We start from the raw sequence: 72,089 nt of genomic DNA, 5'->3' as shown, positions 1-72,089 counted from the left end.
TGTATTTTATCTTTCATATTTAGAGGCCAATATAAGTTTTCTAAAATCTATCAGGTAGATTACAAGTTATGGGCACAAGGGGATGTGAAACGAACGCAACAAAAGTTGCGTTATTTCACACTCCATAGCGCTGCCATTACAAGTTTTCAAACAGCCGGCTTGTGCGTGCGATATGGTTGCGTTAAGCTCCATACCGCACAAAATACACGCGCAGTTTTGACGTGCTCGTACACGCTTTCCCCATAGACATCAATGAGGAGAGCGGGTTAGAAAAAAACACCTGCGATTGCGGAATGAAAAACTCCATAACGCAGCCTCATTGAGGTCTATGGGGAAAAAAAAGTTAAGTTTAAACCTAACACCCTAACATAAACCCCACTTCTAAACAACCCTAATCTGCCGCCCCCGATATCGCCGACAGCTAGATAATGTTATTAACCCCTAAACTGTCGCTCCTGATATTGCCGCCACCAAAATAAATCTATTAAAGGGACAGTATATTGTAAAATAGTGTTTCCCTTAATGTGTTTACAATTGCTTTTTTTTACCAACTGCAGAGTAAAAATGTATGAAAATTAGCTTTTTACGGTTTATTTGTGTATATTAAAGCTCTGATTTTGTGTTTTGAAGCCACAACCTAATAAAATGGGTTGAGCTTGTAGGTATAATCAGATCTCATTACTTTATCACATTGTGTACATATACCTGCTTCTTTATCTTATATCTGTCCATAAAACAATCACCAGTACTTGGAGAAAACAATGGAAAATAAACATTTCTCTTGTTAAGTGTATTCAGTCCACGGGTCATCCATTACTTATGGGATATATTCCCTTCCCAACAGGAAGTTGCAAGAGGATCACCCAAGCAGAGCTGCTATATAGCTCCTCCCCTCACATGTCATACCCAGTCATTCTCTTGCAACTGACATAGTAGGAAGGTGTGAGAGGAGTGTGGAATTTTCATACTTAATTATTTCTTCAATCAAAAGTTTGTTATTTTAAATGGCACCGGAGTGTGCTGTTTTTTTCTCTCAGGCAGTATTTAGAAGAAGAATCTGCCTGCGTTTTCTATGACCTTAGCAGAAGTAACTAAGATCCACTGGCTGTTCTCGCACATTCTGAGGAGTGGGGTAACTTCAGAAAGGGAATAGCATGCGGGGTCACCTGCAGATGAGGTATGTGCAGTAGAATATTTTTCTAAGGAATGGAATTGACTAAGAAAATACTGTTGATACCGATGTAATGTAAGTACAGCCTTAAATGCAGTAGCGACTGGTATCAGGCTGATGAATGTATGTACAATAAGTAATTTTCTAAGGAATGGAATTTGACTAAGAAAATACTGTTAATACTGAAGTAATGTATGAGCCTTAACTGCAGTAGAAACGACTGGTAGCAGGCTTATTAATAACACTACTTAACTCTTAAAGTGCATGTTTAAAACGTTTACTGGCATGTTTTTCGTTTTTTGTGAGGTACTTTGGTGATAAATCTTTTGGGGCATGATTTTCCACATGGCTGTCGTTTATTTCTGCATAGAAACGGTTAACTGAGGTTTCCCACTGTTGTAATATGAGTGGGAGGGGCCTATTTTAGCGCTTTTTTGCGCAGAAAAAATTCAATTACAGTCTTCCTGCTTCTTCCTCCTTCATCCAGGACGTCTCTAGAGAGCTCAGGGGTCTTCAAAATTCATTTTGAGGGAGGTAATCAGTCACAGCAGACCTGTGACAGTGTGTTTGACTGTGATAAAAATGTTAATTGTTAAATTGATTATCCGTTTTTGGGTATTAAGGGGTTGATCATCCATTTGCTAGTGGGTGCAATGCCTTGCTAACTTAATACATTTACTGTGAAAATTTGGTTGCTATAACTGATTTGGTTCATTGTTATTTCAACTGTGACAATTTTTTGTGCTTCTTAAAGGCTCAGTAGCGTTTTTTTTATATTGCTTGTAAACTTATTTGAAAGGATTTTCCAAGCTTGCTAGTCTCATTGCTAGTCTGTTTAAACATGTCTGACACAGATGAATCTGTTTGTTCACTATGTTTGAAGGCCAATGTGGAGCCCCACAGAAATATGTGTACTAAATGTATTGATGTCACTTTGAATAAAAGTCAATTTTTATCTGTAAAGAAATTATCACCAGACAACGAGGGGGAAGTTATGCCGACTAACTCTCCTCACGTGTCAGTACCTTCGCCTCCCGCTCAGGAGGCGCGTGATATTGTGGCGCCAAGTACATCAGAGAGGCCCATACAAATCACTTTGCAAGACATGGCTGCTGTTATGACAGAGGTATTATCTAAATTGCCAGAATTAAGAGGCAAGCGCGATAGCTCTGGGTTAAGGACAGAGTGCGCTGATGATGTGAGAGCCATGTCTGATACTGCGTCACAATTTGCAGAACATGAGGACGGAGAGCTTCATTCTATGGGTGACGGATCTGATCCAGGGAGACCGGATTCAGAGATTTCTAATTTTAAATTTAAGCTTGAGAACCTCCGTGTATTGCTAGGGGAGGTATTAGCGGCTCTGAATGATTGTAACACGGTTGCAATTCCAGAGAAAATATGTAGGTTGGATAGATACTTTGCGGTACTGGTGTGTACTGACGTTTTTCCTATACCTAAAAGGCTTACAGAAATTATTATCAAGGAGTGGGATAGACCCGGTGTGCCCTTTTCCCCTCCTCCGATATTTAGAAAAATGTTTCCAATAGACGCCACCACACGAGACTTATGGCAGACGGTCCCTAAGGTGGAGGGAGCAGTTTCTACTTAAGCTAAACGTACCACTATCCCGGTGGAGGATAGTTGTGCTTTTTCGGATCCAATGGATAAAAAATTAGAAGGTTACCTTAAGAAAATGTTTGTTCAACAAGGTTTTATCTTACAGCCCCTTGCATGCATTGTGCCTGTCACTGCTGCTGCGGCATTCTGGTTTGAGTCTCTGGAAGAGGCCATTCGCACAGCTCCATTGGATGAGATTATGGCCAAGCTTAAAGCACTTAAGCTAGCTAATGCATTTGTTTCTGATGCCGTTGTACATTTAACCAAACTAACGGCTAAGAACTCCGGATTCGCCATCCAGGCGCGCAGAGCGCTATGGCTTAAATCCTGGTCAGCTGACGTGACTTCTAAATCTAAATTGCTTAATATTCCTATCAAGGGGCAGACCTTATTCGAGCCCGGCTTGAAAGAAATTATTGCTGACATTACTGGAGGTAAGGGTCATACTCTTCCTCAGGGCAGGGCCAAATCAAAGGCCAAACAGTCTAATTTTCGTGCCTTTCGTAACTTCAAGGCAGGAGCAGCATCAACTTCCTCCGCTCCAAAACAGGAAGGAACTGTTGCTCGTTACAGACAGGGCTGGAAAGCTAACCAGCCCTGGAACAAGGGCAAGCAGGCCAGAAAGCCTACTTCTGCCCCTAAGACAGCATGAAGAGAGGGCCCCCTATCCGGAAACGGATCTAGTAGGGGGCAGACTTTCTCTCTTCGCCCAGGCTTGGGCAAGAGATGTCCAGGATCCCTGGGCGTTGGAGATCATATCTCAGGGATATCTTCTGGACTTCAAAGCTTCTCCTCCACAAGGGAGATTTCATCTGTCAAGGTTATCAGCAAACCAAATAAAGAAAGAGGCATTTCTACGCTGTGTACAAGACCTCTTAGTAATGGGGGTGATCCACCCAGTTCCACGGACGGAACAAGGGCAAGGGTTTTACTCAAATCTGTTTGTGGTTCCCAAGAAAGAGGGAACCTTCAGACCAATCTTGGACCTAAAAATCTTAAACAAATTCCTAAGAGTTCCATCATTCAAAATGGAAACTATTCGAACCATCCTACCCATGATCCAAGAGGGTCAATACATGACCACAGTAGACTTAAAGGATGCCTACCTTCATATACCGATTCACAAAGATTATTATCGGTACCTAAGATTTGCCTTTCTAGACAGGCATTACCAGTTTGTAGCTCTTCCCTTCGGGTTAGCTACGGCCCCGAGAATTTTTACAAAGGTTCTGGGCTCACTTCTAGCGGTGCTAAGACCGCGAGGCATAGCGGTGGCTCCGTACCTAGACGACATTCTGATACAAGCGTCAAGTTTTCAAATTGCCAAGTCTCATACAGAGATAGTTCTGGCATTTCTGAGGTCGCATGGGTGGAAGGTGAACGTGGAAAAGAGTTCTCACAAGAGTCTCCTTCCTAGGGACTCTGATAGATTCTGTAGAAATGAAAATTTACCTGACGGAGGCCAGGTTATTAAAACTTTTAAATGCTTGCCATGTCCTTCATTCCATTCCATGCCCGTCAGTAGCTCGGTGCATGGAAGTATTTGGCTTAATGGTAGCGGCAATGGAAATAGTACCATTTGCGCGCCTGCATCTCAGACCTCTGCAATTATGCATGCTAAGTCAGTGGAATGGGGATTACTCAGATTTGTCCCCTCTACTAAATCTGGATCAAGAGACCAGAGATTCTCTTCTCTGGTGGCTTTCTCGGGTCCATCTGTCCAAGGGGATGACCTTTCGCAGGCCAGATTGGACAATTGTAACAACAGATGCCAGCCTTCTAGGTTGGGGCGCAGTCTGGAACTCCCTGAAGGCTCAGGGATTATGGACTCAGGAGGAGAAACTCCTCCCAATAAATATTCTGTAGTTGAGAGCAATATTCAATGCTCTTCTAGCTTGGCCTCAGTTAGCAACACTGAGGTTCATCAGATTTCAGTCGGAGAACATCACGACTGTGGCTTACATCAACCATCAAGGGGGAACCAGGAGTTCCCTAGCGATGTTGGAAGTCTCAAAGATAATTCGCTGGGCAGAGTCTCACTCTTGCCACCTGTCAGCGATCTACATCCCAGGCGTGGAGAACTGGGAGGCGGATTTTCTAAGTCGCCAGTCTTTTCATCCGAGGGAGTGGGAACTTCATCCGGAGGTCTTCGCTCAACTGATTCATCGTTGGGGCAAACCAGAACTGGATCTCATGGCATCTCGCCAGAACGCCAAGCTTCCTTGTTACGGATCCAGGTCCAGGGACCCGGGAGCGGCGCTGATAGATGCTCTGACAGCCCCTTGGGTCTTCAACATGGCTTATGTGTTTCCACCATTTCCGATGCTACCTCGACTGATTGCCAAGATAAAACAGGAGAGAGCATCGGTGATTCTGATAGCACCTGCGTGGCCACGCAGGACCTGGTATGCAGACCTAGTGGACATGTCGTCCTGTCCACCATGGTCTCTACCTCTGAGGCAGGACGTTATAATACAAGGTCCTTTCAACCATCCAAATCTAATTTCTCTGAGGCTGACTGCATGGAGATTGAACGCTTGATCCTATCAAAGCGTGGCTTCTCGGAGTCAGTTATTGATACCTTAATACAGGCACGGAAGCCTGTTACCAAAAAAATTACCATAAGATATGGCGTAAATATTTATATTGGTGCGAATCCAATATTCCAGACGTCCAGGCTTTTTGTCAGGCTTTGGCTAGGATTAAGCCTGTGTTTAAGACTGTTGCTCCTCCGTGGAGCTTAAACTTGGTTCTTAAAGTTCTTCAAGGGGTTCCATTTGAACCCCTTCATTCCACTGATATTAAGCTTTTATCTTGGAAAGTTCTGTTTTTGATGGCTATTTCCTCGGCTCGAAGAGTCTCTGAGTTATCGGCCTTACATTGTGATTCTCCTTATCTGATTTTCCATTCAGACAAGGTAGTTCTGCGTACTAAACCTGGGTTTTTACCTAATTTAGTTTCTAACAGGAATATCAATCAGGAGATTGTTGTTCCATCATTATGTCCTAATCCTTCTTCAAAGAAGGAACGACTTTTGCATAATCTGGACGTAGTCCGTGCCCTGAAGTTCTATTTACAGGCAACTAAAGATTTTCGTCAAACTTCTTCCCTGTTTGTCGTGTACTCTGGTCAGAGGAGAGGTCAAAAAGCTTCGGCAACCTCTCTCTCCTTTTGGCTTCGTAGCATAATCGCTTCACACTTTTTCAAAATTTTACAAATTTGACACTTTTGCTTCTTTGGAGGCTGTTTTTGGGAGAAAGGTTCTACAGGCAGTGGTTCCTTCCGTTTAAGTTCCTGCCTTGTCCCTCCCATCATCCATGTACTTTGGCTTTGGTATTGGTATCCCATAAGTAATGGATGACCCGTGGACTGAATACACTTAACAAGAGAAAACATAATTTATGCTTACCTGATAAATTTATTTCTCTTGTAGTGTATTCAGTCCACGGCCCGCCCTGTCTTTTTAAGGCAGATCTAAATTTTAATTAAAACTCCAGTCACCACTGAACCCTATGGTTTCTCCTTTCTTGTCTTGTTTCGGTCGAATGACTGGATATGACATGTGAGGGGAGGAGCTATATAGCAGCTCTGCTTGGGTGATCCTCTTGCAACTTCCTGTTGGGAAGGGAATATATCCCATAAGTAATGGATGACCCGTGGACTGAATACACTTAACAAGAGAAATGTTTATTTTCCATTGTTTTCTCCAAGTACTGGTGATTGTTTTATGGACAGATATAAGATAAAGAAGCAGGTATATGTACACAATGTGATAAAGTAATGAGATCTGATTATACCTACCAGCTCAACCCATTTTATTAGGTTGTGGCTTCAAAACACAAAATCAGAGCTTTAATATACACAAATAAACCGTAAAAAGCTAATTTTCATACATTTTTACTCTGCAGTTGGTAAAAAAAAGCAATTGTAAACACATTAAGGGAAACACTATTTTACAGTATACTGTCCCTTTAATAGATTTATTTTGGTGGCGGCAATATCAGGAGCGACAGTTTAGGGGTTAATAACATTATCTAGCTGTCGGCGATATCGGGGGCGGCAGATTTGGGTTGTTTAGAAGTGGGGTTTATGTTAGGGTGTTAGGTTTAAACTTAACTTTTTTTTCCCCATAGACCTCAATGAGGCTGCGTTATGGAGTTTTTCATTCCGCAATCGCAGGTGTTTTTTTCTAACCCGCTCTCCTCATTGATGTCTATGGGGAAAGCGTGTACGAGCACATCAAAACTGCGCGTGTATTTTGTGCGGTATGGAGCTTAACGCAACCATATCGCACGCACAAGCCGGCTGTTTGAAAACTTGTAATGGCAGCGCTATGGAGTGTGAAATAACGCAACTTTTGTTGCGTTCGTTTCACATCCCCTTGTGCCCATAACTTGTAATCTACCTGATAGATTTTAGAAAACTTATATTGGCCTCTAAATATGAAAGATAAAATACAATATATAATAAATACTTTACATCAAATTCACACACATATATATATATATATATATATATATATATATATATATATATATATATATATATATATATATATATATATATATATATATATATATTTATGCTTTATTAAACATCAAGGGCCAGATTACAAGTGGAGAAATAATTAAGTATGAAAATTCCACACTCCTCTCACACCTTCCTACTATGTCAGTTGCAAGAGAATGACTGGGTATGACATGTGAGGGGAGGAGCTATATAGCAGCTCTGCTTGGGTGATCCTCTTGCAACTTCCTGTTGGGAAGGGAATATATCCCATAAGTAATGGATGACCCGTGGACTGAATACACTACAAGAGAAATAAATTTATCAGGTAAGCATAAATTATGTTTTTATTACCTTATCTCTGCTATATCCCACTGGGAGTGTAATTTCTTCTGCTGGCTGTGTTTACAAAGCTTATCTATAGCTTGGACCTGCAGTCACAAACTTTCAGAATAGGAGGGGATACCACAAGCTAAATCAACTATTTCAAATGCCAATATAAGGGTAAAGGAGATACTTTTACACAATTTAATACACTCCAGCAGGTAAAGTGGATCATTGGAAACAAATTAAAGGGGAGAACATTTTTGAGTAAACTGTCCCTTTAACACCTAATCTTCCGCTCCCAATATTGCTGCCACTATACTGAAGTTATTAACCCCTATTCCCATGCACTCCAACATCGCCCACACTATAATAAATCTATTAACCCCTAAACCTCTGGCCTCCCACATCACTACCACTAAATAAACCTATTAACCCCTAAACCGCCAGCCCCCCACATCGCAACAAACTAAATTAAACTATTAACCCCTAAACCTAACCCTAACCGTAACCCTAAACCTAACCCTAATCCTAACACCCCCTAACTTTATCGTAATTAAAATGAATGTCAATTTTGATGCTAAAGTGCCTGGTTTTTAAAAGTTTGATTAAAAACAGGGGCACTTTAATTTATCAAAATTTACATTTCACTCCTGTTGAGAAAAAAACCCTTAAAACTTACCTTTCAATCTTCACAGCAGCTCCAGCTTCCTCCACCCATCGCAAAGCCTCTTCCTGGGTCTAAAATGAGGAATACGGCTTCCTCTAATCACAGAGTTGAATCAACACTGATTCCCCCGGGGGGAAAGCCATGATTGGAGGATGACCTATCCATCATTTCTGACGTCAGAAATGGCTTGCAACAACCGGAGGAAGCTGGAGCTGCTGTGAAGATTAAAAGGTACGTTTTTTCACAACAGGAGTGAAATCTAAATTTTTATGAATTAAAGTGTCCCTGTTTTTAATCAAATTTTTAAAAACCGGGCACTTTAGCATCAAAATTAAAATTCACTTTAAAATAGAGTTAAATTAAAGTTAAAATTATTAACTAAATAATACCTATTTAAAACTAAATACAGACTTATCTGTGAAATAAAACCTAAGCTAGCTACAATATAACTAATAGTAGTTTGTATTTATTTTAACTAGGTAGACTAGTTAGTAAATAGTTATTAACTATTTACTAACTAACTAGTTAAAATAAATACAAACTTACCTGTGAAATAAAACCTAAGCTGCCTTACACTAAAACTTAACATTACAAAAAAAACAAAACACTAAAATTACAAAAAATAAAAAACCTACCATTACAAAAAATAACAAACAAACGGCTAGATTACGAGTTTTGCGTTATGGGTAAAAAAGCAGCGTTATGGGTTATAACGCTGCTTTTTCACTACCGCTGCTATTAAGAGTCTTGTAGGTACAGCTGTACCGCAAACTTTTCACAAATTAACTTACGCAATTTGCGTAAAGTCTTTTTTCGATGGGACTTCCATAGTGCCGATATTACAAGCTTTTTGGGGATGCCAAAAAGTGAGCGGTACAGCCTATCCTGCAAGATTCGTAACGCATTCTAAAGTCAATAGTTATGAGTTTTACACTACAAAGCTGTAGCATAAAACTCATAACTAAAGTGCTAAAAAGTACACTAACACCCATAAACTAAATATTAACCCCTAAACCGAGGCCCTCCCGCATCGCAAACACTAAAATAAAATTATTAACCCCTAATCTTCCGCTCCCGAAATCGCTGCCACTATAATAAACATATTAACCCCTAAATCTCCACACTCCCGCCTCGCAAACACTAGTTAAATATTATTAACCCCTAATCTGCTGTCCCTAACATCGCCGCAACCTACATTACAGTTATTAACCCCTAATCTGCCGCCCCCAACGTAGCCGCCACTATACTAAAGTTATTAACCCCTAAACCTAAGTCTAACCCTAACCCTAACACCCCCTAACAAATATAATTAAAATAAATCTAAATAAAACCTACTATTAATAACTAAATCATTCCTATTTAAAACTAAATACTTACCTGTAAAATAAACCCTAAGCTAGCTACAGTATAACTAATAGTTACATTGTATCTAGCTTATGGTTTATTTTTATTTTACAGGCAAGTTTGTATTTATTTTAACTAGGTAGAATAGTTACTAAATAGTTATTAACTATTTACTAACTACCTAGTTAAAATAAATACAAATTTACCTGTATAAAAAAACCTAACCTGTCTTACACTAACACCTAACCTTACACTACAATTAAATAATTAAATTAATTAAATAATACAATTACCTAAATTACAAGAAACAAACACTAAATTACAGACAAAAAGATCAGATATTTAAACTAATTACACCTAATCTAATAGCCCTATCAAAATAAAAAGCCCCCCCCCCCAAATAAAAAAAAACCTAGCCTACAATAAACTACCAATAGCCCTTAAAAGGGCCTTTTGCGGGGCATTGCCCCAAAGAAATCGCTCTTTTACTTGAAAAAAAATACAAACACCCCCCCAACAGTAAAACCCACCACCCACACAACCAACCCCCAAATAAAAACCTAACTAAAAAAACCTAAGCTCCCCATTGCCCTGAAAATGGCATTTGGATGGGCATTGCCCTTAAAAGGGCATTTAACTCTTTTTCAATTGCCCAAACCCTAATCTAAAACTAAAACCCACCCAATAGACCCTTAAAAAAATCTAACACTAACCCCTGAAGATCCAATCAGCCAATAGGATTGAGCTCACATTCTATTGGCTGTTTCAATCAGACAATTGAATGCAAGCTCTATCCTATTAGTTATATTGTAGCTATCTTAGGGTTTATTTTACAGGTAAGTATTTAGTTTTAAATAGGAATTATTTAGGTAATGATAGTAGGTTTTATTTAGATTTATTTTAATTATATTTAAGTTAGGGGGTGTTAGGGTTAGGGTTAGACTTAGGTTTAGGGGTTTATAACTTTAGTATAGTGGCGGCGACGTTGGGGGCTGCAGATTAGGGGTTAATAAATGTAGGTAGGTGGCGGCGATGTTAGGGGCGGCAGATTAGTGGTTAATAATATTTAATAGTGTTTGCAATGCGGGAGTGCGGTGGTTTAGGGGTTAATATATTTATTATAGTGGCGACAATGTCCGGAGCAGCAGATTAGGGGTTAATAAGTGTTGGTAGGTTGCAGTGACATTGGTTGCGGGAGATTAGGGGTTAATAAGTATAATGTAGGTGGCGGCAATGTTGGGGGCAGCAGATTAGGGGTGTTTAGACTCGGGGTTCATGATAGGGTGTTAGGTGTAAACATAAATTTAGTTTCCCCATAGGAATCAATGGGGCTGCGTTACGGAGATTTATTGCAGTTGTTAGGCTTTTTTTTAGCCGGCTCTCCTCATTGATGTCTATGGGGAACTCGTGCACGAGCACGTAAAACCAGCTCACCACTGAATTAAGCAGCGCTGGTATTTGGAGTGCGGTATGGAGCTGAATTTTGCTCTACGCTCACTTCTTTCCTGTTAACGCCGGATTTATGAAAACCTGTAATACCAGCACTGTAGGAAAGTGAGCGGTGACAATAACGTGCAAGTTAGCACCGCACCCCTCATACCGCAAAACTCGTAATCTAGCCAAAAATTATCCAAAACAATAAAAATTATTCCTATTCTAATACCCTTTAAAAAAAAAAAAAAACACCCCAAATTAAAAAATACTAATTTATAATAAACTACCTTTTGTGGGCCCTTAAAGGGGCCTTTTGTAGGGCATTGCCCTAAAGAAATCAGCTCTTTTTCTATAAAAGAAAAGCAAACACCCCCTAACAGTATACAAACCCCCACACCCAGGATGAGAGCTTCTGAAATTCTATTGGCTGTTCAAATCAGCCAATAGAATTTTAGTAGCTCTCATCCTGTTGGCTGATTTGAACAGCCAATAGGATTTCAGTAGCTCTCATCCTATTGGCTGATTTGAATTTCCAAAATCAAATCAGCCAAATGCAAGGGACCCCCTTTTGAAAAGACTCCCTTGCGTTGAAGATTCCGTATACGGTGGCAACCCTATGAAGAGGATGCTTCGCACCGAATGTCTTCAGGATGGACCCGCTCCGTGCCGCCAGGATGAAGATAGAAGACGCCGCCAGGATGAGGATAGAAGATGCCGTCTGGATGAAGATAGAAGACGCCGCCTGGATGGATGAAGACCTCGCCGTCTGGATGTCCGGACTGCAGAAACTGTAAATGGATCTTTTAAACTTTTTTGGGTTCTTTTTTTTTTTAGTTTAGGATTTGGGCTTTTCTTAAAAGAGTTAATGCACTTTTTTGGGCAATGCAAAAGAGCTAAATGCTATTTTAAGGGCAATGCCCATACAAATGCCCTTTTCAGGGCAATGAGTAGTTTAGGTTTTTGTTAGAGTTAGGTTTATTATTTTGGGGGCTTGGTTGGGTGATGGGTTTTACTTTTGGGGGGTCTTTGTGGTTTTTATACAGGTTAAAGAGCTGTTTAACTTAGGGCAATGCCCTACAAATGGCCCTTTTAAGGGCTATTGGTAGATTATTGTAGGCTAGATTTTTTTTTATTTTGGGTGGGCTTTTTTATTTTGATAGGGCTATTAGATTAGGTGTATTTATTTATTATTTTTGATAATTTTGTTTGTTATCTTTCATAATTTAGTGTTTGGGATTTTTTGTAATTTAGTATTTTTTATTTTTTGTAATTAGATACTTTGTAATTTTTATAGTAGTGTTAGGATTTTTTAATGTGTATTTTAGTTTTCTTTAATTAGTAGTTCATTTAATTTTAGTTTAATAGCTATATTAGTTTAATTGTTAATTTAAACAGTTTTTTTAATTTGACAGGTAAGTTTTAATTTAATTTGAGATAGGGAAATTGTAATTTTAATATAAAATTAGGGGTGCGTTAGGTTTAGGGGTTACTAGTTAAAAAAATTTATTGCGATGTGGGGGATCGGTTTAGGGGTTAATAGTTTAATTTAGTATATTTTGTTGTGGGGGGCTTGCGGTTTAGCGGTTAATAGGTTTATTATAGTGGCAGCAGTGTCGGGGTGTGGCGGAATAGGGGTTAATAACTTTAGTATAGTGGGGGTGATGTGGGTGGACGGCAGATTAGGGGTAATGATATTTAAATAGTGTTTGCGATGAGGGAGGGTGGCGGTTTAGGGGTTAATAACTTTATTATAGTGGTGACGATGTCGGTGAGCGTCAGTATAGGGTTTAATAAATTTTATTAGTGGCAGCGATGTCGGGAGCGGCAGATTAGGGGTTAATAGGTTTAATATAGTGTTTGCGATGTGGGAAGGCCTCGGTTTAGGGGTTAATAGATAGTTTATGGGTGTTTAGTGTACTTTGTAACAGTTTATTTATGGGTTTTTTGTAACAGTTTTGTTGTGTAACACTCATAACTACTGCTCTCAGATGGTAGTATGGATCGTGTCAGTATAGGCTGCAATGCAAGCTTTTTAGCCTAACTGCAAAACTCGTAATGGCTGCGCTATGGAAGTCCCATGAAAAAACTTAATTGTTACGAGTGCGGGACTGACATTGCATTACAGGCTAAATGGCTTGTGGTACAGCTACACCGACAAGACTTGTAACGGCTACGGTGCTGTTTTAACACAGAAATTACCATTTTTTTGCGTTAAAAGACAAAAACGCACAACTCATAATCTAAGTTGCTGATGAAGTGAGGCTGGAGTTGAGGACCAAACAAATTGTGTCAAATGTTGATGGTTTTTTTCAGCTTTGTATGCGTTTTTTTTTTAGCTTTTTGTATCAATAAAATTATTGTTTTCACTTTTCCCAAACTGTGGAAATAACTTTGGTTATAGCAGTAACCGTATCATGGTTTCAGGGTTAACATTTCTGTGCAAGTTGTCTAAAGCTGCTGCAAAAAACAATAATTAAAAAAAAAATAGTAATAATAAAATAAAACAAAACATAAACAAATAAAAATGCATGTGCATCATCTTTTCATTTACTTATGGGAAGTGTTATAATGTCTCTATAAAGATTGTAGTCTTATCCCTCATGCCTTCCCACTTGTTACTTACACTACTTATTATTATTGATGCTGCATGCATTAACAAATGACTTAGAAATGACAATGAAAAAGCACACAGGAAAATAACATTAATGGCCATAAGCCTAATTTTTAAAAGTAGGTCTTAAGCTCTTACTAGCAAGGGTTTAATCAGAATTTGTCATGAAAATGTTTTCGAGATACTGCATTATCATGGGATTAGACTACATTTACAGGAAGATGTTGCCATGACAACAAATCAAACCTATTTCCTCAGAATGCAATCTCCCAGTTGCAGTACATGAACTTAGCATTCAGTGATTCCGACATAACATAATAATGTTGTCTAAAGAAAGAAAAGCGATCAATCTGGACACAGTGACTTATTTAAAAATGGCAATTAATTCCATTAACTAATTGTGCTAAATAAGATACTGGTAGAGCCACTGGAAATACAAAGAATACAATTCAAAACCTCCTATAACCTTGTAAGAAAGTGAATGACAAACCATATTTTCTGCAAATTAATAGGATGTTAGGAAGTTTTATGTGAGAGCTTTGATGGGAAGTCAAGGGAAACAGAATAGGTAACATTTTCACTTGAATTTTTCAGTTCACTTCATGGTATGTGGCTCTGAAAGAATACCTGATTCTTTCATATGCTTAACCTCCCAAAACCAATAAGCTATCTAAATTCATAGTTGCAGTGTCACATTGTTAAACTTTTCCAACAAAGTTATAGTAGCAACAATGGACAGTAACATCAACAAGCAGACTATCATGTGGACCATTTGTGGCATTTTCTGTTACAGAAAATGTAAAGTAATAATTGAAAAATATTCAACATAGAAAAATGATTACAGCTTTGTATTCTTGAGCACATATTTTAGATATAGATATAAAATCTATGTATGCATTTTTAATATTTTACATCCAATCATATCATAAAAGTAGATTCATTCCAGAGTTTAAGTTTTCAGTCAAGCATAAAAAAATATTGAACATTTTCTTGTTTTACCTTTATCTTAATAAACATTAGAGAATTAAATGGACATGATACCCAAATGTTGAAGCACTTGAAAGTGATGCAGCATAGCTGTAAAAAACTGATTAGAAAATATCACCTAAACATCACTGTGTAAAAAAGGAAGATATTTATCTCAAAATTATTCACACCCCACTGTAAAGAGACTTTAAACAGCCAATCAGGATGCTAGTCCCAGGACATGCAAGGGAGCGTGCATCTGGCATGTGCAGGCACAGTCATGTTATTTCTCTATTCAGTGTAAGGAAGTTTACTATGAAATCTCACAAGATTTCAGTGAAATCTCAGGAGATCACACAGAGTCACACTTACTCTGGTAAATTGAAGAAATTTTGAGGTACTATATCTTCCATATTTATATAGAGATGTTCAAGTGATATTTTCATGTCAACTTTTTACAGTTATGCTGCATCACTTAAAAGTGGTTTAGCATCTAAATATTATGTCCCTTTAAGCTCTATGTTACCAAATAATTTTCTATCCCTGAAAACTGGGAGAGCATATGGCAGGCATCACAAGCTTAACCTTGCCACATATCTCTCCTTAGTTTCCAGTTTATCTTATAATTTCTGCTGATGTCAAACAATGGAGATATTGTTGAGATAATGACAGTGTCAATTCCTGTCCAAAGCCGAATGTATGTTAAAAAAAAACCTTTAAATGCTTATGTTCTTCACTTAGAGGAAAAAAACACACTTTATCTAACTTTGACCCCCATAATCTGTTACACATCTACAACCACCAAAAAACACCCATGTTAAATAGTTTTTAAATTTTGTCCTGAGTTTAGAAATACCCAATGTTTACATGTTATTTGCCTTTTTGCAAGTTATAGGGCAATAAGTACAAGTAGCACTTTACAAAAAAGTGAAAATTATTGAAGGCGCCTGAGAGCAGTGAGAACCAAATGTAAAACACACAAAAAAAACAATATAATATGGGGTGCAAACAAATGGGTTATGAATTAGATACTGTCTATAAGTACTAAATCACATTCTATGTCAGTGATCATGTGCCAGAAAAACCCAAACAAATATACGTGTGTCTGTTGTATCTAAGAAGACCCTATTGAAAAATATATATACCATACATACATAAGACAATATAACAAAATGTATATGTGTATAAAAATATGTATAAGAATGTAGCACTGCGTGTGCACAGAAACAATTCAAAGGGTAACAATAATAAAAAATGTGACACAGTGGTGTCAAGAGTGGATACAAAAAGTATCTGTGGTATAAAAGGTGTCAGTGATCTGAAGGAACAAAACCTAATAAATGAAGAACAAAAAAAGTAATATAATAATGTTCAAATCGAACCCAAAGATCTCCAGGGTCTCATTGGATTGTGAGTCCACAGGTGATATGTTATGCGGCTGCTAGACTTCTCCCGGAACTGATAGGCCACCAGAATGATGAGTGATTACTATAAAAAAATAATAGAAGGCGCCACAATAGTGTGAAATCCGTGGTATAGTGTCCCCACGCAAACAGTGAATATCACTTACTAGATATAAAGCACTTGAGAAGTGCCACAGGTACACGCTGGACTATTAATAGCTGCCCAGCGAGCTATCTCCACAGACTGCAGATCGACAAGCAGATTTCAGCGTCTCAGTCTCATGTGCATCAGTCACAACCTTAATGTCTCAGTCAGCAGCTGCTCTGATAACCCGCTTTCATAGATCCAGCAGACTTGCAACAGATGAGATCGTGCAGTAAAGACTTCGTGATGACAATAGGTTTTATAAAACACAATAAAAGTTTATCAAAAACCATATACACAACGCGTTTCCCGGTTCAACAACCGTTTCATCAGGTGTATAGTATTCAAATGCCATCACGACTTATAAAACAAATTTGGCGTCTCCAGCCGATTAGTGCGCATGCACACTAGGAATATGAACCAATAGAATCCCTGCAAAGAGCCGGCTAGATAGTGATAGGTTAGTTGAATAAGGGTGTGTTCTCTCTCCCTCCAGCAGCTGATTTTGCTAACCGCCGCTGATATAACAGCTGATCGCTGGGATGCGTGTTACATAATGGAACAGCCGAATAACAGTATATCTCCTCCCAGTGTCTGATAACTTACACTTGCGGCCACAAAAATGACAGATGATCGCCACAAAATGCTGGTCCATGTATGGATCATGTGGAAAAAATATATGTTTAAATTATATTTCATTTTAACATTAGCCACTATTCGTTCGTAGACGATAAGCTCACTAGCAGGGTAAAAAATATATACCAAAGTGTAAAACAACTCTAACTTCTATGTCAGGACTATAAAAACATACCATCATTATAAATCATATAATGCGTTGATAAACAATAGACATAAAAATAATAAGAAAAGAAGGAGGCGGAGCGTGCGGGCGTGCTGAATGGCCGCACCTAACTAGAGCTCCTGAAGTGGCGTCGGCGGGGCTCTCTCTTACCCCAAAAAAGACAGTTAAAGATGCCTGAATCAGACCTCTGAATGCTGGAGGAGGGTCCGGAGGCCCTCTAATCACAATTTCGGAGACATTATATTAAAGGAAGAGGCTGATATTGTTACCGCGGTTTAGGCCGCGTTTGAAGCCGGGACCTAAAGTTGGAGGCGCAGTGACGCATCACACCCGATCTCAACAGACATCCGGAAAGGGTAATTATCTGCTGCAAAACAGAGACCCTGAGAACATCACACATAATACTCAAGTAAGAAGCTATATTTACATGAAGTTTGGGGCATGCCTTTAACAGTCACAATAGCACGTATCTGACACATTATGCCATAAGCAGGAGCTTAGTGCAAAAGGCCCCATGCACTTTCACTAGCAAGAATCTTATTGAAATAAGGGGGCTACAGAAACATATGTGTGACATTCTGCAGACCGTTGTTCAACTCCTTTCACACTGAGATTGTCACCAACTATACATCCCCCAATATTCATCACGCTTACTGCTAAACGGTCAATCTACTTTGCTAAAGCAACATTACTTACTCAGAAACCCCTGCATGTTTGCTGACATGGCGCAACGCAGAGTCAACAAAACTGAAAAGAACTTAAAATCCAATATGGGGTCAGGCTCTGTCAATACCTTTTTTAAAAGCACAGAAAATAAAAAGAAAAAGGCAGACCAACCTCAGATAGATAGCGAAGATGATGAAATATCAGATAATCCTGACACTATGCATACCCCTGTGTCTCCCTCTGGCTCACACACACCACCAGAAGACGGCCCAGTCACATTAAAGGCAATGGAAGCCCTTATCAATCAGGTTAAGACCTGCATCAAAACTGAGTGCGCTGAGCTGAAAAAAGATATTAACGAATTGGGCCAGAGGGTGGAAACACTAGAAGGAGACAGAGAAGAGATTATCAAAGAAATATCGGTCATGTCACACGCCATGGAAGATCAGCAGACACAGATATCGGATTTAGAAAACAAGATAGACGACATTGAGAACAGGACACGGAGAAATAATCTCCGCATACGCGGAGTACCAGAGTCGGTAAAGAGTGAAGACATAATGGAACACTTACAAAATTTATTCCAATCACTGGCTATTTCAGATCAAAGAGTAATTGACTTAATACCAATTGAGAGGGCCCACAGATCTCTACGGCCCAAACCCAGTGACAATCAACCTCCGAGAGATATCATTGTGTGTTTCTCAAGTTATAGAGACAGAGAAAAAATATTTCAGATGGCACGCACTCAGCCCACTTTCTCATTTATGGGCGCGAAAATTCAAATTTACCAAGATCTCTCTACCAGAACTTTACTACTCAGGAAGGAATTTGCTCACTTCACTACCCATCTGCGATCTCTCAAAATTCCTTACAGATGGGGTTTTCCTGTATCGATACAAATCATAAAGAACGGAAGGCGTTATGAATGCTCCTCAACAGGGGATATTGCTGACTTTTGCCAACTTCTCGACATTCCGGCCCCTGAGGCACCACAGCCTTCATCATCCAAACTTCCTACACTCCCACCAAAGCCCCAGAGAAGACTATGGTCTGAAGTCATCAGCAAACAGCGCATCAAAAAGCCCTGTATTGACAATACCAACAAAGGAACTTTTGCAGAAATTATAACCAGCTGAACCTGATCCTTGGAGGTCGTGAGTATGCGGATTCATACATCTCCTAATGGGTGATATTTGTCCCCAACACACACTGACTCTGTGTGCAACAGACTACTCTCAGTCATAATAGAAAGACACTTTCTTAAAATGATATTATATATTATATACTGTTTAAAGTATCTTTAGGTCCTAGTATAAACTCCCCCGATAACTTAAGGGAGCCCCGTCGGGCCACACTTTTCCTCCTTTTGTCTCTCTCTCTAGTTCTTACTTTCCTTAGCCTCTCTCTCTCTCTACACATCCCTCCTGTAAAGATTCTCTCTCCCCTACCCATCCTCCCCCTCTCATCTCTCCCCCTGCTCTTTTCTACACGTTAGGCAACTAGCAATTATTGTGGTTATTCGATCAAAAATACTGTTTAAAAGTATTTCATTTTTGTTTGTTGAAATTTATTTGTTGAATTGTTATTGTTATTTATTTAATTCTATTTTTCCAGCTCTCAGGATATAACACATTGTATTAGACTATCAAAGTAACTTGCTGCTAGCATCTCCAAAGTCATAGTAGTATGTCAGAACATCATCAGACTAGTCAGTTCACAATTTCCACACAAAATGTTAAGGGTTTTCTCTCCCCACAGAAGCGCTCAATAGCCTTTCATGATTTTCATAAAAAAACATTGATATTATAATGATACAGGAGACACATTTTAAAAAAACCAATGAACCCTCTCTCTCAAGACTCTACTACGACCAACACTTTTTATGTTCAGGCCCAACGAGACATAATGGAGTTAGTATATCTTTTAGGAAAGGTTCCTCCTTTGAATTATTGAACAAACACTTAGACAGGGAGGGTCGCTTTTTAATAATAGTGGGGCTGTACTTTGGCAGACCTATTACTCTAGTTAACGTATATGCTCCCAACTGCCCTAAGCCATCCTTTTTTCGCTCAGTGATTAACCACATTATGGACATATCAAAAGGCCCAATATTCCTCAGTGGAGACCTAAATTTTCCTGTTAACCCCATGTTAGATACATCTCAGGGCAAGTCTTATATTAGGAACTCCCAAATTAGATCCAACTGGAGAGCAATAAGCACTCTCCCTCTATTTGACACATGGAGAACCACTCATCCAAACACCAAAGACTTCACTTTTTTCTCAAACCCCCAGCGCTCCTACACCCGTCTAGATTATATTTTTTGCGAACAACAGATGCTTACCTCACTTATAGATTCGAGGCTTCACCACACCTCCTGGTCAGACCATAGCATGGTCTCCTCCACGTTTTTATGGTCCACGAAACCACGACACCAACACTGTTGGAAACTAAATGACCAAATTCTATTAGACCCCTTGATAACTACTGATCTGGCCGAAAAAACTTCAGAATTCTTCTCATTTAATAATTCCACTGCTACCTCAGCTATTAATAACTGGGAAGCATATAAATGTTACATAAGAGGGGTGATTATGGGACATACACACAGACAGCGCAAGCAACGTTCAGCTATGTTTAATTCCTTATCATCTGAGTTTAAGGCCTGCGAAGATGCACTAAAGGGTAACCCCAAATCAACATTATTGCTGCAAAAATCACAACAAGCTAGAGAAGATCTAAATCACTATTTAATTAAGAATGCACATATGAGGGCGCTTGCATCTAAATCCAAATTTTTTGTTGAAAACAATAAAGCGGGGCGCCTATTGGCGAGATCCTTAAAGAAGAAGAGATACAAAACCCACATTTCTAAAATTACAGACTCCAAAGATGTCACCCACTCTGATAACACAGCAATAATTGATCAATTTGCAGAATACTACACCTCACTATATAACCTCCCGAGCACACACCTTGAAGAAAAACACAATAGTATACATACATACTTGGAAAAGGCCCTGCTTCCAACATTGACCGATTCTGATAGAGAAGCTTTAGACGCACCATTTTCACTGCAGGAGGTTCTGCTAGCCATAAGAGATCTCCCACAGGGCAAAGCCCCCGGCCCAGACGGCTTTACTCCCAAATATTACCATCTTTTCAAATCCCTCCTGGGTCCTCACTTGCTAGAAATGTACAATTCCTTTGACCAGTTTACGCACCTCCCACCCACGCTCCTGGAAGCTACAATCTCCATAATCCCTAAACCAGGTAAGCCCCCAGATAAAGTTACTAACTACCGTCCTATATCCCTAATAAATGTGGATATCAAATTATACGCTAAACTACTCGCAGTGAGAATCAGTAATTACTTACCGTCCCTAGTACACGTAGACCAGGTAGGCTTTATCCCGGGTAGGGAGGCTAAGGAGAACACCATCCGAGTTTTGCATACCCTATTCTCGGCCACAAACTCTAACTCGCCCCTAGTCCTTCTCTCCACCGACGCCGAGAAAGCCTTTGACAGGGTGGACTGGGATTTTCTCTGGTCTGCTCTGTCAAAGTTTGGATTCTCCCAAGTAATGATCTTGCGTATTAAAGCCCTATATAGCAACCCCTCGGCATATATTAATGCAAACAACACCCTTTCGCAAAAGATAATGATAAATAATGGCACGCGACAGGGATGCCCCCTTTCGCCCTTGTTATTTGCCCTAGCAGTAGAGGCGCTCGCCACCAGGATACGGAGTAACCCTCTTATACAGGGGGTCACTTTTGGAGAGCTCCATCAGAAATGTCTGCTATACGCAGACGATATTATATTCACATTGAGCTCCCCCTCTACGTCCCTACCAGCCCTCCTTGAGGAGCTGGAGGAGTATAGAAGCGTCTCCAACTTTTCAATCAATATGGAAAAATCGATGATACTCCCAATACACTTAAATGCAGAAGACATGCACTACATTACAACCCACACCTCTTTTCAGTTGACCTCGAAAATCAAATACTTAGGAATTGATATATCCCCTACTCATACAGAATTATTCAATCTCAATTATGTTCCTCTTCAAATAGAAACTGAAAAGTCATTAGATTCCTGGCATAAACAAGGCCATCTTTCATGGATGGGGCGCATAAATGCATTAAAGATGAACATCCTTCCCAAATTCCTTTATCTATTTCAAGTCCTCCCCCTAGATCTCCCCATACAATTCCTGCAGAAACAACAGAGAAAATTTGACCGATTTATTTGGTCACATAAAAGACCCAGAGTAAACAGAAATACGTTGTTCCTTAACAGAGCAGATGGGGGGCTCGGATCCCCTAACCTGGTTAATTACTACAAGGCATCTCATTTGGCACGAATAGTTGCATGGAAACGCTCGCTGACGAGCAAACCCTGGGTGCAGATAGAATCCTTTTTAGCGGGGAGGTTAGACTTGGGAGAACAGTGCTGGATCCCACATAAATCGAGGTCCCCAGACATAGGGAGTAATTACTATACAGCCTCCACGCTGCGAATATGGGACAAATCCCTAGTAGAAGATAGATCGTTATCAACGCCAATATCCCCTCTTACTCCACTACTCAATAACCCCCTACTGCTACAAAACCACACCATCCCGACCCCGCGTATGGCTGGAGCCCCCTCCAACGTACCAGTACACATGCTGATACACAATGGCTTGATGCGCCCACAGGCTGAGGTAAGCCAATTAATAGGTTCCCCGTTCCATTTATGGTTTCCATATTTGCAGGCTAGACATGCCATTTTTTCTAGTCCGCACAAAGCAAACTTAACCAGAACACTGACTCCATTTGAAACCTTAGGTACATCCCCCTCCATGACTAAAGCTCATATCTCTATAATTTACAAGCTACTAAGTGGATCCTTCCCCATTAAGAGACCTGCATACATCACCAAGTGGGAAAGGGAGCTAGATATAACATTGACAGATGAGCAATGGGGCCATATTTTTATTGAAACCAAAAAGTCGTCCCTATCACTAACTTTAGTAGAAACAAATTTTAAGCTGCTTTCCAGGTGGTACCTTACCCCACACAGAATACGCAGTATTTTTCCTAACTCTTCCCCCCTGTGTTGGAGACATTGTGGAGAAGTCGGTACACTCTCTCATATATGGTGTAAATGCCTTCATATTCAGCCATATTGGCACAGTATAAACACACAAATTAACAAGATAATAGGTAGGTCCCTGGATCTTTCCCCTAGCCTGATCCTATTAAATAATTTCCCAGATGTAACCTGTCAGTATCGGAAAAAATTGCTACATGTCATGCTTAATTGTGCTAGACGCCTTATACCAAGATATTGGAAAAAAGCAGACACACCACCATATGGAATGTGGGTTAAAGAAGTGAAACATGTACTTGAACTTGAAAAAATATACTACACACATATAGGTAAACAAGATTTTATTGCTGATGTGATATTCCTCTGGGAGCAGGGCGAATGAACCCAGCACAAATGCTTTGATTCAAATTATATGGTCCTCTGTCTACTATCTTACTGTTTCTGTAATATTGTCTGTGGATCCAGTCTGGAAGTTTGATATAGCCAGTAACAATCTGTAAGGTTGGCAAGTATCGTGATTCTATGTGTTATCCCTGATTTAATTGTATTTGCTGTTCACATCTGCCTATAGGCGTATTTATACATTGTATACTGTTTCTTTTCCTTAAACCTGTTTGAAAACAATAAAAAGATATATTGGAAAAAAAAAAAAAAAAAATAATAAGAAAAGGGATTATGAAATCTACCACTCCGCAATGCAAAATAATAATATATATAAGGGAAATAAGCGATATATATATATATATATATATATATATATATATACCAACTAAGGTGTAAACAATTATATAACCTACAAAAACAAGATTATATATATATATATATATATATATATATATATATATATATATATATATATATAAAAGAAATAATCGATATATATAAAAAAACGACTAGGGTAAGGACAATTATAAAACCTACAAAAACAAGATTATATTAAAAATATATACTGATACATAATCATCCATAGGGATAATGTAATATAATGATCTCATATTTGTATTTAAGAGTGTTATGGCCCCTTAAGATTACTATCAATATATAACTAGCCTCTCATTTATAATAAAAGGGTGATAACACATATGCTCACAACAATGAGCTATCAATCAGGGTATTAACATCCATTAAGAAAGTACACCCTATAGAAAATTATTTATTATTGATAAATAAATAATTGGGTGAATATGACAAACTGTAACGAATTGTGAAAAAATTATTATCAAAAATTGAAAATTTGAAAAATAGCTCCATAACAAGGGGTACCCAAAATATGAAGGACCTGATTATAGTTTCCCAATAATTCTAATGACTATAACCGGCTCAGAGGTAGACTATTGTTTCATACACCTTTACATATTCTTGATTGAAACAAATGTATAATTCACATATAAAAAACTCAATTAAATGCAGCCATATCGATATTTTCATTTAGACCATGTGGTTTAAGAGTTTTTAATTTCCATATCCAGTATGTCTCACGTTGTCGTAAATAAATAAACCTATTTCTACCCGATTTGGGTGCTACATACTCAATTGGGAAAATCTTAAAGGTATCTATTTCTCCTGCATGATATCTCTCCTTGTGACGAGGCACACTATGATTTACAACTGATTTCTTTAGATTCCGTAAATGTTCCCCCCACCTCTTTTTTAAGGGTCTCGACATTCTCCCAATGTATTGAACCCCACATTTACATTGTAATAAATATACCACAAATGCAGAATCACAAGTGAAATGTGATGTTTTATTAAAGCTTTCTTTAGTGGAGTGTGAAATAAATTCAATTTTATTCCCTACCGTATACATACAAAGACCACAATTAGCTTTTCTACATCTGAAGAAACCATTTTTCTCCTACATTGGTGTATCCGGTCCACGGCTTCATCCTTACTTGTGGGATATTCTCAATCCCTACAGGAAGTGGCAAAGAGAGCACACAGCAGAGCTGTCCATATAGCTCCCCTCAGGCTCCGCCCCCCCAGTCATTCTCTTTGCCGCTCTAACTAGTAGCATCTCCACGGGGGTGGTAAAGAGTATGTGGTGTTAGTTGTAGTTTTTTATTTCTTCTATCAAGAGTTTGTTATTTTAAAATAGTGCCGGCTTGTACTATTTACTCTAAGCAGAAAGTGATGAAGATTTCTGCTGAGAGGAATATGATTTTAGCACCAGTAACTAAAATCCATTGCTGTTCCCACGCAGGACTGTTGAATACCAGAGAACATCAGTTGGGGGGAACAGTTTGCAGGCTTAACTGCTTCAGGTATGATCAGTCATTTTTCTAACAAGACCATGTAATGCTAGAAGACTGTCAGAAATTCCCTCAAGGATAGGTAAGCCATTTTTCTTAGACTCTGTATAAAATGATGGCTTATATTAAGGGCTCTATGCTGATTGACACTATTGTGGGCTTAATCGATTGCTTTTTAACATGTTTTCAGTATAAATAAGGTGTTTTTTCAGACTTTAAAACACTTTTGGGGTTTAATTTGCGCCTGGCACTTATTTGGACACCTAATCTAGTCAGAAAGGCCCCTCCACTCTAGAATGAAGAGGGAAGAGGCCTCATTTTCGCGCCTCAATTGCGCAGTTGTTTTGACTAGGCAGTTCATGCAGCTTCACGTGGGGAGTCCAGAGACATCAGAAAGGACTTCAGAGAGGCTTATTTCCTACTTAAATAATCCCTAAGGAAGGTAAAAGCCACAGTAGAGGCTGTGGCATTGTACTGTAGTGTTTTTAACCGGTTAACTGCTGTTATTAGCTCCGGTTTGGGCATTAAGGGGTTAATTGGTCTGAAAATTTGTGTGCAATCTTTTAAAAGCATTAAGACACTGTGGTGAAAATTTCATTAAAATCGGATGTTTATTTGATGGTTTTTTGAGTTTTCAGTAATAAAGTGTGCACTTTTATTATTTAAAGACACAGTAACGTTTTTGTCAAAAATAATTTTTATTGCATTGAAGTTCTGTTTAAGTCTGTCAAACATGTCTGACCCTTCAGATAGCCTATGTTCTGTATGTTTAAAGGCCAAGGTGGTTCCCCCATTAAATTTATGTGTAAAGTGTCCCATAGCGTCCAAACAGCTTAAGGACCGTACAATCACGCTTAAAGATGTAGCCCAAGATGATTCTTTAGCTGAAGGTAGTGAGGATAGCCCGCTATCCCCTCCTTCTGTGTCAACACCAGCTATGCCCGCGCAAGCGATGCCCAGTACATCTAGCGCACCAATTGCTATTACTATGCAACAGTTAGCAGCAGTAATGGATAATTCTCTCGCAGCATTTTTATCCAAACTGCCAGCTTTTCCAAGGAAGCGTGATTGCTCAGTTTTAAATACAGAAAATGAGCAAGCAGACGCAGAGGATAATTTATCTGTAGTGCCCTCACATCAATCTGACTTGGCGGTGAGGGAGGGCCTGTCTGAGGGAGAAATTTCTGACACAGGAAAAGTTTCTCAGCAGGCAGAGCCTGATACCATAGCATTTAAATTTAAACTAGAAGACCTCCGCGCCCTACTTAAGGAGGTCCTAGCTACACTTGATGATTATGACCCTTTGGTGGTCCCAGAAAAATTGTGTAAAATGAACAAATTCTTAGAGGTCCCAGTACACACTGATGCGTTTCCGATACCTAAGAGGGTGGCGGATATTGTGACTAGGGAGTGGGAGAGACCAGGTGTACCTTTTGTCCCCCCCCTATATTTAAGAAAATGTTCCCCATTGTTGACCCCAGAAGGGACGCGTGGCAGACGGTCCCTAAGGTAGAGGGGGCAGTTTCAAAACTAGCTAAACGCACGACTATACCAATAGAAGATAGTTGCGCTTTCAAAGATGCTATGGATAAAAAATTAGAAGGTTTACTTAAGAAAATTTTTGTTCAACAAGGTTTTCTTCTTCAACCAATTTCTTGCATTATTCCTGTAACCACTGCAGCGTCTTTTTGGTTTGAGGAACTAGAAAACTCGCTCCAGAAGGAGACTTCTTATGATGAAGTCATGGACAGAATTCACGCCCTGAAGTTGGCTAATTCCTTCATTACAGATGCCGCTTTTCAGTTAGCTAAATTAGCGGTGAAAAATTCTAGTTTTGCAATCGTGGCGCGCAGAGCGCTTTGGCTAAAATCTTGGTCGGCGGATGTGTCGTCCAAAACAAAATTGCTTAATATTCCTTTCAAGGGTAAGACCCTATTTGGGCCAGAGTTGAAAGAAATTATTTCAGATATCACTGGGGGAAAGGGCCATGCCCTTCCACAAGATAGACCTTTCAAAGCTAAGAATAAGTCTAATTTTCTTTCCTTTCGCAATTTCAGGAACGGACCTGCTTCTACCTCTACAGCCACTAGGCAAGAGGGTAATGCATCCCAGCCCAAACCAGCATGGAAACCATTGCAAGGCTGGAACAAAGGTAAACAGGCCAAGAAGCCTGTTGCTGCTACCAAGACAGCATGAAAGGTTAGCCCCCGATCCGGGACCGGATCTAGTAGGGGGCAGACTTTCTTTCTTTGCTCAGGCTTGGGCAAGAGATGTTCCGGACCCCTGGGCACTAGAAATTGTCTCTCAGGGGTATCTTCTAGAATTCAAGGACTTTCCTCCAAAGGGAAGGTTCCACATGTCTCGCTTATCTTTAGACCAGATAAAGAGACAGGCATTCTTACATTGCGTAGAAGACCTTTTAAAAATGGGAGTGATACACCCAGTTCCAACAGCAGAACAAGGACTGGGTTTCTACTCAAACCTGTTTGTAGTTCCCAAAAAGGAAGGAACTTTCAGGCCAATTCTGGATTTAAAAATCCTAAACAAATTCCTCAGAGTTCCATCATTCAAAATGGAAACCATTCAGACAATTTTACCAATGATCCAGGAGGGTCAATATATGACTACCATGGACTTAAAGGATGCGTATCTGCATATTCCTATCCACATAGATCACCATCAGTTCCTGAGGTTCGCCTTTCTGGACAAGCATTACCAGTTCGTGGCTCTTCCCTTCGGATTGGCCACTGCTCCCAGAATTTTCACAAAGGTGCTAGGGTCCCTTCTAGCGGTGCTAAGGCCAAGGGGCATTGCAGTAGCACCTTACCTAGACGACATTTTTTTTTTTTTTTAATCAAAGATTTTTATTGAGGCAATACAAGAAAAAAAAAGAACATAAACATAATATACATTTTACATCAATTTGGTAGATTTTGCTTACAAGATATTGTTTATCCATTGGACAATGAAACCTTTTCATATAAGATAGTAAAGAAATCTTAATTCAGATATCATATGTGTATCTCATCAGAAGAACATAATGAAAATAAAGGACATTGTATGCGAGTACAAAATCAAATACATATAATCAAGTGTTACCTCTTTTTTCCTTTTGTTTCCTATATGAACGTATAATAAAGTGATAGAATTTGAATAGCCTGAAAAGCTTATACTTCTTATAGAATGATACGTTAATTATAAAATAGATGTATTTATTGTCTGAAAATTTACAGATTATAGGGAGTCATGACAAGTTGCTCCTACTAAATGTAAGAAATTGGAGAACAAATTGCCTCATGTTCTTTGTGGACAGAAAGGTAGGAGCAACTTATAGCAATACAATATCAATAGCGGATGAATACCGCTTATTTGTCCACCTAGAATAAAGGTGGACAGTAGCTAGATAAATATAGCTATAGCTATGGGGGGGGGAGGGGGAAATACAGTGTTTAACAACAGATCAACTCCTCTGAAAGTTGAAGTAAGGGGGGGCAAAACCAAGACAGAACCTTTCAAACTAGGAAATTCCACCTATGAGTCACTACAGGCTGCTTAACTATGACCAACTTAGACCTATGTTAGAGGCTATTTATCAACAGTCTTACTCATATAATATATACATATAGTATTACAGCATAGACACATCATACATATGAGATATATGCAAAAGTAATGTTACCCCCCGGGTACGGGCCCTATACCCGAAGCTGGCTGTGTTATAGTAATGAAGAGGCAGTCCCTAGTGATACATATAAGGATGCCACAATACCATTAGTGCTAATGTCTCTACATAAGTACCAAATTACATGACTATATGAGCAGTTACAAGAGAGGTACAGTCAAGGTACCCCGACTGTATCTACAATGAGGGTTGAGAATACCAAGTGTGGTCAATCATTTGTTAGGTTCTGGATATATGAGAAAGAACAGTTTCCTATTCAGAAGATGCAGGAATTACCCATTAATAACACCAACTATAAATTACTACTTGGGAGAGCATTGAGGGGAGAGATCACTAAGGGGGAGGTGGAGGGCGGAGCCGACTAGAACACAGGGATAGCAAAAACCAGAGGACAAATAAGCTTGATAATTACAAGAGCTCTAATCTGATGTCAGAAACATGGTCATATATACAGGTTGGCCCCCGTGACATACTATATATCTTAACCAAGTGCTATTATAGAGGGAGGGGTCATAGTTACGTAGAAAGCAATTGAGTCTTAATCCATCACATAGTTCACGCAAATTAGCCTTCAATAAGAGTAAGAAGAGTAGCTCTCAATAACATTATGTGGAGGGGAAAGGCATCAGTAAGTATAGAGTAGAGGAGTCTTCAGGGTGAGCCCCTCTCCTAGGGAAGTGCCAGCTATAGGCGATGTGGGAGAAAGGGATATGGATATGACCCGCAGGTAGCCAGTACCGGTGGGAAAGGGAGGAGAGGTGCCCAACAGAGACAGATGATTTGTACTAACATTACACTGTTGCACAGATTTATTTGCATAATAATATCTATATACTGCAAACAATAACTATACATGTCATGATCCAAAAGACATTATAAATGTGAAAAGCCATGTATCACCCACATAGAAGCTTATAACAAACCAAAACTGAAATATAAAGTATTTGACAGTGAGTGAGGTGGGTTATAGTGTGTTTTACCCTTATACATCTATGGGGTTATCATAACTATACCAAACATAAAATGCAAACATATGTGTAATAAACATAAGCATGAAACCTATATAGATTAATACATAAGAGACAAGAAGCTGGGGTGAATGTCTGTGCCCACATTACTAAAGCATGCTAAAAACAGTCCAAGGTAAGACATGTCAATATCTAGCTAAAGATACATTTTCTCCATAGTGCCTATATATGCGAGGGTACACAAAAGCACATTTGACATATATTGTATATCTCTGATAATACATCACCCTAATCGCCAACTTAGTATAATGCAATGTCAGGGGAATTGCGGCCTCCTTCAAAACACAAGTACAGAGATATACTCCCATTAGTATTTAAATAGGACATTTAGTGTGGAAAATTTAAGTATTCCAGACATGCGGCATCATAACATAGAATGCAACAAACACATGTGGGACCCAGCTCACAAGTCCTTAATGTCAGTTTGTGCTGTAATCGGTAGCCCTGTTTCTTAACCGATACCCACTGCGGGCGTAGCTCCCACCTCAGACTTCTGTATTGTGAGAAGGGACACGTAGAGCCAGTTACCCCGGCCCCCCACTATGCTTCCATGACTCAGACTTGAGGGGATGTGGGGGTCTATCCATCCAAATAGAAGAAAGCTTAGGTCGGCCATGTGTATCGACTGGTGTAGTGTCACTCTCCTGGGGCCCTCTGTATATGCGCTCACCTCCGCCTCTGTAAATAATCCCGGCATGGTGCAATGAAGGATCGGCAATCTCGTGCCTTTCTGTGATCTCTTACCGTCCGATCCGTAATGGTGCTCACACCCTCCTGCCGTGAGATCAGCTATTTTTGGAAGTGCGTAACTTTCCAATACATGTGGAGATTGCGATCGGGTTTCTTTGTTGAGACCAAAGCTGTCACAGCCATCTTGCCTGCCATGTGCAGTACAGAGCTGTTCAAAGAGTTGCGCTAAAAGCTGGCTGATCTCGGAAAAGCGATCATCCAGAATTTTAAAGGCTTTATCCTCAAACTTGCACAGCGCAGCCTCTTGGTTCATTTTAGAGGATAGGAAGAGTAGAGAGCTTCACATATGTTAAGGGGGATCTTATCCTCACCGCTTAATGTTAAGTTGAAGGCCCCAGGTCGTACCGTCCTTTCAATGCCTCCACAGCTTAAAGTTCAAAATTCTGCTGTCAAATTGGGCTGACCGATATTGTTATCCTTAGTTTATGTACATGTAAGCCATTTAGTTTACTCCAGAATAAGGATTTATATGTATTTAATTAGGTGTATCAGGAGAGCTCTAGGCTTACACGTCTGCTCCCCTTGCCGCCAGGCTCCGCCCCACCTAGACGACATTTTAATACAAGCGTCGTCCTTTCTCAAAGCAAAGGCTCATACGGACATTGTTCTAGCCTTTCTAAGGTCTCACGGGTGGAAGGTGAACATAGAAAAGAGTTCTCTGTCCCTGTTCACAAGGGTTCCCTTCCTGGGAACAATAATAGACTCGGTAGAAATGAAGATCTTTCTGACGGAGGTCAGGAAGTTAAAACTTTTGAACACTTGTCGAGTTCTTCAATCCATTCCTCAACCCTCCATAGCTCAGTGCATGGAGGCAATAGGACTAATGGTTGCGGCAATGGATGTGGTTCCCTTTGCTCGAATTCATTTAAGACCATTGCAACTGTGCATGCTCAAACAGTGGAATGGGGATTATGCAGATTTGTCTCCCCAAATACAATTGGACCAGAAAACCAGAGACTCACTCCTCTGGTGGTTGTCTCAAGATCACCTGTCTCAGGGAATGAGTTTCCGCAGACTGGAGTGGATCATTGTCACGACCGACGCCAGCCTCTTAGGCTGGGGTGCGGTCTGGGAGTCCCTGAAAGCTCAGGGTCTATGGTCTCGGGAAGAATCTCTTCTCCCGATAAACATTTTGGAATTGAGAGCAATATTCAATGCGCTCCAGGCATGGCCTCAACTAGCGGAGGCCAAATTCATCAGATTTCAGTCGGACAACATGACGACTGTAGCGTACATCAATCATCAGGGAGGAACAAAGAGTTCCCTGGCGATGAGGGAGGTATCCAAGATCATCAAATGGGCAGAGGATCACTCCTGCCATCTATCAGCAATTCACATCCCAGGAGTGGACAACTGGGAAGCGGATTATCTGAGTCATCAGACTTTCCATCCAGGGGAGTGGGAACTTCACCCGGAGGTTTTTGCCCAGTTAACTCAACTATGGGGCATTCCAGATCTGGATCTGATGGCGTCACGTCAGAACTCCAAAGTTCCATGTTACGGGTCCAGGTCTAGGGATCCCAAGGCGACATTGGTAGATGCCTTAGTGGCGCCTTGGTCGTTCAATCTAGCTTATGTCTTTCCACCATTTCCTCTTCTCCCCTGGCTAGTAGCCAGGATCAAACAGGAGAAGGCTTCGGTAATTCTGATAGCTCCTGCGTGGCCACGCAGGACATGGTATGCGGACTTGGTGAATATGTCATCGGTTACACCATGGAAGCTACCTTTGAGGCAGGACCTTCTAATTCAAGGTCCATTCGAACATCCAAACCTAGTTTCTCTGCAACTGACTGCTTGGAGATTGAACGCTTGATTCTAGCTAAGCGTGGGTTTTCGGAATCAGTTATAGATACTCTGATCCAGGCTAGAAAGCCTGTCACCAGGAAAATTTACCATAAGATATGGCGGAAATATCTTTGCTGGTGCGAATCCAAGGGTTACTCATGGAGTAAGATTAGGATTCCAAGGATACTATCTTTTCTCCAAGAAGGATTGGAGAAAGGTCTATCAGCTAGTTCCTTAAAAGGACAGATATCTGCTCTGTCTGTTTTGTTACACAAGCGTCTGGCAGCCGTGCCAGATGTTCAGGTGTTTGTACAGGCTTTAGTCAGAATCAAGCCTGTCTACAGACCTGTGGCTCCTCCATGGAGTCTAAATTTAGTTCTTTCAGTTCTTCAAGGGGTTCCGTTTGAACCTCTACATTCCATAGATATTAAGTTACTATATTGGAAAGTTTTGTTTTTGGTAGCTATTTCTTCTGCTAGAAGAGTTTCTGAATTGTCTGCTTTGCAGTGTAATTCACCTTATCTGGTGTTCCATGCAGATAAGGTTGTTTTGCGTACCAAACCTGGTTTTCTTCCAAAAGTGGTTTCTAATAAGAATATTAACCAGGAAATCATTGTTCCTTCTCTGTGCCCTAATCCAGCTTCTAAGAAGGAACGACTGTTACACAATCTTGATGTGGTTCGTGCTTTAAAATTCTATTTACAAGCAACTTAAGATTTCAGACAAACATCATCCTTGTTTGTTGTCTATTCTGGTAAGAGGAGAGGTCAGAAAGCGACTGCTACCTCTCTTTCCTTCTGGCTGAAAAGCATCATCAGATTGGCTTATGAGACTGCTGGACAGCAGCCTCCTGAACGAATTACAGCTCATTCCACCAGAGCTGTGGCTTCCACATGGGCTTTCAAGAATGAGGCTTCAGTTGAACAGATTTGTAAGGCAGCGACTTGGTCTTCACTGCATACATTCACCAAATTTTACAAATTCGATACTTTTGCTTCTTCGGAGGCTATTTTTGAGAGAAAGGTTTTACAAGCAGTGGTGCCTTCCGTTTAGGTTACCTGACTTGTTCCCTCCCTTCATCCGTGTCCTAAAGCTTTGGTATTGGTTCCCACAAGTAAGGATGAAGCCGTGGACCGGATACACCAATGTAGGAGAAAACAGAATTTATGTTTACCTGATAAATTTCTTTCTCCTACGGTGTATCTGGTCCACGGCCCACCCTGGCATTTGGTCAGGTTTAAATTTTTTCTTGTAAACTACAGTCACCACTGCACCCTATGGTTCTCCTTTTTCTCCTAACCGTCGGTCAAATGACTGGGGGGGCGGAGCCTGAGGGGAGCTATATGGACAGCTTTGCTGTGTGCTCTCTTTGCCACTTCCTGTAGGGATTGAGAATATCCCACAAGTAAGGATGAAGCCGTGGACCGGATACACCGTAGGAGAAAGAAATTTATCAGGTAAACATAAATTCTGTTTTTGTCCCCAAAAAATTACTGTTAATATTATGTTTATTATTGGTTTTATTGGTCTGTTTTTTCATTACTACCTTACTCAGTGCTAGTTTGTTTTTCAGGGTTTGAGCTCTCCTAAAGGTACATATAGGGGTATCATTAAGGATTTCTTTGAGTATCGGATCACTTTTCAAAATGAACCAATATTTTTTTATAATATTCTTAATTTTACCATGGTTATTATTATATCTAGTAATAAAACGTGGATTATTATTATTTTTTTACTTCAAAATCGTTATATCTGTAAGACTACACTGACTCTGTTCAATAGGAGTGAAAAATTCTGATCTATCTTTTAATTTAGCTTTTGTGTAGCTATCTTCTACTAGTTTTAATGGATAGTTTCTTTCCACAAATCTTTTCTTTAGAATTTTGGATTGTTCTTCAAATACTGCAATATCTGTACAGTTTCTGCGTATTCTGCAGAACTGATTGTATGGAATGTTTTCTTTCCATGGTCTATAATGGTTACTTTTATAATTTAAGTAGCTATTTGTATCTACACTTTTGAAGAAAGTTTTAGTAAGAATAGAGCCCTTTGTATCCCAATATAAAATCAAATCCAAAAATTCAATCTGTTCTCTTGACATATTGGAAGTAAAGGTCAGACCCATATCATTCCTATTGAGTGATTCTACAAACTCTGCAGCTGAGGATTCCGTTCCACTCCATAAAAATACCAAATAATCTATAAAACGGCCATAGAAGACCAGGTTCGCCCCAAGTGGAGAATTATAAATATATCTTTCTTCAAAGATCCCCATAAAAAGATTTGCAAAACTAGGGGCGAACCTGGTCCCCATGGCCGTTCCTTTGATCTGTAGAAAAAATTGTTCTTGGAACACAAAATAATTGTGTCTCAACACAAATAAGATAGCATCCAATAGAAATGCTTTCTGCTGTTCTGGTAAATAAATGTCTCTACTTAAAAATGTATCAACCGCTTTGACCCCTAGATCATGCGCTATGTTGGAATATAAAGCTGACATGTCAGACGTCAGCCATAGCAAATTTTTATTATCTAAATTTTGTAATTTCGATAATTTCTTTATTAGATCTGGTGTATCTTTAATGTAAGATGGTAAACATTTTACTTCTTTTTTCAAAAATAAATCTATATACTCAGATAGATTACATGTTAGGTTACTGATCCCCGAAATAATCGGGCGACCGGGAGGATTTATTCTACATTTATGAATTTTTGGGAGGTGGTAATAGTATGCAAGACTGGGGGTATTTGGACTAAGATATTCTTTTTCTTTTTTAGTAAGGATACCTTTATAGTATCCATCACCTATTAGTTTAATGAGGCCTATCATATATTCCTTTGTGGGATTATATGTAAGTCTTTTATAATAATCAGTATCAAGCAAAATACGATTTGCCTCATTTATATAGTCACCCCAGTCCTGCAATACTATCCCACCTCCCTTGTCCGCCTGTCTGATAATCAAAGAGTCATTTTTAGCCAGATTTGATAAAGACATTCAAATTAGAAGCCTTGCTATTATCCTTCATTGAACCAAATTCTTCCAAGACTAAATCTTGAAAGAGTTGGATACTTTGACTAGTAATTGGAGGATTAAAGTTTGACTTCAGCATTAAATTGGAGTGCACAAAACCATCAAATAAGGTATCACATAATTCCTCAGGTTCATAGTAAATAATATCTGTATAGGGTCTCTCTGTCATGTCATCTGTTACTATTGATATCTGTTTATCTTGCTTAAGTTTTTTATCACAAAAGTAACGTTGTAATGACAATTTCCTAATAAACCTATTAAGGTCTACGAATAATTCAAAAATATTATGTATTTGAAGGACAGAAAGATAACCCTCTGTTAAGTACACAGATCTCTTCATTTGTCAAGACATGACTAGAAAGATTAAAAATTCCATCTTTCATTCTCTTAAGTTTCTCCTTTTTGGTAGATTTTGCTTTCCCTCTGCTGCCACGTTGGTGTATGTTCTCTTTTTTGGAGGAGTATAAAACTCTCCTTTTGAATAGCCTATTTCCATTTGTTTTAATCTGATTGGTGCATGCCTTTGTTGTTGTTTGTAATAACCCTGTTTCTTGTCCCCTTGAAAAACCTGCGATTTACCTTCCCTATGCTCTACCCTCCTATTTTGGTAAGCTGGTTCTGATTGATTATATTGATATCCATCATTATTGTAATCTCTATATTGTTCCCTTCTGTACCAATCATTTTCATCAGCTTTAGAATTTACAGAATTAATTCTCTCTCTATATTGAATCTGAGGATTAATTTTATCTTTTTGTCTCCAAGAGGAGCGCTGTTGTTGGTATGAATTGTATCCCTGATTGTACTTATTAGGTTGTATATATTCATCACCTTTAGATACTAAATTTTTTCTTTTATCTTTAGGTTTCTTATATTCCACTTTCACCCATTGATCTTGTTTCACCATATTTTTATTATTAATTAATGTCTCTTCTGATTTAGGTATTTCTTCCCTGTCAGAGGCAACTTTATCTGTATATATGCATCCTTCTAAATAATCCTTTTCATCCCTGGCTAGTTTCTTAGCCTTTATTTTAATTAATTTCTTTTGATAGTTATCAGTTTTCTCCAAGATTTCTTTACTTTAATTTTCATAATCAGAGTGTTGTTCATACTTCACAAGAGCTAATTGAAGCTCCTCTATTATTAATTCTGTATTTTTTAACCACATTTCTCTGTGTTCAATTAATAAATCAATCAGTTTGAAAGAACACTCAGATAGTAAATTTTGCCATTTAGATGTTAAATCCATATCATTTGTGAATGAACACAACTTAGATAATCTAAGGCCTCTAGGTATATGTCCCTTAAGTTTATATTTTTTTAAAGTTTCAATATCCCACCAGTGACGGTGCTCTTGTTTAAGTGCATCTTCAAGTTTAAAAAACAATTGTGTCATAGATAGATTACTATTGTCTACCAATGTAGAGATTTCCATACTATTTTCACAATTGCTAAGAGTCAAACGACTCTTATTACGTGCTACTTTACTCTGCATGTTAGTGTTTAGAATATATATAAAAAGTGAACTAAACAAACAGTCGCTCTTCAACTATAGCCTAATATGAAAATACAAATAAGTGAAAAATATTGAAGGCGCCTGAGAGCAGTGAGAACCAAATGTAAAACACACAAAAAAAAAACAATATAATATGGGGTGCAAACAAATGGGTTATGAATTATATACTGTCTATAAGTACTAAATCACATTCTATGTCAGTGATCATGTGCCAGAAAAACCCAAACAAATATACGTGTGTCTGTTGTATCTAAGAAGACCCTATTGAAAAATATATATACCATACATACATAAGACAATATAACAAAATGTATATGTGTATAAAAATATGTATAAGAATGTAGCACTGCGTGTGCACACAAACAATTCAAAGGGTAACAATAATAAAAAATGTGACACAGTGGTGTCAAGAGTGGATACAAAAAGTATCTGTGGTATAAAAGGTGAAGAAACAAAACCTAATAAATGAAAAACAAAAAAAGTCATATAATAATGTTCAAATCGAACCCAAAGATCTCCAGGGTCTCATTGGATTGTGAGTCCACAGGTGATATGTTATGCGGCTGCTAGACTTCTCCCGGAACTGATAGGCCACCAGAATGATGAGTGATTACTAGAAAAAGATAAGAGAAGGCGCCACAATAGTGTGAAATCCGGGGTATAGTGTCCCCACGCATACAGTGAATATCACTTACTAGATATAAAGCACTTGAGAAGTGCCACAGGTACACGCTGGACTATTAATAGCTGCCCAGCGAGCTATCTCCACAGACTGCAGATCGACAAGCAGATTTCAGCGTCTCAGTCTCATGTGCATCAGTCACGACCTTAATGTATCAGTCAGCAGCTGCTCTTTTTTTTTACAAGTAGCACTTTGCTATTTCCAAACCATTTTTTTTTCTAAATTTGCCATAGTTAACATTGTAACACCAATATCTGTTGGGAATCCCTGAATAACCCTTCACATGTATATATTTTTTTTAGAAGACAACCCAAAGTATTGATCTAGGCTCATTTTGGTTTATTTCATGACACCATTTCACCTCCAAATGCGATCAAATAAAAAAAAATGTTAACTGTTTTTACTAACTTTGTCACAAACTTTAGGTTTCTCACTGAAATTATTTACAAACTGCTTGTGCAATTATGGCACAGATGGTTGTAAATGCTTCTCTGGAATCCCCTTTGTTTAAAAATAGCAGACATATATGGTGCACCACACTTGTATTATGCCCAACAGTTAAGGGTTTAATTAGGTAGCTTGTAGGGTTAATTTTATCGTTAGTATAGAGATCAGCCTCCCTCCTGACACATCCCAACCCCTGATCCCTCCCTGACCCCCCTCAAACAGCTCTCTTACCTCCCCCACATCACATTTGTCACCGCCATCTTAAGTACTGGCAGAAAGTTTGCCAGTACTAAAATAAAAAACATTTTTTTATTTTTTTTATTTTTTTAATATTGATTCTGCAGTGTTGGATCCCCCCATTAGCCCCAACCTCCCTGATCCCCCCATACAGCATACAGTTTGACGCCATCTTAAGTGCAGTTTGCCCAAAAAAGATTCGGCTAGATTACGAGTCTTGCATTAGGCTTAAAAATTAGCGTTGGCCGGTCCCAACGCTGCTTTTTAACACCCACTGGTATTACGAGTCTTGAAGGTACCGGTGTACCGCTCACTTTTTTGGCCAGACTCGGAAATACCTCAAATCCACTTACGTCAATTGCGTATACTATATTTTCAATTGGACTTGCATAGTGCCGGTATTACGAGTCTGACCAAAAGTGAGCGGTACACCCTCTCCTGTCAAGACTGGTACCGCATTTAAAAGTCATTAGTAAAGAGTTTTACACTACAACGCTGTAGCATAAAACTCTTAACTAAAGTGCTAAAAAGTACACTAACACCCATAAACTACCTATTAACCCCTAAAACGAGGCCCTCCAACATCGCAAACACTAAAATACATTTTTTAACCCCTAATCTGCTGAACCAGTCATCGCCACCACTATAATAATTATATTAACCTCTAAACCGCCACACTCCCGCATCGCAAACACTATTTAAATATTATTAGCCCCTAATCTGCCGGCCCTAACATCGCCGCCACCTACCTACATTTATTAACCCCTAATCTGCCGCCCCCAACTTCGCCGCCACTATAATAAAGTTATTAACCCCTAAACCTAAGTCTAACCCTAACCCCCCTAACTTAAATATAATTTAAATAAATCTAAATAAAATTACTACAATTAACTAAATAATTCCTATTTAAAACTAAGGCCTAGATTTAGAGTTGGGCGGTAGCCATCAAAACCAGCGTTAGAGGCTTCTAACGCTGGTTTTTACCGCCCGCTGGTATTTGGAGTCAGTCAGGAAAGGGTCTAACGCTCACTTTCCAGCCGCGACTTTTCCATACCGCAGACCCCCCTACGCCATTTGCGTATCCTATCTTTTCAATGGGATCTTTCTAACGCCGGTATTTAGAGTCGTGGCTGAAGTGAGCGTTAGAAATCTAACGACAAAACTCCAGCCGCAGAAAAAAGTCAGTATTTAAGAGCTTTCTGGGCTAACGCCGGTTTATAAAGCTCTTAACTACTGTGCTCTAAAGTACACTAACACCCATAAACTACCTATGTACCCCTAAACCGAGGTCCCTCCACATCGCCGCCACTCTATTAAAATTTTTTAACCCCTAATCTGCCGCTCCGTACACCGCCGCCAGCTACGTTATCACTATGTACCCCTAATCTGCTGCCCCTAACATCGCCGACCCCTATATTATATTTATTAACCCCTAATCTGCCCCCCACAACGTCGCCGCCAGCTACCTACAATAATTAACCCCTAATCTGCCGACCGCATCTCACCGCTACTATAATAAAGTTATTAACCCCTAATCCGCCTCACTCCCGCCTCAATAACCCTATAAGAAATAGTATTAACCCCTAATCTGCCCTCCCTAACATCACCGACACCTAACTTCAATTATTAACCCCTAATCTGCCGACCGGAGCTCGCCGCTACTATAATAAATGTATTAACCCCTAAAGCTAATTCTAACCCTAACCCTAACACCCCCCTAAGTTAAATATAATTTTATTCTAACGAAATAAATTAACTCTTATTAAATAAATTAATCCTATTTAAATCTAAATACTTACCTGTAAAATAAACCCTAATATAGCTACAATATAAATTATAATTATATTGTAGCTATTTTAGGATTAATATTTATTTTACAGGGAACTTTGTATTTATTTTAACCAGGTACAATAGCTATTAAATAGTTAAGAACTATTTAATAGTTACCTAGTTAAAATAATTACAAATTACCTGTAAAATAAATCCTAACCTAAGTTACAATTAAACCTAACACTACACTATCAATAAATAAATTAAATAAACTACCTACAATTATCTACAATTAAACCAAACACTACACTATCAATAAATAAATTAAATACAATACCTACAAATAACTACAGTTAAATAAACTAACTAAAGTACAAAAAATAAAAAAATATTTACAAACATTAGAAAAATATTACAACAATTTTAAACTAATTACACCTACTCTAAGCCCCCTAATAAAATAACAAAGACCCCCAAAATAAAAAAATGCCCTACCCTATTCTAAATTAAAGAAGTTCAAAGCTCTTTTACCTTACCAGCCCTGAAAAGGGCCATTTGCGGGGCATGCCCCAAAAAATTCAGCTCTTTTGCCTGTAAAAAGCCCAAGTAGGGGGCTGAAGATGTCCATGATCCGACTGAAGTCTTCATCCAAGCGGGAGCTGAAGAGGTCCATGATCCGGCTGAAGTCTTCTATCAAGCGGCATCTTCAATCTTTTTTCTTCCGGATCCATGTTCATCCCGCCGATGCGGAACATCCATCTTCACCGACGACTTCCCGACGAATGACGGTTCCTTTAAGGGACGTCATCCAAGATGGCGTCCCTCGAATTCCGATTGGCTGATAGGATTCTATCAGCCAATCGGAATTAAGGTAGGAAAATTCTGATTGGCTGATGGAATCAACCAATCAGAATCAAGTTCAATCCGATTGGCTGATCCGATCAGCCAATCAGATTGAGCTTGCATTCTATTGGCTGTTCCGATCAGCCAATAGAATGCGAGCTCAATCTGATTGGCTGATCCAATCAGCCAATCGGATTGAACTTGATTCTAATTGGCTGATTCCATCAGCCAATCAGAATTTTCCTACCTTAATTCCGATTGGCTGATAGAATCCTATCAGCCAATCGGAATTCGAGGGACGCCATCTTGGATGACGTCCCTTAAAGGAACCGTCATTCGTCGGGAAGTCGTCGGTGAAGATGGATGTTCCGCGTCGGCGGGATGAACATGGATCCGGAAGAAAGAAGATTGAAGATGCCGCTTGATAGAAGACTTCAGCCGGATCATGGACCTCTTCAGCTCCCGCTTGGATGAAGACTTCAGTCGGATCATGGACATCTTCAGCCCCCCACTTGGGCTTGGATCAAGACATCGGAGGAGCTCTTCTGGATCGATTGGTGAACCCGGCGTGGTGAAGATAAGGTAGGAAGATCTTCAGGGGCTTAGTGTAAGGTTTATTTAAGGGGGGTTTGGGTTAGATTAGGGGTATGTGGGTGGTGGGTTGTAATGTTGGGGGGGGGGTATTGTATGTTTTTTTTTACAGGCAAAAGAGCTGAATTTTTTGGGGCATGCCCCGCAAATGGCCCTTTTCAGGGCTGGTAAGGTAAAAGAGCTTTGAACTTCTTTAATTTAGAATAGGGTAGGGCATTTTTTTATTTTGGGGGTCTTTGTTATTTTATTAGGGGGCTTAGAGTAGGTGTAATTAGTTTAAAATTGTTGTAATATTTTTCTAATGTTTGTAAATATTTTTTTATTTTTTATAACTTAGTTCTTTTTTATTTTTTGTACTTTAGTTAGTTTATTTAATTGTAGTTATTTGTAGGTATTGTATTTAATTTATTTATTGATAGTGTAGTGTTAGGTTTAATTGTAGATAATTGTAGGTAGTTTATTTAATTTATTTATTGATAATGTAGTGTTAGGTTTAATTGTAACTTAGGTTAGGATTTATTTTACAGGTAATTTGTAATTATTTTAAATAGGTAACTATTAAATAGTTCTTAACTATTTAATAGCTATTGTACCTGGTTAAAATAAATACAAAGTTGCCTGTAAAATAAATATTAATCCTAAAATAGCTACAATATAATTATAATTTATATTGTAGCTATATTAGGGTTTATTTTACAGGTAAGTATTTAGATTTAAATAGGATTAATTTATTTAATAAGAGTTAATTTATTTCGTTAGAATAAAATTATATTTAATTTAGGGGGGTGTTAGGGTTAGAATTAGCTTTAGGGGTTAATACATTAATTATAGTAGCGGTGAGCTCCGGTCGGCAGATTAGGGGTTAATAATTGAAGTTAGGTGCCGGCGATGTTAGGGAGGGCAGATGGGGTTAATACTATTTCTTATAGGGTTATTGAGGTGGGAGTGAGGCGGATTAGGGGTTAATAACTTTATTATAGTAGCGGTGAGATACGGTCGGCAGATTAGGGGTTAATTATTGTAGGTAGCTGGCAGCGACGTTGTGGGGGGCAGATTAGGGGTTAATAAATATAATATAGGGGTCGGCGGTGTTAGGGGCAGCAGATTAGGGGTACATAGGTATAATGTAGGTTGCGGCAGTGTACGGAGCGGCAGATTAGGGGTTAATAATAATATGCAGGGGTCAGCGATAGCGGCGGCGGCAGATTAGAGGTTAATAAGTGTAAGGTTAGGGGTGTTTAGACTCGGGGTACATGTTAGGGTGTTTGGTGCAGACTTAGGAAGTGTTTCCCCATAGGAAACAACGGGGCCGCGTTAGGAGCTGAACGCTGCTTTTTTGCAGATGTTAGGTTTTTTTTCAGCTCAAACTGTCCCATTGTTTCCTATAGGGGAATCATGCACGAGCACGTTTTTGAAGCTGGCCGCGTCCGTAAGCACCGCTGGTATCGGGAGTTGCAGTTGCGGTAAATATGCTCTACGCTCCTTTTTTGGAGCCTAATGCAGCCATTCTGTGAACTCTAAATACCAGCGGTATTTAAAAGGTGCAGCCAGAAAAAAGCACGCGTAGCTAACGCACCCCTTTGGCCGCAAAACTCTAAATCTAGGCGTAAATAATTACCTATAAAATAAACCCTAAGCTAGCTACAATATAACTAATAGTTACATTGTAGCTATCTTAGGGTTTATTTTTATTTTACAGGCAACTTTGTATTTATTTTAACTAGGTACAATAGTTATTAAATAGTTTTTAACTATTTAATATCTACCTAGTTAAAATAAAGACAAATTTACCTGTAAAATAAACATAACCTAAGCTACAATTACACCTAACACTACACTACAATTAAATTAATTACCTAAATTAAATACAATTAATTACAATTAAATAAAATTATCTAAAGTACAAAACCCCCCCACTAAATTACAGAAAATAATAAACAAATTACAAGATTTTTAAACTACTTACACCTAATCTAATCCCCCTAACAAAATAAAAAAAAGCCCCACAAAATAAAAAAGCCCCACCCTACACTAAATTACAAATAGCCCTTAAAAGGGCCTTTTGCTGGGAATTGCCCCAAAGTAATCAGCTCTTTTACCTGAAAAAAAATTACAATCCCCCCAACATTAAAACCCACCACCCACACAACCAACCCTACTCTAAAACCCACCCAATCCCCCCTTAAAAAAACCTAACACTAACCCCCTGAAGATCACCTTACTGGGAGACATCTTCACCCAACCGGGCCGAAGTCCTCAACGAAGCCGGGAGAAGTCTTCATCCAAGCCGGGCGAAGTGGTCCTCCAGACGGGCAGAAGTCTTCATCCAGACGGCATCTTCTATCTTCATCCATCTGGCGCGGAGCGGGTCCATCTTCAAGACATCCGACGCGGAGCATCCTCTTCTTCCAACGGCTAAACACAGAATGAAGGTTCCTTTAAATGACGTCATCCAAGATGGTGTCCCTTCAAATCCGATTGGCTGATAGAATTCCAATCGGAATTAAAGGGACACTAAACCCAATTTTTTATTTCATGATTCAGACAGAGCATGCAATTTTAAGCAACTTTCTAATTTACTCCTATTATCAATTTTTCTTCATTCTCTTGCTTTATTTGAAAAAGAAGGCATCTAAGCTTTTTTTATTGGTTCAGACTCTGGATTGAAGTTCAATCCTTTTGGCTGATCCTATCAGCCAATAGGATTGAGCTGGCATTCTATTGGCTGTTCCAATCAGCCAATAGAATGCCAGTTCAATCCTATTGGCTGATTGCATCAGCCAATAGGATTTTTTCTACCTTAATTCCGATTGGCTGATAGAATTCTATCAGCCAATCGGAATTGAAGGGACGCCATCTTGGATGATGTCATTTAAAGGAACCTTCATTCTGTGTTTAGCCGTCGGAAGAAGAGGATGCTCCGCGTTGGATGTCTTGAAGATGGACCCGCTCCGCGCCGGATTGATGAAGATAGAAGATGCCGTCTGGATGAAGACTTCTGCCCGTCTGGAGGACCACTTCACCTGGCTTGGATGAAGACTTCTCCTGGCTTCATTGAGGACTTCGGCCCGGTTGGGTGAAGAGGTCTCCCAGTAAGGTGATCTTCAGGGGGTTAGTGTTAGTTTTTTTTAAGGGGGGATTGGGTGGGTTTTAGAGTAGGGTTGGTTGTGTGGGTGGTGGGTTTTAATGTTGGGGGGGAAATTGTAATTATTTTTTCAGGTAAAAGAGCTGATTACTTTGGGGCAATGCCCTACAAAAGACCCTTTTGAGTGCTATTTGTAATTTAGTGTAGGGTAGGGTTTTTTATTTTGGGGGGGCTTTTTTATTTTGTTAGGGGGATTAGATTTAGGTGTAATTAGTTTAAAAATCTTGTAATTTGTTTATTATTTTCTGTAATTTAGTGGGGTTTTTTGTACTTTAGACACTTTTATTTAATTGTAATTAATTGTATTTAATTTAGGTAATTAATTTAATTGTAGTGTAGTGTTAGGTGTAATTGTAACTTAGGTTAGTTTATATTTTACAGTTAAATTTGTCTTTATTTTAACTAGGTAGTTATTAAATAGTTAATAACTATTTAATAACTATTGTACCTAGATAAATTAAATACAAAGTTGCCTGTAAAATAAAAATAAACCCTAAGCTAGCTACAATGTAACTATTAGTTATATTGTAGCTAGTTTAGGGTTTATTTTATAGGTAAGTATTTAGTTTTAAATAGGAATTATTTAGTTAATTGTAGTAATTTTATTTAGATTTATTTAAATTATATTTAAGTTAGTGGGGGTTAGGGTTAGACTTAAGTTTAGGGGTTAATAACTTTATTATAGTGGTGGCGACGTTGGGGGCAGCAGATTAGGGGTTAATAAATGTAGTTAGGTTGCGGCGACATTGGGGGCGGCAGATTAGGGGTTAATAAATATAATGTAGGTGTCGGCGATGTTGGGGGCAGCAGATTAGGGGTTCATTCATATAATGTAGGTGGCGGCGGTGTCCGGAGCGGCAGATTAGGGGTTAATAATATAATGTAGGTGTAGGCGATGTTGGGGGCAGCAAATTGTAAGATTAGGGGTGTTTAGACTCTGGGTTCATGTTAGGGTGTTAGGTGTAGACATAACTTTTATTTCCCCATAGGAATCAATGGGGCTGCGTTAGGAGCTAAATGCTGCTTTTTTGCAGGTGTTAGTTTTTTTTCAGCCGGCTCTCCCCCATTGATTCCTATGGGGAAATCATGCACAAGCACGTTTTACCAGCTCACCGCTAACATAAGCAGTGCTGGTATTGAGGTTAGATGTGGAGCAAAATTTTGCTCTACGCTCACTTTTTTGCGGTTAACGCCGGGTTTGTAAAAACCCGTAATACCAGCGATGTCTGTAAGTGAGCGGTGAGCATAAACTGCTCGTTAGCACCGCACAGCTCAAAACGAAAAACTCGTAATCTAGCCATTTGTTTTTTGTTTTTTTTATATAGAATACATTTTTTTCTGTAGTGTAGCTGCCCCCCTCAATACCCTATCCCCCTTCCCCTCCCAGATCCCTTTCTCAACATTTATTCCCCCCTCTCTCTCACTCCTTCCCATAAATTTTTAGAGTAATTAATGTAAATGTGGCACGCGCTACCCCCCCACCACAGGCTCCTGCCCCCTCGCGCACACTTCAGTGTGACAGGATCCAGAACTGACCACTGATAAGCTGCCCACCCGCCTCCTTGCTATGGCTCCCACCCACCACGGATTGGCCCTCTCTGCATCGGTGGCTAAAAAAAAGGTATTGCAGAATGCCTCAATATCGAGGCATCACTGCAATACACTGAAAGCATCTTGAAGTGATCACGATCACTTCCAGCGCTTGAAACCCCAGAGGACATATCAGGCACGTCCTTGGTCCTTAACTGACACTTTTTGTAGGATATGTCTAACAAGTCCTTGGTCGTTAAGGGGTTAAATATATGTACAGTATAACTGTGTGTGTATATATATATATATATATATATATATATGTGTGTGTGTGTGTGTGTGTGTGTGTGTGTGTGTGTGTGTAAAACAAAAACAAAAGGATGTGTACACTGCTCTACAAGAGTCTTTACAGTACAAAACTCTCCACTTTAAAGTCAATGCAGCTTCACTGGAGCGGATTGCGCATCCAACAATCCGCAAAAGAAATCTGTAACAAAGCACAAGAAAGGGGTGGGAAGCGCCTCAGACAGCAAAGAGGGAGAGAGAAACCAATATGGTGTAGTATGTAAAAAATATTAAGGAATAGATGTTGTGTGAAAGTCGAATGGGTACTCACACGTGTCAACCTCAAAGAGGTATGTGTCAGGCACTGGGGTTGAAATATAATCCCTACTGTATATCCACATAAGGCAGTCAACAAAGTTTACTTTAATAAAAAGACTCCTTTTTTATGTCGTAAAATCGATTGAAATCATCCCAAAATGCTCAATGGTTAAAAACAGTTCAAAGCAATATAAAAACTGCCAAGAATAAAAGTAACAAACAGGCCCAGTCTGCCTATAAAAATTCAATGTATCAGCACATAGTTACAATGTTACCTATGCCCCATAAAAATCAGTTCACTGCAGCTTGGTGTTAAAGTTCCATAAAAAGTTCATCTCCCAGAGATAGAGAATAGTCTGCTGCTTGGATTAGTCTTTGTTAGTAAACCCTCGTACACTGTCTTGTCACCCACACAGTGAGGAGCCGTTGGGATATCTTTTGGCGCCTGCAGCATCTGGAGTTTGATCTCCATGAGTCAGCGGGTGGTTTCCTATTTAAGCAAGCATACTACTGGCCCTATCAGCTTTAGTTAGCTGCACAACTATAGGCAATAGATGTGGCTGAGGGACACTACAGCACCAGCTTCACTTTTCCTGCTCTGCTTTCTGTGTTTATCTATATATATATATATATATATATATATATATACACACAAGGTAATCACAGAGGTAAAAAGTATATTAATATAACCGTGTTGGTTATGCAAAACTGGGGAATGGGTAATAAAGGGATTATCTATCTTTTAAAACAATAAACACATCTAGTAGACAGTCCCTTTAAAGTTGAGGACTTGCAACTTGACTTGGACTTCCCTGTGTTGACTCGGGACTTGACTTGAGACTTGAATGCAAAGACTCAAGACTTACTTGTGACTTGTAAAATAATGACTTTATTAGTATAATTAATCTAGGTTACAATATTATTTATTATTTATTTATATTGATTTCAGTAGTAACCTCCAAGCATGTTAATATGTTTGATTATGAATATTAAAAAAATAACAACAATAATAAAATTATTGTCAATTATCAATAACACTTTAAAATATTTCCTAAATTCTGACGTTAATCTTTGTGAACACACAGATTATATTTAAGTAGTAAACTGAAAATCACTTATAACCAGGTATCTATATTAATTATTACAATCCTAAAGTAATTTAACACGCTATAAAAATCTTTAGATCAAATAATATTCAGTTAGATTGTCTGGTACCTCTGTATTATGGACACAATATAATCTTTAAATCTACCTTAACTCAAATTGATTTAATTATCAAATATCACAATTCATTTTTACTACAACAATTTATAATTGCCAAAAATCCAATTCAATATAAAGCTTATTTAACAACGTTTTGACCTTGTCTATGTCCAAATCTCACAATGAATTCTTAGCTTAACTCCCAAAATCTAATGCGATTTCCAGGGAAATATAATTCACTATTTTGGGCCAAAATAATCTTATGTACGTCAATTAAACAAACAGAGATTGTTACACAATACCATCAATTCAACATATATCAATCAGTACAGTATTAATAAGTCTAATTTAATTACAATAATACAATTTCTAAAATATATCACAGTAACTACAAATAACTTATGAACATTGAATGTCAAATCCTTTTTAATAATAATAATAATAATTTATTTAACACTAGTAGATATTGCAGAACTAGAAAAAGTTCAGAGAAGGGCCACAAAGCTAATAAGGGGATTGGAGAAATTAACCTATGAGGAGAGGCTAGCCAAACTGGGTCTGTTCTCTTTAGAAAAAAGGCGCTTGAGAGGTGACATGATTACTTTATATAAATATATTCAAGGCCCATATACAGAGATGGCAGAAGCTCTTTTTATTCCAAGAAAATTGGTTCTGACAAGAGGTCATAATTTAAGGTTGGAGGAAAGGAGATTTAATCTCCTGCAACGGAAACGTTTTTTCACTGTAAGAGCAATAAAATTGTGGAACTCATTACCAAAGGAGGTAGTGAATGCCAATACCATAGATACATTTAAAAATAGTCTTGATAAATTTCTGTATATAAACAAAATTCATGGATATGATTACTAGTATTAAATGGGTCACATTTTAATGGGGTTATTTAAGCTTAACTGGAGCTTTTTGTAAGTATTTTAGATTTGTATAGGTTGAACTCGATGGACTTCAGTCTTTTTTCAACCTTATCTACTATGTTACTATGTTACTATGTTAGTATATTTAATATATGAAATACACTCGTCTATTTAATACTGGGTTGCAACTATAAAGTATCTTTTAAATCCCAGCTTCAATTAAACTACATCAATAAGGAATATATTTGCTATAAACCTTTAAAAGTATTAGACCGCAATACTTTACCAGAGAACAAATTTGAGAGTTCACACCTCAGATATTTCTCTTATTGTCATATATAAAGGGATATTGTACAAATTTTGGAAGAGAAGTGAGCCCAGTAATCTCTTATCCAGGAAGAGGGTTCCAACAGGTTGTCTTACAAAGGACTGTGTACGCACTCTCATCACTCTGTAAAAATGGCAGCAAAGCAGGAGTGCAACAAGGAAAACAGGTAACCACCAAGGCAAGGCTCAGTCAGTCAGTCACAAAAAGAAGCAGCAATGGCCTTCTCTCCCTGTGTAGAGAGTTTTTGTCAGAGACCAAAAACTCCTCCCCATTTCTTAATCACCCAATAGAGAAATCTTTGGGTCTGGATAACTCTTATTGGCTATAGTTATTTTTTAAAGATCTGTAATTCAATCCCCCTTTGATTGAATATCTCTATCCGCAATTCTCGTATCGAACAACGGGGTGCAACAGGAGTTGAAATGTGGTTTTATCAGTAAGATATTTTAAATGTATCTCAATCCAGGTGTGTATTTTCTTTTAATATATATTATCATAAATGTATATTCAGTATACTTATTATTTCCTAGCTTTAATAAAGCATTTGGTTAATATTATATGTAATTATTTTAATTTGACTGAGCACGTATTTTTTAAGAATAAACATGGGTATAATTTTATATCTATCATATATATCATATATACATACATATAATATATATTTCCTATTGATAATGTCTGAAGAGATGCACTTTCAAGTAATATTTCTATTTGGGGACTTGGTAGTATAATTTAATAATTTCAGTATGATAATAATAATTCAGGAAGTTTAATAATATTTTTATTTCATATTCTTATATTATATTGCCTCAATTTCCAGTTATCTCTATATTCCATACATGCCTGCAAGAATAATTCTGTTGGAACTAATATCATTATATATATTTGAGCATTATACCATTTAAAATAGATATATTCAGTTATCTGAAGTCATTCCTTAATAAAGTATAGGAGAATGGACTCATATCTCTGATTATAGTCATAGGACAATTTATTTAGTATGTATCAGTCATCTCAGAGGTATGTTAGATTTCTGAAATTAAAAAAATAAATGTTGTTTATTCTGAAATAAGTTGTTAAACATTTTTTAAATATAGCAATGCAGTTATTTATATATATCAGACACAGTTGTGCTAGGCATTTGATACAACAAATATTAAGTATATATTAGATTTATATATCAGAACCCACATATATATTTTTATTAGTATTCAGTATATTAACTTATATGAAAACTAAATAGACAATTTGTTTAAACTGTAATTCTTCAAACTCTTATGTTTTCAACCTCCACAAGATGAAAATATTTCTCCCTTTGTTACTTTTAACACACATGAGGAGACTGGCGATTTGTATATTTAACTCAGTATGGAATAATTAGCACTTAGATGATAAGGTCTACATTCCCTGAGAACTTGTGTATATTCCATTATTCTCTCAGATGGACTGTCCACTCCTCACTGCAGGGGGGGTGGTCATCTAGCTAGGAAATGTTATTATACATTTCAAGGCAGGAAGCTTTTGAGTTATCTTAGAGCTTAACAAATGTATGCTTTGAACTCTGAGATGTCTTAATCAGTAAGGAGGGTTGTGTCACCCATTTCAGGTTCAATAATAGAGAGAACTGTATCATTACAGATGTCAAGACATTTTTATATCAAAGAGGATATATGTGAATTAACTATAAATCTGTATATTTGACAAAGTCACTGACCTTTTACACGACAACTTGGTCTCGCCTCTTATATTTAAAATACATTAGAGATGTACACAGGGGAATAATTTGTTTTGGACAAATGAATCATTCTGAATTATTAAAGTAATTTGGTACATCCAAATATTGTTAGTCATATAATTTGTTTCAGATTAAATTAATTAACATAATTTGTTTAATGAATGTAATTAAAAACAAATTAAATGCACTGAGCTGACGAAATCAGACAACTAAGTTTTTGTGTACATAAATTGTAATAATATGACAGGCAGAAATTCCACTCTAATCGTAACATGTACATTATTGATTAAAATAAGAACCAAGTGTATATACAATATCACATTACATTTGTGTGCTTTAATTTCCTTATTTAACTAAGAAAGTATCAAAGGCCTAGGTTCCAAAAAGTAATTTGTGAAACTAATATCTCACTGAAAAAAATCTTGAGTAGTATTGCAATTGGAGAAATTCAAAGAGATTTGTAATTGCCCAGCCACGAGATGTGTAATTGGTTCTATTATATCAAAGGAGCTGCATATATCTTGTAACCATTAACTTCTCGTGGCATAGACACAAGGTTTGCTGGAGAAGAGGACACCTTCAAAATCTTACAATATAAACAAATTGTTACATGAAAATATATACCCTCTATTAAATAGTTCACATATGCACAAGGTAACTTTGAAACATTAAGAAAAATGATAGATAAAATAAAATATATACAACCTCGTCAGCTATGATAGATCAAGACTTGACTACTAGATGATATACCTGGGAATTCCACAAGTCTAAACGAGCTGTAGGTGAAAAAACCTGACTACGGCTCTACAGCGCCCCAGAACGCTCACGGCCAGCCCCTCATTCACATCTGTGTAAATTGTGAGACACCTCTGAAAAACTCCAACCACCCATGGCCAGCCCTATGTGTTGTTCTGTCCAATGTAATGACTTTAACCTAATTAAACAGAATTGTGAATATTTTACAGTTACAAACATTTACATAACTTTTTCTGAATTGCTAGCAGTTCTTACCAGATTGTGAGAAGTGCATTGGGCACTTAACAAAGCTATAGATGCTAATGGATGCTAATGGCAGGAATGCCCACTAAAAAAATGGTGGAAAAAGATAGTCAATGAAGCTTAAACAAGAGCTTGTGTTTACAAGGAAGCCCCTCGGCAGACTTATGAGTTTATGTGTATCTAGCCCAGTGCAATTTTATTTTTGTAGGGACAGAAACATTAAAAGGGATAGTAAACATCAAAAATTTTATTATTTTAAAAAGATAGATAATCCCTTTAATACCATTCCCCAGTTTTTCATAACCAACACTGTTATAGAAATATACTTTTTACCTCTGTAATTACCTTGTATCTAAGCTTCTGCTTACTGCCTTTTTATCTCAGATCTTTTGACAGACTTGCATTTGAGGCAATTAGTGCTGACTCTTAAATAACTTCACGTAAATGAGCACAGTGTTATCTATATGAAACACATGAACTAACACCCTCTAGCTGTGAAAACGGTCAAATGCATTCATAGAAGAGGCGGCCTTCAAAGGCTTTGAAATTAGAATATGAGCCTACCTAGGTTTAGCTTTCAACTAAGAATAAAAAGCGAACAAAGCAAATTTGATGATAAAAGTAAATTAGAAATATGTTTCAAATTACATGACCTATCAGAATCATGAAAGTTTAATTTGAACTTTACTATCACTTTAAACTTTCATTATTCAGATTTTTAGAGACTTTCCAATTTACTTCCATTCACCTAGATTACAAGTTTTGCCTTCGTGTTTTAATGCTGAAAAAATTGTCATTTTAGCGTTAAAACAGCACTGCAGCCATTACAAGTCTTGTCTGTATAGCTGTACCGCAAGCCTTTTAGCCTGTAATGCAACGTCAGTCCCGCACTCGTAAAAATTATGTTTTTTCATGGGACTTCCATAACACTGCCATTACGAGTTTTGCGGTAAGGCTAAAATGCTTGCGTTCCAGCCTATAACGACAAGATCCGTTTCGCAATCTAAAAGCAGTAGTTATGAGTTTTACGCTACAAAACTGTTACATAAAACTCATAACTAAACTGTCACAAAGTGCACTAAACATCCATAAATTACATATTAACCCCTAAGCCTAGGCTCTCCTGCATCGCAAAGACTATTATTAAGTTATTAACCCCTAATCTGCCACTCCTGACATCGCAGCCACTAATAAAATGTATTACCCCTATTCCTCCGCTCCCGACATCGTCAACACTATAATAAAGTCATTTACCTCTAAACCACTGCCCTCCCGCATCGCAAACACTATTTAAATATAATTAACCCCTAATCTGCCGTCCGCCCACATCCCCCCCGTATACTAAAGTTTTTAAGCCCTACACCGCAGCTACTATAATAAACCTATTAACCCCTAAACCGCAAGCCCTCCACAACGAAATATACTAAATTAATTTATTAACCCCTAAATCGAAAGTCCCCCACATCGCAATACACTATTTTAAACTAGTAACCCCTAAACCTAACGCCCCCCTAACTTTATATTAAAATAACAATTTTCCTATTTTAAATTAAATTAAAACTTACCTGTCAAATAAAAAAACTAAGTTTAACCCCTTAATGACTGAGGACGTGCAGGGTACGTCCTCAGAAAAAAGGCAGTTAACGCCTGAGGACGTACCCTGCACGTCCTCGGTGTGGAAAGCAGCTGGAAGCGATCCTGCTCGCTTCCAGCTGCTTTCCGGTTATTGCAGTGATGCCTCGATATGGAGGCATCCTGCAATAACCTTAGATGGCCATCCGATGCAGAGAGAGCCACTCTGTGGCCCTCTCTGCACCGGACATCGATGGCCGGTATCGTTGGTGGGTGGGAGCCGGTGTGGGAGGTGGGTGGCGGCCATCGATGGCCCTGGTCATGTGGAGGGGGGCGGGATCGTGGGCGTGGAAGTCCGGGCGCACGTGCGGGTGCGCGCACGTGCACGAGGGGGCGCGCGCAGGCGCGCGCCGGGGCAGGGACCGGGTGGGGACCGCTGCACTACAGAAAAAAATGTGTCCCAAAATAAAAGTGAGACCAATAATTTAAAAAAAAAAACCCTTAGGCGTTATTTAGGTGGTGGGGGTTGGTCCGTGGGGGGGGGGGGAAGCTACACTACAGAAAAAATAAAAAAATAAAATAAAAAAAAAACATTTAATTGTGCAAACTGGGTACTGGCAGACAGCTGCCAGTACCCAAGATGGCCCCCAATAAGGCAGAGGGGGAGGCTTAGAGAGCTGTTTTGGGGGGGATCAGGGAGGTTGGGGGCTAAGGGGGGATCCTAAACACAGCATATGTAAATATGCTTTTTTTTTTTTTCTTTAAAAAAAAAAAACTTTTATTTTAGTACTGGCAGACTTTCTGCCAGTACTTAAGATGGCGGGGACAATAGTGGGGTGGGGGAGGAAAGGGAGCTGTTTGGGAGGGATCAGGGGGTGGGATTTGTCAGGTGGGAGGCTGAACTCTACACTAAAGCTAAAATTAACCCTGCAAGCTCCCTACACACTACCTAATTAACCCCTTCACTGCTAGCCATAATACACGTGTGATGCGCAGCAGCATTTAGCGACTTTCTAATTACCAAAAAGCAACGCCAAAGTCATATATGTCTGCTATTTCTGAACAAAGGGCATCCCAGAGAAGCATTTACAACCATTTGTGCCATAATTGCACAAGCTGTTTGTAAATAATTTCAGTGAGAAACCTAAAATTGTGAAAAAATTAACGTTTTTTTTTAATTTGATCGCATTTGGCGGTGAAATGGTGGCATGAAATATACCAAAATGGGCCTAGATCAATACTTGGGGTTGTCTACTACACTACACTAAAGCTAAAATTAACCCTAGAAGCTCCCTACATGCTCCCTAATTAACCCCTTCACTGCTGGGCATAATACACGTATTTTGCACAGGGGCATTTAGCAGCCTTCTAATTACCAAAAAGCAAAGCCAAAGCCATATATGTCTGCTATTTCTGAACAAAGGGGATCCCAGAGAACTATTTACAACCATTTATGCTATAATTGCATAAGTTGTTTGTAAATAATTTCAGTGAGAAACCTAAAGTTTGTGAAAATATTTGTGAAAAAGTGAACAATTTTTTTTATTTGATCGCATTTGGCGGTGAAATGGTGGCATGAAATATACCAAAATGGGCCTAGATCAATACTTTGGGATGTCTTCTAAAAAAAAATATATACATGTCAATGGATATTCAGGGATTCCTGAAAGATATTAGTGTTCCAATGTAACTAGCGCTAATTTTGAAAAAAAGTGGTTTGGAAATAGCAAAGTGCTACTTGTATTTATGGCCCTATAACTTGCAAAAAAAGCAAAGAACATGTAAACATTGGGTATTTCTAAACTCAGGACAAAATTTAGAAACTATTTAGCATGGGTGTTTTTTGGTGGTTGTAGATGTGTAACAGATTTTGGGGGTCAAAGTTAGAAAAAATGTGTTTTTTTCCATTTTTTCCTCATATTTTATAATGTTTTTTATAGTAAATTATAAGATATGATGAAAATTATGGTATCTTTTGAAAGTCAATTTAATGGCGAGAAAAACGGTATATAATATATGTGGTTACAGTAAATGAGTAAGAGGAAAATTACAGCTAAACACAAACACCGCAACAATGTAAAAATAGCCTTGGTCCCAAACGGACAGAAAATGGAAAAGTGCTGCGGTCATTAAGGGGTTAAACTAACAATTAAACTAATATAACTGTTTAACTAATATTAAACTAACTACCAATTAAATAAAACTAAAATACACAACAATTACAAATTATCTAATTACAAAAAATAAAAAATACTAAATTACAAAAACAAACACTAAATTACGAAAAATAACAAACGAAATTATCCAAAATAAAAAAGAATAACACCTTATCAAATAGCCCTATCAAAATAAAAAAGCCCACCCAAAATAAAAATACCCTAGCCTACAATAAACTACCAATAGCCCTTAAAAGGGCCTTTTGTAGCGCATTGCCCTAAGTTAAACAGCTATTTTACCTGTAAAAAAAAATACAAAGACCCCCCAACAGTAAACTCTAACAAAAACCTAAGCTACCCATTGCCCTGAAAAGGGCATTTGTATGGGCATTGCCCTTAAAAGGGCATTTAGCTCTTTTGCATTGCCCTGAAAAGGGCATTTAGCTCTTTTAAGAAAAGCCCAAACCCTAAACTAAAAAAAAAAACACCCAAAAAACCTTAAAAAAATGTATTACTAACCCCTGAAGAATCACTTACAGTTTTTGAAATGCCACTTGAACGATCTTTATCCAGGTGGCAAAGTCTTCATCGGGGGTGGCAGATTAGGGATTAATAACATTATGTAGGTGTTGGCGATGTCGGGGGCAGCAAATTAGGGGTGTTTAGATGTGGGGTTTATTTAAGGGTGTTAGGTTTAAACATTATTTTTTTTCCCCATAAACATCAATGGGGCTGCGTTATGGAGCTTTTCTTTCCGCGATCGCAGGTTTTAGGCTTTTTTTTACCCTCTCCTCCCATTGATGTCTATGGGGAAGCATGCACGAGCACGTCAAAAAAGCGTTTGGATTGTGTGTGGTATGGAGCTCAACGCAGCCATATCGCACGCACAAGCTGGCTGTTTGAAAACTTGTAATGGCTGCGCTATAGAGGGTTAATTAACGCAACTTTTGTTGCATTCGTTAATTTCCCTATAGCGCGCATAACTCGTAATCTTGGTGATTATCAGATAATCACACAGTTTTTCTATATGCACATTTTAGGAGGCACTTGCTCCTACATTAAAGGAATATTTGAAATGTTCGAAAAAAATCTATTGCTCATTTAAAAAAAAAAAGTTATTGCATTTTAATTTTAATATGCAATTATTAATATGATTTTACTTTATGTAATAGTTCTTTGACAATATGATGGTATGGATTATCATAATTGTGGACTAATATGTCTGTATAAACAAGTCATAATATAAAAATCTGATAACCTTTAAAGCACATTGCCTTATTGTAGAAAATCCTTATACATTTCAAAATAGTTTTGTGAACAAGAATTGTTTTTAGCAGCAAATAAAGCTCATCTCTTTGGCTTATATATCATCATGTTCCTAAGCTTCCAAAGGGTTTAAAAATTGCATGAATGTTGGAAGCTATGACCACTATGGCAAGAAATATTTTAACAGCAACATTCAAAAAAGCTAAATAACTAGCAAAACAATGGCACTGTGAAAAAGTAGACTAGACACCATATAAATCATCACCTTTAATATTGTATTTATTTTAATTACACATACAGCTAACTATAATCATCTTGCAAAGTAGATATTCCTAGCCTGGAAATAAAACACAAATTGAGATTCATTAAGATAATTAGATGCAGCAGGGCTGCTAGACTATTATGGATATTATTGTCACCAAGCATACATTAGTACAGTTTTACATACAGTTGATAAATATATTTCTATAAACACTTGTCTAATAATACTGAAGAAGTACCACATTTTTTAGAATAAAATATTTATTTAAAGGGACGTTAGACTAAAAATTAAAATACCCCATAAAGACTCAGATTACAAGTGGAGCGCAAAAATCTTGGTGCTATTGTGTGTCAACACAATCAATAGTGCCCCAATATACGCTCATATTAAAAGTCCAAAGCAATTTTTATAACTCGAGCGATAGTCAAGGGTGGTCAAAATCTCTCACATAAAAGACTTCTTTGGGGACAAGAAGAAAAAATTCATGTTGGATATAACTCGAGCACCAAACCAATGGTTTAGTAAAATGAGGGTGTACTAAGCCAATGGTGCACAAGCAGTGTAGTTCTTCATGTAGTTATGTGCTACACTATCAATAATAATTGTTTACTACAGTTCTCAATAAACTTTACATTTTACAGTACTATTATAGTATGCTCTTACACACAGCACTTAACTCACCACTTACAAACGTAATAAGCTTTACATTTTACAGTACTATTATAGTATGCTCTTACACACAGCATTTAGCTCACCACTTACAAACGTAATAAGCTTTACATTTTACAGTACTATTATAGTATGCTCTTACACACAGCACTTAGCTCACCACTTACAAACGTAATAAGCTTTACATTTTACAGTACTATTATAGTATGCTCTTACACACAGCACTTAACTCACCACTTACAAACGTAATAAGCTTTACATTTTACAGTACTATTATAGTATGCTCTTACACACAGCACTTAGCTCACCACTTACAAACGTAATAAGCTTTACATTTTACAGTACTATTATAGTATGCTCTTACACACAGCACTTAGCTCACCACTTACAAACGTAATAAGCTTTACATTTTACAGTACTATTATAGTATGCTCTTACACACAGCACTTAGCTCACCACTTACAAACGTAATAAGCTTTACATTTTACAGTACTATTATAGTATGCTCTTACACACAGCACTTAGCTCACCACTTACAAACGTAATAAGCTTTACATTTTACAGTACTATTATAGTATGCTCTTACACACAGCACTTAGCTCACCACTTACAAACGTAATAAGCTTTACATTTTACAGTACTATTATAGTATGCTCTTACACACAGCACTTAGCTCACCACTTACAAACGTAATAAGCTTTACATTTTACAGTACTATTATAGTATGCTCTTACACACAGCACTTAACTCACCACTTACAAACGTAATAAGCTTTACATTTTACAGTACTATTATAGTATGCTCTTACACACAGCACTTAACTCACCACTTACAAACGTAATAAGCACGCTAACAATCTAGTTCAAAATGTTTATTGTGCATAATTAAAAAGAAGACTTTCTATGCATTTTCATTATTTATTTTGCCTGATTTTATTATAATGGAACTCTACGGGGCCCATTTATCAAGCTCCGGACCTTTCAGAATATGTGGACCACATTTTAAAACCGATGGTACCATGTTTGAGATCTTATGTAAGAGATACACCACACATGTTAGATTTACTTAAAAAGGTGCAGTGGGAGGAAGGTTACATGTGGCTAAACATGGATGTGAATGCACTGTACACATGTATCCCACACAGCTTGGGGATAGCTGCAGTAGATTACTTTTTTGATAAGGCTAGAATTATCAATGAAAACCAAGGGGATTTTGTTAAGAGAGCTATAAATTTTATTTTAACAAAGAATTTTTTTCTCTTTGAAGATAGGTATTTCCTCCAAACCACCAGTACCGCAATGGGCACCAAGTTTGCGCCTGATTTTGCAAATTTGTACATGGGGTGGTGGGAGGATCTGTTTATCTTCAATAGTAGAAATCCATTTGAAAAAAGAGTTATTGAATGGTTCAGATATATCGACGATATTTTGGTCATCTGGCATGGAAGTGTAGAGGAAGCAGAGGAATTAGTACGATATGTCAATTTAAACACCTTGAATCTAACTTTCACCCACACTATTGATAAAGAAAAAGTCACATTTCTCGATTTGGAATTGACACATAGGGGAAAGGAAATAGTTACCAAACTCTTTAGGAAGGAAACTGACACCAATGGCTACCTTCATGCAAAGAGTGGTCACCATATGAAATGGCTTAGAAATATCCCCTATGGTCAATTTCAAAGAGCAAGAAGAAATTGTACAGACTTAGAAGTATATGATAAGGAAGCTGAGATCATAGAAAAAAGATTTAGGGCCAAAGAATATTCTGGGGAACTGGTAACCAAAGCACGAGAAAGGGCCAGAAGATTAGAATTCAATCTACCTCCAGATGGGATAAGACGAAAAGAAATCAAGAACGATAGTAGGGATAATAGGGTAAATTTTATTACAAAATATAATAATGCACACAAGAATATTGAGAAGGCCCTAAATAAATATTGGCCTATTCTTTTGCCAGATCCAGTGTTAAAAGATATTATCCCCAATAAGGGTAAGGTGATATACAGAAAAAAACAATCTATAAGAAATTTGGTGGCTCCAAGTAAACTTAGAAAGAAAGAAACTGGAAGTAATTGGTTGAGACAACATACAAGAGGGTTTTTTAGATGTGGGAGAAAAGTCTGCACTTGTTGCACCCATATACACCCTGATAATAAATACTTCTATTCTAGTAAAGATGGAAAAAAACACGACATTAAGGAACTAATGAACTGTAAGACCAATTACGTGGTCTACCTATTAGAATGTTCGTGTGGGAAAAAGTATGTGGGAAGAACAAAAAGAAAAGTAAAGTATAGGTTAACTGAACACCTAAGGAATATCGACATAGGACTTACTTCCCATGGAGTGTCAGCACATTTTTTAGAAGCACACATGAGGGATAATAGTAGTTTAAGAATAAAAGCCATCGAACATGTAAAAAGAGATGAAAGGGGTGGGGATCGCCTTAGGACCCTGAGACAACGAGAGACTTTCTGGATTCATGCATTGGGTACCCTAGAGCCATATGGTATGAATAGAGAGGTTGATCTAGCGGCCTTTATTGAATCCTAGTGCATGTCTCCAGACTAAAATATCTTCCTTATCTCTCTTTTATACAACATGTAAAAAATTATCCCAAAATTTCAATATCTAAATATCAAGAGATGAAATAAACTTGATTTAGTGAAACTGATAATCAAGAAACTCAATCCATTTTAAGTTAATCTATATAAGCGATCAATCTGTTGGGTTTTAATGGTAATAATAGACTATCCCTGAAGATGAATGGTTGGGGTAGGCGAGTAAGGGTATTTATTCGATTAGTCAGTATAATAAAATCTCTGTGAATATGTGACCCATTGTTTTAGGTCCAAACTGATACTACAGAGATATACAATATATTGGAAAGATATAATATATCATATTTTATACTGTATTTTTACTACACATACATGATATCCCATACATATGTTTATGAGATGAATGGCCACTGTATGTATGGGACATGTAGCATTATATGCATGCGGGGGTGTGTGTATATATATTAACTTGTTTTACAATTTAGATAATATGTACTTTTAAATAATTTACTGAGTCCCCCAAGTAGTGACTTAAAATATATTAAATTTTACCGTATGAATTTTTAAACTATTTATGTAATTGAAAGTGTCTTGAATGTAGATTTTATAATATTTATAAGTTTTAAGATATTATATAAATGAAATATATATTTTTAGTTTAATTTATGCATGTATGATCAGTTTGTATAAACTGTATGTGTTTTTTTGCGCATATATATTGTACACTATTGGATTTAAGCGCACCGAAACTAACTGATTATCTGTACAAAATATGTACATAATATGTGCTATTGATAATAGGAGTGATCACATTGAAATAAAACACAAACATTATGTATTATGTAATATGAAACTTAAAATGTTTGAAATAAGGGTGATGGCTACGAATATACTGGCTTATTGTTCCGATTGATTATGTCAAACAGATATGTGACTCCGCTATAAATTGACAGGTTACAGGTATGTGGGCATGCCTCTGACGAAGTGGGGAGGAGCCCCACGAAACGCGTAAGGCCACGCCCACATCTACACACGCTGCGAGGAGTCAGATCCACAGACACTCTAGCCGGCTTGTGAGTGTTTAGTGAGATTCTGAACATACCCGGCGTGAACTACTGTTTATACTTTGTTTTGCCTAAAAGACCCTGTGGACACGGCAATATTTACCAAGAGACTCTGGGACTATGGGTATGCGGTTTTACCTGTGACAGCCTGACCAGAGACCACGGACCTTTGAGAACCAGTGCTCGGCTATACCTGGGAGCTGCAGTTTGCACATACGGTGACGGAAGGGGAGACCCACTGCACCGGAAGAGGGTTCGTGGTGAGCAAGTGCCTGGGGCTTTTTGCTTCTTGTGCCATATTCATCCCTCATTCTGTTTGAGGTTGGAAAGTGTGAGTGTGTTTTTGTCACTGCAACTTTTGTATTAAAATTTAAGTTTTACTATACTACACTCAGATCAGTCCCTTGCGCTCCTGTCTCCTTTCTCTTTTGTTATCTTTTCATCCAGCCACCCCATCCTGCCGGTGGTGTTATCCAGGACGCTGCAGTGTGGATTAGAAGACAGAGCCCTTACAATATATCGATACAAACGATATCCTTTAAATTGTATTTGCTTATTTGCTTATTTGCTTTTAAAGTTTTCAGATAAGGTCACTTAACAGCAATATTTATTTAAAGTGGCTTTGTTTCATTTATTCATTCATTTATTTTGTTTATCTATCAATTTATTTATTTGTTAATTTTTTATATATACTGGTTGGTTTTTATTACAAATATCAATATCTATATAGATTCATATAATACTTTTTACTCCTGCCAACCAATAGGTGGCGCTCTTTATTGGCAGATTGTTTAGATCTTGCCCCTGTTTTTAGGATGGAGCTTGAGGGCCCGTGTTTCTGGTGAGCATAGAGCATATATTTTTAAACAACTGTCCAATTTATTTATATTACTGATTTTGCTTCGTTCTCTTTTTTATCCTTTGTTGAAGGAGCAGCAATGTACTACTGGAAGATAGCTGAGCACATTGGCAAGCCAATGACAACAGCAATATAAGTGCAGCCACCAATCAGCAACTAGTTCTAAGCTCCTGAGCCTACCTAGGTATGCTTTTAAACAAAGGATACAAGAAGAACTAAACAAATTAGATAATAAAAGTAAATTGGAAAGTTTCTTAAAATTACATGAATCCCAAAACATTAAAATTAATATACATGCACAAGCAACATATGACATGAATTGTAGATGTTGTCTCCCTGCAAATTAATCTAAATAACACTAAGGGTCCGATTTATCAAGCTCCGAATGCCCCTGTTTCTGCGCGAGCCCCATAACCTGTCCGTCTGCTCTGAGCAGACGGACAGACATCACCGCAATTCAACCCGATCGAGTACAATCGGGTTACTTGACACCCCCCTGCTGGTGGCCGATTGGCCGCAAATCTGCAGGGGGCGGCGTTGCACCAGCATCTCACAAGAGCTGCTGGTGCAATGCTGAATACAGAGAGCGTATTGCTCTCCGCATTCAGCGAGGTCTGTCGGATCTGATCCGCACTGTTGGATCAGGTCCGACAGACCTTTGTAAAATAGGCCCCTATATGTAGTGATTGCTCTCCTAAATGAGCTACAGTACAAAAACTATGACATACTGCACAATTATTGGTTGATACGTGCAGGAGCTTGTTCATGTCTGTTGCTAATTGACCACAGCAAAGGAAGTAAAATTTTTAACCCCTAATCTGCCGACCGAACATCGCCGCCACTGTAATAAATATATTAACCCCTAAACCGCCGCAATCCCGCCTCGCAAACACTAGCTAAAACCCCTAATCTGCCGTCCCTAACATCGCTGACACCTACCTACATTTATTAACCCCTAATCTGCCGCCCCCAACGTCGCCGACACTATTTTAAATGTATTAACCTCTAAACCTAAGTCTAACCCTAAACCTAACCCCCCCTAACTTAAATATTATTTAAATAAAACGAAATAAAATTACTACAATTAAATAAATTATTCCTATTTAAAACTAAATACCTATAAAATAAACACTAAGCTAGCTACAATATAACTAATAATTACATTGTAGCTATCTTAGGGTTTATTTTTATTTTACAGGCAACTTTGTATTTATTTTAACTAGGTACAATAGTTATTAAATAGTTATTAACTATTTAATATCTACCTAGCTAAAATAAATACAAATGTACCTGTAAAATAAACCCTAACCTAAGTTACAATTACACCTAACACTACACTATAATTAAATTAATTACCTAAACTGATGTGTTGTGTTGAAGGGGTGCATTCACCCCATGAAAACCTGGCAAAGGTAGACATGTATTTATGGATTACCAGCATCAGTCCTGTTAGGGATTATTCAGTCAGCCAGTGGTAAAAGAGGTCTACAAAATATAACTCCACTCTGGAAGTCATAATTGTAGACGGTACTTAAGCAAGTCCCATATAAAGTGCTGATCAGGGAGGTTAGGCAGATGTAGAGGCTGAAGAGGAAAGGCCATCGGCCGCAACTTTTCTTTTCTTTGCCACTGTGGACCATGTTGACCATTGCTGCTTAGTAGCTGACAGGTGCTGTTTGCGTTTGCCCTCCATTTCTTCATATAAACTTGGTAGAGAAGGTTAAGTAATGTTCAGTTGCTTGCAAAATAGTTCCAAGTCCTCTGGTCCTCGGTATATGACAGTTTTATCCTCTTTTAGCACTTTGATGGTAAAGGCAAATTCTCACCTGTATTGTATACCCAGATCCTGTAAGTGTAGGGTCAAATATCTCGCCTCTCTACGTTTCAAAAACATTATGGGGCTTAGATCAGCATATATTTGTAGGTGATCCTCGCCGAATTGAATCAGTGATTTCTGTCTCGCAGCCTGTAGAATTTTTTCTTTGTCCATGAATCTATGGCAGCATAATACAATGTCTCTTGGAGGGGAGGAATTCCTTCCATTTGGTTTTGAAGCTATTCTATGGCCTTATGCTGATGTTGGAGTGCCATTGTAGTGTTATCAGAGTGTTTCTGTGTCCCTTCAAGCTGATCTTCCAATTCTAGCACCCTGTTTCCCAGCTCACTTATTTCTCTCTTTACCTCAGCTAGTCCATCCTTAATGGCTTTGTTGACCTCTACAACTATTGTGTTCAAGTCTGCTTTGGTAGATAGCAATTACAAATCAGCCTTTGTGATTGGCCTCTCATCTGAAACCATGCTAGTTTCGTTCTGGGTGGTGGGTTCAGCTAACCCTGGCTGAGAAGCTTCTTGCCCCCCTCCTTGCTGTGTGTCAGGGCTTCTAAAGTAGGAGTTCAACTTCCCTGAAGGTACTGCAGGAGTCTTAGGTGTTTTGTCAGGCTTGTTTTTACTTTTAGACGCCATTCTAGGTAGTCCTCTGTCTGTGCTAGTGGTTAATAAAGTGGTGATGGGAATGTAAGGCTGCGTCTGATCGTCACTAATTACAGCTGCGGCAGGTGTCTTTATAATGGCTGAACTTCGTTGCTGATCCTGCTCAGCTATCCTCCCAGAGATTTATTGTATGGCCTAGTGTTGTTAGCCGTACCTTACAGCGCCTGTGTGCTTTGATAGTAGGCCGTGGGAGAGAGGCACTGTGCGTGAGGTGTGTGTGGTGGAATGTGATAGTATGATACCTGTACCACCAGTATTCCTGGATCCCTAGGGTGGGAAGATATCTGCAGATGCAGCAGCAGTCCAATTGTCTTGAGGCGAAGTCTTATGCTGTCAGGAGAACCTCCGTGGCTTGAATGCTGCTTGCAATTTTTGTTGCGCACTTTCTTGCTATGAGTTCTCTGTCGTAGGCCTCACTTTTAAGGACTGATAATATTGCCTCTGGCTCAAGCAGTTGTATTGCTGGGATCCATGGGTTGTTGAAAGGCAGAGGGCTAACTTTGCAGGTTGAAAAGACAAATTTTAAGACTTCATTTAGTAACCAAGCGAGTTTCAAATCATGGATCTCTAATCAGTTGTGGCCATTAGTGTTGCTGGCCGACTCCGCCCCTCTGCTTGCAAACTTTTGATCATCGGGCATTTTGAATAACAGTGAATGAAATATGTTGGCGAAAATAGGCTACTAAATATGCTTTCAAAAACACATTTTGCTTATTTTATGTATGGGTTTTCACGTTTTTGCATAAGAAATTTTGATCATCAGACCCTATAAAAAATCCAAACTTTAAACTGAGTGAAAAAAGTGAACCGGTAGTGATTGTGCACTATTATTTAATTTTTGCACTTAACTTGTAATCAGTGCTATTGTAAGAATGTGCAAGTTTATAGCACCAGTCTTTAAAAACACACAAATATATATATATATATAGACGACAAGGAAGAAAACTAGATATAAGCCCAGCGCTTGGTATCTAAGCCACAACACCCTAGAATGGTTATTAATGGGTTATTTTTAAAACTTGTATATAAAACAGCATTAAACACACAAAAACACAGTTCAATATAAGGTGATAATGTGCTAAATAAACACACAAGGAGAAATGTGAGTAAAGTTCATAAGAATGCAAATCTGTGCACAGAGGGAATTAGGTGTCCTGTGAAGATCCCCTCTAGGAAATCTACTTACGAACTGGAACCTCAATCATATGAGATAAGTGATGTGCAAGAATCAGATTTCTTTTCTCTGAAGGCGTCCCTGGTGACATCAGTATCCCTCCTAGTGCAGGTTATCTCATTCGGTTAAACACGGAGCAGTTGCAAATCAATTATTTTTTTTAAAGAAAAATATATACACAATAATAGTGCAACTCTGTTTTATTGGAATAATAATAAAAGGTAAGTAAAATTCACACTTACAATAAACAACCTCAATGATATGAGGTAACAAGAACACCTGACATAAAGCTCATAAGAGTAGAACATCTGAAGAAAACTGCACCGGTAGGTGCAGTCACAGCTAACACTCTCATAGTATCAACGGAAGAGTTGGAGTCAGCAAAAAAATATGTTCAATCAGTACATTTACACCTGACTCGTTTCGAAGGACATTAGATTACTGCCTTATTCATCAGAGGTTAATCTAGTGTCCTTCGAAACACATCAGGTGTAAATGTACTGATTGTACATATTTTTTTCCTGACTCCAACTCTTCCGTTGATACTATGGGCGCCATGTACTAAGCTTCGAAGTGACCGTCCGTCTGTATTTCCGCGTCAAAATTCGCTCACGATCTGCTTCTCGTATGTATCAATCTGCGATCTGCTCGAAAAAAACACTATTTTCATCAGCGATCGTAATTTTACTCAACTCATCGTTCCGAAGCCTTTTTCCACTTACTACATGTTCGATCGCACGTAAATTCGCTGTAATCGGAAATTATGAATGTTACAACTAATCCGCCCGCTCCAACTTTCACTGTAACTTCGCGTGATTTGCTTTGCGACCATTTAGGTAGCAAATACAATAGAAAACTATAGGGGGTATCAACCTGACGCCAGGTAGAAGTACTTAAGTGAAAGGACTAGACTACTATTGTAGCATTATTGGTTTTTGGATCAGTGAATGAAGATGGAGACACTTTCACACATGTTTCTTTTCCGATTAATTCAATTACGAGGAAGAAGGGCTATACAGGCACCGGTTAACAACTTGCAAAGAAGGAGAGGTAGAAGAATCAGAGTCCCTAGAGTTTTCCTTCCACGTATGGGCTTGGAAAGCATTTCTGATCGAGAGATTATCCAGAGATTCCGTTTGGACAGAGAAGCTATTATGCAACTTTACAATGAAATAGCAGAATACCTGGAACCTATGACAGCGCGTTCACAAGCCATACCCGGACTATTAAAACTGTTGGCAGCCTTACACTTTTTTGCCACCGGTTCATTCCAAGCTGTGTCTAGCGTTATAATTGGCATCAGCCAGTCTGCTTTTTCGAGGCACCTAACCAAAGTTTGCCGCTTGTCTGGCGATTATGACACCTAGATCGTCACGTGGGTAAAGAACTAAACCAATCAGGTTGCAGACTGCTTCTTAACTTTGCTCTTTCGCGCCGAACGAAGCTTCAAAGTTATCAATAATCCGATTGTCTTCGACACACAATAGACACGAAATTTTACGGCTTGGTTTTTAGTACATTCATGTAACGAAGTGCCATCCGCATGGTGCGAATGCCGGCGGGTTATTTCGATATGGTCTGTGCGAAAAAATTGACGCCTTAGTACATGGCGCCCTATGAGAGTGTTATCTGTGACTGCACCTACCGGTGCAGTTTTTTTTGGATGTTCTACTCTTATGAGCTTTATGTCAGGCGTTCTTGTTACCGCATATCATTGAGGTTGTGAATTTTACTTACCTTTTATTATTATTCCATTAAAACAGAGTTGCACTATTATTGTGTATATATTTTTCTTTTCAATATACACTGATTTGCAACTGCTCCGTGTTTGACCGAATGAGATAACCTGCACTAGGAGGGATACTTATGTCACCAGGGAAGCCTTCAGACAAAATAAATCTGATTCTTGCACATCACTTACCTCATATGATTGAGGCTCCAGTTTGTAAGTTGATTTCCTAGAGGGGATCTTCACAGGACACCTAATTCCCTCTTTGCACGGATTTGCATTCTTATAAACTTTAGTCACATTTCTCCTTGTGTGTTTATTTAGTACATTATCGCCTTATATTGAACTGTGTTTTTGTGTGTTTAATGCTGTTTTATATACAAGTTATAAGAATAACCCATTAATAACCATTCTAGGGTGTTGTGGCTTAGATACCAAGCGCTGGGCTTATATCCAGTTTTCTACCTTGTCGTCTATCTCTTTGTTAAGGATTTCTAGGGAAAGGATATCCTGCCTTATTGGTTTATTGGCGTTTAGCAGCTGGTATAGAGCCCACTTATATATTATAATATATAATACACCTATTATACTAAAACCGCTCATAGCTACTTTTACCTTGAGTTATTTATAATATCTTTATAATATCATTATTTTATGGTAGTTAACAAGTACCTGATTTCACTGAGATAATTATTTGGTGTACATATCTACTGTACATACAGCTCTGATTTTAAACCAACACCTCCCCCTGTAGTATTGCGCTCCTGTGCCAAAAGCTTATATCTCCAATAGTTGGAGATATATTCTACTCTGTTCTATATATTATATATATATATATATATATATATATATATATACAGGTGGCCCTCGTTTTACAACGGTTAAATTTACACCGTTTCAGAATAACAACCTTTTTTTCCAGTCATGTGACTGCTATTGTGACTGCTATTGAGAAGCAGTGCATTTATTAAAATAGCCAGTAGGTGGAGCTGTCGGCTTGTGTTGCAGCAAAGCCAAGCAAGCTGAAATTAATCAATTTAACCAGACCTGAGCTATTGAGCAGATTTCAAAGGAACAAGATCTTCCTGTCTATAACTCAGTCCAGATTGGAATGCATAGAAAGAACTGCAGAAAAATGCAAGTGAAGTCTGTGTTGTGTGATTATTTTATTAGGTTTAATGCTGTTTAGCACATTTTTCTGTTCATTTAACTTAGTTTAATTATATATTCTGTGTTGTGTGACTATTTTATTAGGTTTATAATGCTGCCTAGCATTTAAAGTCTTCATTTCAAAGCTTTTAAAATAATGTATTAAGTGTTACTTATGACAATTTTGAGAGGGGCCTGGAACCTATCTCCCTCACTTCCCATTGACTTACATTATAATCTGGGTTTCAATTTACAACGTTTTCGATTTACAACCATTCCTTCTGGAACCTAACCCTGGCGTAAACTGAGGGCTACCTGTATATATATATTTCCAATTATGAATCTGCCCTCAATATACAACCACCTGGATGTTTAACTTGACATATTATATTGAAACAAGAACAGTAACACCACAGCTTTGGTGAAAATCCTGTGGTGTCACTGTTCTTGTTTGGATATATATATATATATATATATATATATATATATATATATATATATATATCAAATGAAAATCATTAAAGTAAAATTAGAGGCGCCCCCAAATACTAGCAATAATCCGCCAGTATTTATGTGCAATGTGCTGCAATAATGTCATAGAAAAGTTTAACTTATCACAACTAGTGTTGATATTGACAATATTGCAACAAGAAAAATAATAACAACCTACAAATAGATATATAACTTGTTCGGTTAAGAGTATCTTAATATGATTAAGTATACTATGATGGATAAACTATCTCTCTAACAATAATAATAATATAATGTAATAAGATAGTCCACACTCTCAGAGGTGTTTGTAATCTCCAGGCAGCAATCTCATTCCAGAAAGGTGTTGGCAATCACAGGTTCTGTTCAAAAAGAGAAAAGAGAGAAGAGGCGCGAAATGGTGTGTATCGTTTTAAATTCAGTAGGCCATGCCCCCAAATAAAAACTACTTACAAAATTTCCAGCACTTGAGAAGTGCCACAAATGCCTTCTGAACTGTTAGCAGCCGTCCAGCTAGCTGAATTGTATCAGAACTGCTTCAATATTATGCTGTTCAAGACAAAAAACACAAAAGTGCCACAATAGTGTGTATCAGTGTGATCGTTTGATAAAGCGCAACAAATGTAATGTACTCACAGGATATAGGGCACTTGAGAAGTGCCACAAAAGCCTCCTGGACACTTGTCAGCTGTCCAGCTCACTGATAGCACCGATATCCCCTAGGTTCACTTGTTCAGGTCACAAACGGGCTCCAATGCAGCACCCTTGGATATACCTGCAACTCGGTGTTCAGATGAGTGCAAGTATGGTTACCAATGTTGGATGCAAAAATTTGCTAAAAATTACCGTGCTACTTGTACTGATATAGTTAAAAATAGAAATTTATTAAAAACAATGTTACACTACGCGTTTCCCGGTTCCTCAGACCGCTTCCTCAGGTGTAATTACAGATACAAAGTAGCAAAGTTTTATAGCCCAATGTCGGCGTCTATCCCGCTCCAGGGCGCATGCGTGAGCAACTAAAAGAACATTAGCCAATCAGTGCCTTAGTTGAATTTCTCTATAATGTAATAGGTTCCCACTAAGGGGCTTGGCTAGTGACGATGCCCGCTATCAAATGTATAATGTTTGACATCGGCCCGATGTGCTCTCCTGTCAGTTTTAAACTGACATATAAACAAATCGTAAGTGTTATAATGCCTAGTGGTACATTGTTATTTAAATGTCTCCCCGGTGTTTATAATATTACTCACTTTGGCACCAATTTACTAAAGTTAGTTGATCAAGCATTTACAAAATGTATAAAATATATAGAAACAATATCACAATACAAATGTTTATGTCATAGCTCATTTCTCAAAATCTACATGCATTATCTGATATTAAAGCCGCTGTGATCTGACAGATGTACACATTCTTATAACTAAACTGAAATAGGTGTTGATATTCGATAATAATAGTGAAAATTAACACTAATATTGAAAATTATAAATATAGAATTTAATAACTTAACATAAAATATATATTAATCTAGAATACGATCTAGAATCAAATAGTATAAATCAAATTAGTTATAATATGACTATTGTTGCTATTGACATAAACTACAGCTGCTGATTTATAAGTCCTATACCTTAATTAAAAGCAGCCATGTCTATATTTTCGTTGAGGCCATATGGTTGGAGAGTCTTAAGCTTCCAAATCCAAAATGTCTCTCTCTGTCTCAGATAGGTCAGCCTATTCCTACCCCATTTGGGAGCAATATGTTCTAAAGGAAAAATGTTAAATAAATCTGTTTGTCCATCATGACAGTTTTTGCTGTGTCTTGGGACACTATGATTGGCCACCCCATTTTTTATATTTCTGTTATGTTCCCCCATCTCTTCTTTAGGGGTCTTGAAGACCTACCAATATACTGAATTCCACATTGACACTCAAGGAGATATACCACATAACTTGAATCACAAGTGAATCTAGAGTTTATCTCAAATTCTTCCTTAGTGGACGCAGATTGAAACTTAATCCTATTCCCTGAAGTGTATTTACAAAGACCACAGTTTGGTCGATTGCGGAGTGTGGACTATCTTATTACATTATATTATTATTATTGTTAGAGAGATAGTTTATCCATCATAGTATACTTAATCATATTAAGATACTCTTAACCGAACAAGTTATATATCTATTTGTAGGTTGTTATTATTTTTCTTGTTGCAATATTGTCAATATCAACACTAGTTGTGATAAGTTAAACTTTTCTATGACATTATTGCAGCACATTGCACATAAATACTGGCGGATTATTGCTAGTATTTGGGGGCGCCTCTAATTTTACTTTAATGATTTTCATTTGATGATTTCTGGCTTTTGTTAGAGAGCGACCTGAGAGATTATTATATCAATTATTCACAGAACCACCACACACTTCATAGTTGTATTTCACTTGGAATAGAACAAAGTTAATAGTTCTATTGGATATTATTATAAGGCAACTTTATAGATTGCTTCACATATTACAGTTAATACATTGTTTTTTATATAGCACAAATAAATTTTTATCTTCCTTGTTTAGAAACTTGCAATACAATGCAAAGCAAGGAACAAAGAATAAATTTTCGGCACACACTTAGTAATTTAGACACCCCACTTGAGGAATTATCTAGGGATGATGAGGAACTCACTTTTCCACAGCTTCTACATAAACTTGAAGAAGCTTTAAAATGTGAACACAGACACTGGTGGGACATTGATACTTTGAAAAAATATAAAGCAAAAGGTCATATACCGAGAGGATTAAGGTTATCCAAAGTCTGCTCATTCACACACGATAATGATTTAACGATTAAATGGCA

The sequence above is a fragment of the Bombina bombina genome, chromosome 1 (assembly GCF_027579735.1).
Source record: "Bombina bombina isolate aBomBom1 chromosome 1, aBomBom1.pri, whole genome shotgun sequence".
Lineage (NCBI taxonomy): Eukaryota > Metazoa > Chordata > Amphibia > Anura > Bombinatoridae > Bombina > Bombina bombina.
Note: the sequence above shows the minus strand (reverse complement) of the source record.